Source organism: Glycine max, chromosome 18 (genome assembly GCF_000004515.6).
Source record: "Glycine max cultivar Williams 82 chromosome 18, Glycine_max_v4.0, whole genome shotgun sequence".
NCBI lineage: Eukaryota > Viridiplantae > Streptophyta > Magnoliopsida > Fabales > Fabaceae > Glycine > Glycine max.
Genome location: NC_038254.2, coordinates 50,755,290 through 50,826,885, shown reverse-complemented (window position 1 = coordinate 50,826,885; position 71,596 = coordinate 50,755,290). Strand labels below are relative to the sequence as shown.

General features: G+C 31.5%; 9 protein-coding genes across 9 annotated transcripts in view; 6 read left to right on the top strand and 3 right to left on the bottom strand.

The window, feature by feature from the left end:
* LOC100802008 (cytochrome P450 714A2) overlaps positions 1-1,497 on the top strand; it is a 4,416-nt gene extending 2,919 nt beyond the window's left edge. The window contains exon 5 of the mRNA XM_003551578.4: positions 943-1,497. Coding sequence (XP_003551626.1) covers positions 943-1,386 — 444 coding nt within the window. The 3' untranslated portion in view covers positions 1,387-1,497. The remainder of the gene's footprint in view (positions 1-942) is intronic.
* A 1,705-nt stretch (positions 1,498-3,202) lies between these two features.
* Positions 3,203-6,932, top strand: LOC100801472 (cytochrome P450 714A1). Its single transcript, XM_003551577.5, has 5 exons — positions 3,203-3,607; positions 3,737-3,963; positions 4,760-5,010; positions 5,111-5,534; positions 6,385-6,932. Exons 1-5 carry the CDS (start codon positions 3,313-3,315, stop codon positions 6,823-6,825), a joined length of 1,638 nt encoding a protein of 545 aa, XP_003551625.1. The 5' UTR covers positions 3,203-3,312; the 3' UTR covers positions 6,826-6,932.
* A 4,765-nt stretch (positions 6,933-11,697) lies between these two features.
* On the top strand, positions 11,698-16,439 carry LOC100819622 (membrane-transport protein). Its single transcript, NM_001255622.2, is given in 11 exon segments — positions 11,698-11,799; positions 11,934-12,158; positions 12,257-12,336; positions 12,454-12,578; positions 12,744-12,865; positions 13,078-13,266; positions 14,225-14,299; positions 14,833-14,933; positions 15,621-15,673; positions 15,800-15,988; positions 16,288-16,439. Coding segments are annotated over 10 exon segments (1,245 nt in total). The 5' UTR covers positions 11,698-11,799; positions 11,934-11,969; the 3' UTR covers positions 16,410-16,439.
* A 2,477-nt stretch (positions 16,440-18,916) lies between these two features.
* LOC100800933 (uncharacterized) lies at positions 18,917-21,784 on the bottom strand. Its single transcript, XM_006602672.4, has 2 exons — positions 21,671-21,784; positions 18,917-20,823 (listed from the first exon to the last, which is right to left on the bottom strand). Exon 2 carries the CDS (start codon positions 20,821-20,823, stop codon positions 19,144-19,146), a length of 1,680 nt encoding a protein of 559 aa, XP_006602735.1. The 5' UTR covers positions 21,671-21,784; the 3' UTR covers positions 18,917-19,143.
* An 8,225-nt stretch (positions 21,785-30,009) lies between these two features.
* LOC100819083 (uncharacterized) lies at positions 30,010-33,734 on the top strand. Its single transcript, XM_003552286.5, has 6 exons — positions 30,010-30,519; positions 30,960-31,136; positions 31,349-31,489; positions 31,978-32,151; positions 32,581-32,751; positions 33,326-33,734. The coding sequence occupies exons 1-6, from the start codon at positions 30,268-30,270 to the stop codon at positions 33,683-33,685; spliced, it is 1,275 nt and encodes a 424-aa protein (XP_003552334.1). The 5' UTR covers positions 30,010-30,267; the 3' UTR covers positions 33,686-33,734.
* Positions 33,735-35,178: 1,444 nt separating this feature from the next.
* On the bottom strand, positions 35,179-38,956 carry LOC100818546 (RING finger and transmembrane domain-containing protein 2). The gene is made up of 8 exons (XM_003552285.4): positions 38,106-38,956; positions 37,943-38,019; positions 37,652-37,820; positions 37,015-37,103; positions 36,630-36,794; positions 36,204-36,281; positions 35,861-35,964; positions 35,179-35,570 (listed from the first exon to the last, which is right to left on the bottom strand). The coding sequence occupies exons 1-8, from the start codon at positions 38,638-38,640 to the stop codon at positions 35,465-35,467; spliced, it is 1,323 nt and encodes a 440-aa protein (XP_003552333.1). The 5' UTR covers positions 38,641-38,956; the 3' UTR covers positions 35,179-35,464.
* A 10,819-nt stretch (positions 38,957-49,775) lies between these two features.
* Positions 49,776-52,286, top strand: LOC100818010 (uncharacterized). Its single transcript, XM_003552284.5, has one exon. It carries the CDS (start codon positions 51,034-51,036, stop codon positions 52,006-52,008), a length of 975 nt encoding a protein of 324 aa, XP_003552332.1. The 5' UTR covers positions 49,776-51,033; the 3' UTR covers positions 52,009-52,286.
* Positions 52,287-56,103: 3,817 nt separating this feature from the next.
* LOC100816948 (NADH dehydrogenase [ubiquinone] 1 alpha subcomplex subunit 1) lies at positions 56,104-58,256 on the bottom strand. The gene is made up of 3 exons (XM_003552283.5): positions 58,032-58,256; positions 57,862-57,952; positions 56,104-56,310 (listed from the first exon to the last, which is right to left on the bottom strand). The coding sequence occupies exons 1-2, from the start codon at positions 58,137-58,139 to the stop codon at positions 57,866-57,868; spliced, it is 195 nt and encodes a 64-aa protein (XP_003552331.1). The 5' UTR covers positions 58,140-58,256; the 3' UTR covers positions 56,104-56,310; positions 57,862-57,865.
* Positions 58,257-64,053: 5,797 nt separating this feature from the next.
* Positions 64,054-70,673, top strand: LOC100816420 (KH domain-containing protein At2g38610). Its single transcript, XM_003552282.5, has 7 exons — positions 64,054-64,356; positions 64,549-64,637; positions 65,799-65,950; positions 68,230-68,346; positions 68,477-68,593; positions 68,725-68,868; positions 69,892-70,673. Exons 1-7 carry the CDS (start codon positions 64,277-64,279, stop codon positions 70,036-70,038), a joined length of 846 nt encoding a protein of 281 aa, XP_003552330.1. The 5' UTR covers positions 64,054-64,276; the 3' UTR covers positions 70,039-70,673.
* Positions 70,674-71,596: the final 923 nt, after the last annotated feature.

Sequence of the window (71,596 nt, the reverse complement as noted above, 5' to 3'; positions counted from 1 at the left end):
CACTCCTTTTCTGAAATTTATTATTGTACTTAAAAGCATTGCACTCTCGACTCCTAAAAGTATATATATAAAAAAGAACTATACTGTCTATACAACAAAACTTCCCAGTATTAAAAATCATGCTTATTGTAGTCTTCTATGTACTGAAAAAACTTTAAATTAGTCTTTTAACTTTACTAAAATATATTGACTTTGATAGATGTTTAATACTAGAAAGATTAACTGTATAGTTTTATTACTTAAGGCACTATTTATTTAAGACAAAGGATAATATTTTAGAGACTAAATTAATAGTTGATACTTTATTATTCCTTAAAATTCTTGGACATGAAGTATTAACCTTTACTTCTGTTGTGCTACTACTCTCCATAATTGAGGAATAGTTAGCTACATTGGATGGACCTAAGACATCAAATGTCACAGTCCCTGTACATGACACCATTGTCCTTTATTACGTAGAAGAGAAACACATTCTTTATTAGTTTGGAGTCACTTAATTTTTCAGCATTCTTATTTGGTGAAATTCTACATCAACCCCATTAAATGAGATCAATTACACCTAATAAACAAGAATGCTGAATACAAAACGCATTTCTCTTTACAGTGACAATATATAGTGGCCCTGTATTAGTTGTCATGACACATTAGTATAGTACAAAAACACTTAATTTCTTACATTTGTATCAGTAAGTTGTTGGTCTAAGTGATGTTCAACTCGATTCCTTTAAGTAAGATCACAAATTAAGTTTTATGAATGAAAAAAATATAATTGAAAAAAAAGAATCACACTAAAAGTGACTAATTAGATTCTTTGATGGTGATTAATCATCAATAAAACCGGTGATATTTTATATCAATAATATGTTAACAAAAAAAAACATTCTTACATTTGCTATCCTAATTAATAATCTCAACAATTGATCCTAATGTGCACCTGTGCAGCTAACAATGGTGATTCAAGAGAGTCTACGACTTTATGGGCCTTCAACTATGGCCACAAGGGAAGTGTTGGCCAATGAGATGAAGTTGGGGGAATATGTGCTGCCTAAAGGCATCAACTTGTGGTTGTTCACACTTGCGTTGCACCGTGACCCTGATAACTGGGGACCAGATGCTAGGGAATTCAAGCCAGAAAGGTTTGCTGGTGGTGTTTCTTTAGCCTGTAAGTACCCTCAAGCTTATATACCATTTGGTCTCGGGGGTCGAATTTGCTTGGGCCAAAACTTTGCCTTGCTACAAATGAAGGAAGTTCTGTGTCTTCTTCTGTCCAACTTCTCCTTTGCTGTTTCACCAAACTATTGCCATTGCCCTGTGGATAGTTTTCTGTTAATGCCAAAATATGGTGTAAGACTTCTTGTTAGCAAGGTTCACAAGACTAGTGCGTAGTTCAGGTTTTGTTCTGTGTTGTCCCAACATATGTGACCAAGTCTAGCTAGCTTTGTTAGTGACTTTGTTGGGATGGATGATGCATAAATAAAAACTCTTATGATTTGCTAATATTGTTTTCTTTCTTAAAAAGTAAAACCAAATTAACCTCATAGATATGTCTTTTTGCTTTTATATAATTAATATCACCCCTTATTTTTTTTTAACAGGAACCTTATGAAAAAAAACTCATAATATTGCTGTTGGCCTTTTTTATAAGTCTCATTTCATATCACCTGCATTAATTGTTTTTATTATAAAAATAAGTAGAAGTATGTGAAGAGGTGTTTGATTTGGTTATTTTCTGTTTTTATTTTCACTGAAAATAGAAAATAGTGATAAAAATGCATTTAGTTGAATTTTTGAAAATATTTTCAGTGAAAATATTTTCTCAAATGAATAAAAAAATCTTAAAATAATAAAATCTCGTTTTCAGTTGAAATCAGGAGTCTCATTTTAGATGAAATAAAAATACAGTTATAAAAAATATAATTTTAAACAAATCTAAAAATACATTTTTTTTAAAAAGTATTTTCAGAAAGTAAAAAACGAGAAATCAAATCAAACATATTTTCAGAATTATAATTTTTTGAAAATAAAAATAGTTTTTAGAAAATAAAAAATAAAAATATAAACCAAACACATTCTTAATTATTTAAGTGAAAATGAATTATGAGAACAGAATCCGTATCACAGTTAAACAAATAAGACATTTGGTAATATAAAATCTATAACTCAGATTATATACTTTTTTGTTTATCGAACTCTGTTCGCATTTAATTAAATAACTAAAAAGATAACTCCAAGAATTTGAAATCTTAGCTTGGAAATGGGAGGGATCTTCTATCGCTTTACCCTTAATTTGTCCTATACTAACCCTCGTTAATAACTTTGTAACATTTTGAGATAATGAAATGATTAGTAAATGATATGTGCGTGTGTGAGAGCGGGTATGTAATGACATGTGTACATGTGTGTTTTTAGGGAGTGTTTCGGGGCAATTTAAATATGAAAAAAGAAAAAAAAATGCAATTTAGACCATCAATTTAAACCATGACTTAATGAATTATAAATCTTTGTCTTTAATTCAAAAAGAAAAAAAAATCACGAGAAATTTATTATTATATATAATATCTGAATTTTCTATTTTAATCTAATAGTTTTGATTAAATTATTATATTTCTTTCCATCACTAAGAGTTCTCATTTGAAATTCTCAGCATAACTGAACCTAAAAGCACATACATGTATACATGTGTTTTTAAGTAGACTGACGACTCGATTACATTTCAGATATCAATTACTTGATTCAACCACACATTAATTAACTGATTAAACCAGTTTTACCCTGACTATATAAAAATGTCTTATTATTTCAATTTCTGATTTGATTTTTCAAAAGAGTTATCATATTTAGACAGCTCAATAGTATTAATATTCTTTATTTTTCTTTATTTCATTCTTGTTATCACATCTAATTATCAATTATATTAATCACTTAATTATGTTTTCTCTTTTTATCTCTCTCAAGTCAAGGTCTTTACGTTTTAAGGGGTGTCCAAATACAATTTTAATTTCTTTTTCGAAATATTAATATGAAGTGATTATTTTATTGTTATTGGTGATATGGACATGCTCACATGCATGCAGTGAAATTTAGAATATAGATATATAAAGCATTAGTGCTTAATTAGTCTTCACCTATCATATTTATATGTAAGTACTAGCTAGCTAGTATTCTGTTTCTCTTTTATCTGTCTTCCTCTCACTGGGTATTGAACTAACATTGGAAAGTCCGCTGCTACAAAATAGTAGAAATAGAAGAGGTGCCAAGGGTCTTGAACCAAACCACTCACTCAAAAGTGACTGAGTCAAAGAGATAGTGGAAATGGAAGCTGAGGGTCAATGGCAGATTTCAGAGAGAGAGATATGCTGGTCAGTGGTGTTCATTGCAACATGCAGCATCATAATATTATTATATGTGAAGCTGTGGTATAGACCTCAAAGGATCAGATCAGTGCTTCAGAAACAAGGCATCAATGGACCAAAACCTTCTTTCCCCTTTGGCAACATTTCTGAGATGCAACAGCTACCCAATCAATTAGCTCCTGTTTCTCTTGAAGCCTTAGACGAATGGGCTTATTCCATCTTCCCATATTTCCATACATGGAGGCAACTATATGGTACATGCATGCATGTGAATATTAATTAATTAATTTGTAATTTGTGTTGTGATTATATATATATCACTATTATATAGTATATGTCAAAATTTAATTTTATGTATTTTGCTTTGTTAATTGTTGAGATAGGTCCAATGTTCATGTACTCCACTGGAACCAATGAGCATCTATATGTGGAGACACCCGAATTAGTAAAATGGATAGGCATGCACAAGTCCTTGCACCTAGGCCGGCCATCGTATCTAACCAAAACATTGAAGCCTTTGCTGGGGAATGGCATCATTAGGTCTAATGGACTGCACTGGGCATTCCAAAGGAATCTACTTGCTCCTGAGTTTTTTCATAGCAAAATTAAGGTTAGAACAATATACCCTATGGTCGGCATAAATTAATATACATATAGTATCATTTAATATATTTTTATTGTCAATGTGGGTATATAGAGACAAGTAGTTAAGGTTCTAGAATTAACTCGTATCTTATTCATGGGTTAAAGTTATAAACTCACTTAGTGTTAAACCTTTCTCTAGGAGAACCCCCTAATGTCTCATGAACTAGTTGAGTATAATTGTAACTACATAAAACTGTATGTCGTAGGCTAGTGCAGTAATTTTTCAAGTGAGACTTTGCTGGAAACTCCAACATGTCATTTGCGTCTGCTCGTTAGTATTACAACTCCAAGTGTATCTTTCTTCTACTTTTTTTATAAAAAAAAAATATAAATTTCTTACCAAATCTCACATTGGATTAACTGAAAATTAATATTGTATACTTGATGCATATAAAATTAAAAGTTTAGCATACCCCGTTTCAATTATATATAGCTGATACTAAGAAGGAAAAAAACATGCAGGTCACATGGGGAAATGGATTCCTTTTAATCATATACCATACAATAAGTATACTTTAGCTTTTTTTTTTTACCAACAGTATACTTAAGTTTTTATACTTCTCTTAACAGATACTACTAAAAAGGCCCTACTTATTTAATCCAAGTAATTTTTTATCATATAACTTTCATACCAAACTTTTAATTGAATTGAAAGTTCGTGTTGCCGGAGATGATTTAAAACACATCATATTGAAAGTCCCTTGTGTACATACAGACGTATAATGTATTAATTTTGTTTTGATTTTGGGTTTAACCTGTAGAATTGGGTGGATATAATGGAAGAATCAACCATGGCAATTAACAAAAAATGGGAGAACCATATAACAGAAAGTGAAGGGGGGATTGCAGAGTTGGTAATTGATGGAGATATGAAGGCTCTTACTGCAGATGTCATTTCAAAGGCTTGTTTTGGTAGCACTTATGCTCAAGGCAATTTAATTTTTGCAAAATTGGCCTCTATGCAAACAGCACTAGCAAAGCCTAATCATATATTTGGATTTCTAAACCTAAGGTTATATACCCTTGTTCAATTTTTGTCAAAACCTTACAAGAAATCAATACTACTTTATACCATGTGCTAAATTAATGACATATATATGATGCATTCCCAGATTTCTTCCCACCAAGGAAAACAAAGAGATATGGAAGTTGCAGAAAGAGGTGGAAGCTATGATACTAAAAATGATCAAAGAGCGTGAAGCAGAAAACCAAAAGAGTAGCACACATGGGAATCAAACTCAAAAAGATCTATTACAAATAATTCTAGAAGGTGCTACCAGTGCCACCAGTACTGAGAGTAGTGGAAAGGGTATTTTTGGGCCTGGGTATAACATATACCAGTCGATTGTAGACATCTGCAAAAACATGTACTTTGCAGGCTCTGAGAGCACTGCTCTTGCAATTACTTGGACACTGTTTCTATTTGCATTGCATCCTGAGTGGCAACAACTTGTTAGATCTGAGATTATGGAGACCTACGGTAACATGTTGCCTCATTCCTTTCGTGACATGGACAGACTTCGAAACTTGAAAGCAGTTAGTACAACAACACCCCTTTTCTGAAATTTATAATTCCTTTTATTTTATTATTAGCCAATGTTAGATGTTAATTTGTTTAAATCTTAGTGTGAGGAATTCGAATCCACAATCTTCCCTTTTTTTCCTCAACTGCTAAGTCAACTTTATAACTTCAAAATTTAGTAAACACTTAATGATGCTGGTCTTTTAAATTCTTTATTCTTTATTGAGTGATTGTTTAGAGACTCATATATCAAAAATTTAATCCAACACCTATATTTTTCCTATTTCTTTGTTTTTATCACCTATCATACTTACATATTTCTCTCTTCTTTCTCTAGATGCCATCTAATGTTGGGGTGTCCATCGATTATTTTCTTTTGTTATGATGGACTTTACTCTTTATTTTGTGGGTTATGTATGAATAGAAAAAGATAGGTAGACACCCAAAAAGAGAATAAAAGAGATAAGTGGTTAATGTGATTGTAGTATGAAGTGAAAAGAAGAAAAAGATAAAAAGAAATGAAAGACTATTAATTTAGTGCTCATACTTTCTGAGTGTCCAAATATTATGATTCCCAGAAAAATAACTAGCAACACAATTTTTAACATTCTCTTTTCAAAAACTCTTAAATGTGTGGAATTCTACAATAGCCCACTTAATAACAATGTTCTGTTTTCACTGTTAACACATGAGATTTCACCTAATATCAAAGAATAGTGAACGGAATTTTTTTTCCCCTTTTTAGTAGTTCCTATATGCCCCCATGTATAAACTTAACAATAATTAAAAATTAGATACTAGTCCTGTAGATGGAATGTGTTGCAAGGATCTCAATAAATTGATCCTAGTGTGCTCTTTGTGCAGCTAACAATGGTAATTCAAGAGAGTCTACGTCTTTATGGCCCTGCAGTTACAACCGCGAGGGGAGTGTTGGCTGAGATGAAGTTAGGGGAACATGTTCTGCCAAAAGGCATCAACATGTGGTTGTACATACCAGCATTGCACCGTGACCCTGATAACTGGGGACCAGATGCTAGGGAGTTCAAGCCAGAAAGGTTTGCTGGTGGTGTTTCTGCGGCCTGTAAGTATCCCCAAGCTTATATACCATTTGGCCTCGGGAGTCGAATTTGCTTAGGCCAAAACTTTGCTCTGCTAGAAATCAAGGAAGCACTGTGTCTTCTTCTCTCCAACTTCTCCTTTGCTGTTTCACCAAACTATCACCATTGCCCTCAGTATAGAATGTTGTTGACGCCAAAATATGGTATGAGGCTTCTTGTTAGCAAAGTTCACAAAACCAGGACATAATTCAAGTTCAGTGTTATGTTGTCCCAACATGTAACTAAGACTAGCTAGTTTGTTTGCAACTTTGTTGGGTTGGATGAAGCATGAATAAAAAACCTTTTATGATTTAATAATTTTTTCTTAAAGAAAAAATCTAATATCTCTTTCCACTTATATGTATTAACATGGATTTACTAGAGTGTAAGATTGACTTAATGATAAAAGAAGAAGGAAAAGAGAAAGAAGTCATGAGTTTAAATTCTCTTCCTAACAAAAACTAACAATTAATATTTGTTGATAAAAATAAGTGGACATTCTCGACACTCACAAATACTCGTTCATACATACACACATACATAGTGGCATAGCTAGAGATAAAAAATTTGAAGGAACCAAAATATATAGTTAAGATAATATATAACACACACTCCTTATTATTATTATTTTTTTTTTTATAATTCTCCTTTCAAATCATCCCGTGCTACAAGGGGTTTCTTCATTGATTTATTGTATCTTTTCAATGTTGGCGGGAATCTTCTACATGCATTGAGGAATATAATGTACCTGCGTAGACTCTAACACTAAAATCAGTGTTTAACAAAGTAGCTAGTTGTATTTATAAGGAATTGGAAATGTGTTTGGGGAGTGTTCATCACCACATTGTCAAGTCTGGTCAAAAGATCAATTATGAATTACATTAAGTATCCATCATAAATATTTAAAATTAGACTTACTTAGTGAATTTAAAAATTCTTCTAATAGACTGACTACTTTTTCCATGTTTTCATTCATTTGAATCAGTGTCACACGCAAAAAAATTCAAGAATTGACCAAATGTTAGCTCCTGAGCTTCAGGATATTTAACATTAACATCCATTTATGCCAGAAACAAAGTTTTATTGTCAATATTATGATAAAATACACATTATCAGTTTGTTATATGTATCTCTGAATATAACAACATGTTGTCTAAGTAAATGGAAACTCAAGCGTTGCACTGTTGGCCATCTCACATGAATGCCAAATGCAAATATACGCTAAGTGCATTCATCAACAGTGTCATCTAGTGCATCATTACCATCAGAGGCTGACATTGATAATTATATGTTCCAATATCAAGGGTAAAAAATATGATTGACTTGAAAGTATTAATATGTGATGAAGAAAAAAAAAGATTATTTCCAACAAAAAAAATATCGTATACAATGAAGTATTTAATAAAATATAATTGTAATAAATTTTTAGCATGTTAAAGTTGTTCGATGTGTTTATATATATAAAAAATCATGTGATAAATAACCTAATGTATTTTTTGTTCATACATGTTTACATACATACTAATATGCATATACATATATGACTAAAATATGAATAAACTTTTAAATATAAAAACTACCTAGACAACGTCGGGTATAGAGATTAGTAGAAGACAAGTTATAATGGATGATAGTATATATAAAAAAAATTACACTATCAGAATATTTAAACTAAATTCAATGTAGCAAAATTTGTATGTTAATCAAGTCTTATTTGTTGATTTTTTTTGAGCTAGCAATATAAATACGTTAAAGATAAATATTTTAATTAAATAATGCATATTCAATATAAAAAATATGAAAATTTGTTTATAAACTTAATTAACAAACTTATTAAATAATTCAAAACAAATTTGTTTTAAAAAGTTTTACTTGAAATTTTATTTAAATAAATTAAAAATAATTTACAGTTATAAATTTACTTGAAATTTGTATAAGTACTTTCAAAAGCGTGGGTGTGTGCATGTGTGTGTGCAAACTTACCATCTAGGAGCATCATATCCACTTGATTAATCTTACGAGTTTCTTTCTATTTTTTCTCAATTCGATTGGATAGACTCTATTTTTCTCCCTTTCTAGATAATCGCTAAATGAGTAAATGTACGATACATAAAGTCTTAAAAACACTCTCTAAGATTACAAATGATGAACACAATAACAGAGTGTTTGGCAAATGAATATATTTCTTCTCGTAAGCATTTTTATCTCTTTAGAAGCACAAATTCTATTGTAATATTAACTACTTGTGTTAATATTTTTCTTCCTTGCAAGTTGCAATGAGATAATTGAATTGAGAATTTATTCGAGCTTTAAACACTAATCGTTTATAATAATCAGAGACAATTTGAAACTCAATCAAACTATTTCTAGAAGAATAAAATGAGAAAGAAGAGTCACGATAGTTCATTTAGGCAAACCTTACAAAGAATTAAACTACCAACAGCTTAACCCTCGGTAAGAGAAAAATAACCTACCAACTAACTTCCAATCTATCTATAATGGGAAACATAAACAAAATTCAACAGTCACTCTTGATGGCTTAAGTGTCACTAAAGGAAAAATATCCTTATTGAAGACCAATCCATTGGTAAGGAAACAACATAAAAATCTACCAATCAGTATCAATATGGATGCTTCTGGATTGGATTAGATCAATTTTGAAGAGGAAAATTATTTAATTTAATTATTCCAATTTGTTAATTTATAATTCAATCAATTTAATTTAAACTTTTAATTCCATCCTACCAAATTTAAAATGGTTTAGATTGAATACATTTTTGTTATTATAATCTTACTTTTAAATTTTCTTAGAAAGTACTAAATAAAAGATAAAATATATAATAAAAATAATTTAAAATATTAAATATTTTTATATATCATTATATAACTAATAATAAAAAATTTATGTATCTTAACTCAAATAATTAGTAAAAATATATTTAATTATATGATAATTTTATAAATTTATAAGAAATAAAAATAAGTGATATTATAAATTTTATGAATAAAAATATATAAATATGTATAAATTTAATTTAAATTGATTTCTAAAATCAAATATGAAATTCAATTTGATCTAATGATAAATTTCAAATTTTCAACTTTTGATCCATTCGATTTTTATTTTTCTGTTCGATTTTTCAATACACATAAGATTGAATCAATTTATAAACACACCTACTTACCAATGACTTGACTATCACTAATGGAAAACATCCTTTCCTACAGTCATAATGTCAACTAAGCAGTCAATAAATTCACATGTAAGTTTTTGTTTGAATAGGCGTTAAAATTATCGATGACATAGTTGTCAGTAATTTTGGGCCTAATTTTTATGCAAAAAAGCACAAAATTAATTGGCAATTCTACTGAATGGAAAAAAAAAAATTCCTACATGATCGATATAAAAATTATATTTAGAATATTTTTTTATTAGTTTGACAATATAAAAATATTTACATTTGCAGCACATGTAATCTAAATTTATTTGTTCTATAATTTGAAATTATAACCTATAGATTAAAAAAATGATAATATTCTTTTAGGAATTTTAAGATTCAACAGAATTAGAAAGGCTTGAAATTTGAATTGGTTTGAGTTAAATTTCTTTCACTTTTTAAAATGTTTTGCTTGAAAATATCAATTTAGATTTTTTTTTTTCAATTTCAAATTCTTATTAGTCTGAATAGGACAAGTTAATTTCCATCATATGCAAAAAAAAATATATTTTTAAATATATTTTAAAAACTAAAATATTAATAACAAACTTTTATTGAAAATAACTATTAATTAGTCAAAATTTAAATATTTAATAATTCAATATAAGAAAATATTTCATAATTTTATAATATTTAATTGTTTAAAGACTTAAATATATTATTAATCCTTCTAAAAATAATGACTTCTGATTTTAGTTCTGTAAAATAATTATTTATATTTTATTCTTTAAAAAGTTTTAAATCATTATCTTTATCCTTGCAAAATAAGTAAATTTCAATTTTAGTCTCTGAAATTCAATGTTAGTAGAGAGAAGAGTGGAAAGAGATGAAAGGAAGAAGAGAAAGGAGGAGAGAGAATACGATGAGGAGAGCAGAGAAAAATAAAGTAGATTAATTCATAAATTAATATAATCCAATAAAAATAGAAAAAAGGTCAATTAAAAAACAAACAAAAAAACTTGAAATAAGAAAAAATCCAAAAATTTTATTGGATTGGATTGAATTTTGAAAACGAATTTAGTCCATTATATAACAAACTTATACATACATATATGTTTTTATTTATAAATTTGAGATTAAATTAATTAGAGGATGAATTAAAAAAACTAATGTAACTGAATTTGATGATTTTTTTCTTCAAAACTGATTGAATCCAATCTACGGAAATCTCTTAAAAAGTAAAGATTAAAATTTTCAAATTTTTACTTTGCGGTGAAATTTGAAATTTTATGATTTTAGTTAATCAAAATATCTCTAAAATTTATTAGAACCTCAAATAATTTTTTAATGCATTATTTTTTTGACAGGTAATACATTATTTGAACAACATATTTTAATAAAAAAATTATCACATAAAATTGAATTACTTAAATTTCTAAATCCAAATTAATAATTATTCTTCATTGAAAGTGTAAGATTTTCTATATTTTTTTACTAGTAATATGAACTTATATAACAATAATTATTGAAATTTTAGTATTATTTATATCAGTGTATTCAAATAGCATAGAAGAATGGTGGTTACGTAAGTTGGAAGGGAAAGAATTGAGTATTGGCGTTGTAACCCCATGAAATAAAAAGAAAAGAAATGAAAAAATTGATACAAATATGTGTGGACATGTTGACTTCCCTTGCTTTCGACTTGTTTGTAACTAACAATCTTTTTCATTAATTTGGGATGAAGAAGAACAAGTATGTTAATTAAAGTTACATCAATTTTACATTTACATCATTTAAATTTGAGGGGTGTTTCTGTTTGTTGATTTCGTGTCTCCATACTTAGGTCCAAGGAAGAGAGAGAAAAAAATTGAGAATAACAGAACAGAATCATATTCGTATTCATGTGCTGTAGCTGAAGGCATAACATACATCACTGACCCATAACATAATAAACCTTTTTTTTTCTTTCTCTCTCTCAAGCCAAAGACGGTGCAAGACCAAGATCTTCTTCAGCTCCTTCATAGGTGCATGAGTTAAAGTCATTGATTTGAAAGTTTCATCTTTTTTGTTTTTGAATTGTGTTTGTGATTCTGGGTTGTCTTAAATTGTGGAATGTTTTTATTCAATCAAGGAGTCTAATTTTTATGTCTGGGAACAGTTTCAGATTGAATTGGTTTTTGGGCACCAAATAGCAATGGCCACGGTGGAGAGGATCCTGTTGGCCCTGCAAAATGAGGGTGCAGGAGGAGAATCCTTGTTGGGGTCAATCAAAATTGCTGTGATGCCCATAGTTAAAGTGTTCACCATGTGCTCCTTGGGACTCCTTATGGCTTCCAAGTATGTTAACATCTTGCCTGCTTCTGGAAGAAAGCTTTTGAATGGGGTATGTATGTATGCATGTGTGTGTGTGTGCTGTGTGTATGATGATGCATATGGCATGTGCCATCAAATTCTCATTCACCCTTTTGTTGGCTCTTGCAGCTGGTGTTTACTCTCTTGCTACCTTGCTTGATTTTCTCCCAATTGGGACAAGCTGTTACCTTGGAGAAGATGCTTGCTTGGTATGTTGTGGTAACTAGTATCCCATTCCCACCACTTTTATTTTCCCCTTTTTATTATTTTGTATTCAAATTCCACACGCACACACACCAAATTATTGATCTTTAATTTCTATGTAGGTGGTTTATTCCTATGAATGTTGTTCTGAGTTCCATAGCAGGCTCACTCATTGGTTTTGTTGTTGCCACGATTGTCCGTCCTCCATACCCTTTCTTTAAGTTTACAATTGTACAGATTGGAATCGGTAAGCCAGTCGTGAGTCAACTCTGTTTTTCTTTCTTTACATTTGGAATCTTGCTTGAGTCCTGGACTTGGACATGGACACCTTCATCTTGAGTGAGGGGGTTTTTTGAGTCCATGTGTTGGTTTTGCTTTGTCTTGAGTCTTATGATTGCAAATTATTTTGCAGGGAATATTGGGAATGTTCCACTTGTCCTGATTTCTGCTTTGTGTCGAGACCAATCCAATCCCTTTGGAGACATGGAAAAATGCAGCACAGATGGAACTGCCTATATATCATTTGGCCAGTGGGTAGGTTCTTGATTTCTTGCTGACTACTGCATCTTGTCCTAGTTGTGTTGGTATCTTGTTCATTATATTCATTCACTTAAGGAATTTTCAATATATAGGGTCTTTATTATAATTTAGACTAGTTCATATGTCTAATATTGTTCTAGATATTCTACTCTCATTAAAACAAAAACCTAGTACTGATTGGGAGTTATTAATTCTCATTGTCTTAGGTTGGTGCTATCATCCTATATACATATGTATTTCAAATGTTGGCACCTCCTCCAGAAGGCTCATTTGAGATTGATAATGAAAGTGTTCCCTTAAAGAGCACTCCAATGAGTGATGCTACACCTGAACAAGCTCCATTGCTCGCTAAGGAGGAGGGGGTCACTTCAACAGCTCAAAATAAGAAGTGGGAGGTGAGATTGACTTATTTTTGTCCCCCTGGCAAGGTGTGACAACCATGTACATAGTGATGCTATGATTTTCTCAAGTATATTTACCTATAATCTAAATCAGAATTTCCCCCTTCTTTTTGCACTTTTGTTGAGTAGATGACACTTGACTACTGTGCCATGTGATCATTGAAATATGTACCAATCTGTACTGTAGTGTGACTGTCTTCATGACTGTTTTGTGTAAAAATAAGAGTTTACATGGCTTCATGTTATTTTCTTAACTATGTTCTATAATTTGTCTTGACATGCATTTTTGTTTGAATTTTTTTTCGTATATTATATCCTTCAGGTTCAACTTCTAAAATTTCTCTATTTGGCCTCTGAATGAATTATTGTGATGATTTATTTTTTATATTTATGCACTCAAATTTCTGGTGAGTGCCTGTTTTGTAAAAATTCTTAAGGGGTTTCCTAAACTATCAATGATAGGAAACAACAGGATCTTGAAATCTATGGTTCTCACAAACAATCAATAAACAACAATAGATAATGATGTGTACCTTTCTCCATATGAAGACTTGTACCTTTCTCTTCAGGAACTTCTCTCCAGTGCACTTTGATTTCCTTGAAAGAGGAGAGAAATAAGATTTCACTTCCTAAGGCCTTTCTTTTCTGCCTCTCTCAGTTTGTGATGGCTATGTGTGAGAGAGAACACTTTCTGGTCAGGAAGGGGACCTTATTTCACGTTAGTGGGTATTAAGCCCCTTTTATAACCACTACTCTCATCAAGTAGCAGTTAACCCTAGAAATTTCTCCTATTAAACCCAATTACAATTTAGCTCTTAATCGTTAATTATTTACTTATTAGTCCCTACATAAGTCACATGTCTCTCACATGAGACATTAATTCTTACATGTTTTACTCCTTTATATGTCTTTCATTCCTGGATATGAGGTTAACACATGTTTGTTAGTGCAGATTAAAGACGTCTTGGCATTCCTGTATGAGAAATTGAAGCTTAAGCAAATTCTTCAACCACCTATCATTGCATCAGTAAGATTTTCTTTATTGAACTTATAATTATCTAGTTTTTCTTTTTTCATTTTATATACTGGATTCTCCTCACCCCTCTCCATTTTGATTCAACATGTGTTTGGAGGTTATACCCTACTAGTCCTGATAGGATTATCTAATTTATGCATGATGTGTTTTCTGCAAAATCTGATAGATCAATTAGAGAAACACATTTGTAAACTAAAAATCTGGATCTCTGGTGGATGATTCCATTAGCATCCAATTTAGAACCAGAGCAACCTGGTCAAGAATAGTTCTAGTCAAAGCATTGAGGATAGTGGTTTTGAACTTTCTTTTTTCTTCTATGCTTAAAAACCAGTAGGAAACAGATGTGTAGGATTACCTACTTTCATAATAATCAAATACCCTGAGCAAATACTTTACATGTAAACTTGTTAAAGTAGAAGTAATGTTTGTGAACTAGTTTACTATTATTTTGGTAAATAGACCAGTGTCATGTTGATGTATTAATGGAGTTGATTTTTAGTTGAAGTATTGTATGTGTTTTGCAGATCCTTGCCATGACACTAGGGGCAATCCCATTTCTCAAGAAACTGATCTTTACACCTGATGGCCCACTGTTCTTCTTCACAGACAGCTGCATGATTCTTGGGTATGCCCATTTAATTAATGAAATGGATGTTTTTATGTTTATGTAGAGTGTGCTCTGAAATTTAGTTTATTTTCTTTTATAATATAAGTATTCACTAGTCTATTATTGAACAAAATACCAACTTTTACATTAACAATTTTGTTTTCTTTTTGGCCATGGATAATATTTTTAAAGGATAATCAATCACTTATTGGAATTTTTGGTCACATTGATGGTTTAAGTCCTTGGCTAAAAGTTTAGGATGGTATTGGCAATTGAACCATTTTTTTAGAAAAAGAAGCAACAACATAGTAAAACATTTACTATCAGAAATAGCAAAGAGTAGGCCTGTAGTAACTCAGAGTTCCACCTAATTATTCTTCTTTTAACTAGGTTTACAACTATATAAACTTTAAATTATTTGGGGTCAATATTTTATTTCTGCTCAGCTATTGGTATAGAAGAGGATATCTTATCTTCCTCCCTCTTTCTCTTCTTTTCTCTCAAAACAAAATATTTTCAGGAAAACATTTCAATCTTGTCTATTAGTCAATCCAATAAACTTCAAAAAAGTGTTTTGGATCTAAGTTACAGTATCTTAGTTTTATAAAACTGATAACAAATTATTTTTTCTCAGCCAGAAGTCATTTAGGGATCGTTATGATGCTATTATAGTTTATACAGTCTAATAGTTCCTTTGGTGATCAGGGAGGCCATGATTCCTTGCATTCTGTTGGCACTAGGAGGCAACCTTATTGATGGTAAGTTTATGTCATAGTGTTCTCATTATATTTAACCAATGTCACTTGTCAAGTTTGTATGAATCAAATGATCTTTTGACCAAAGCATTTAAATTAATCATGGCTGGCATTTTGTCTTGGTTGCAGGACCTGGAAGTTCAAAACTTGGTTTTCAGACAACTGCTGCTATTATTTTTGCAAGGTTACTTATAGTGCCTCCTGTTGGACTTGGGATTGTCATGTTGGCTGACAAGCTTGGTTTTCTTCCCCCTGATGATAAGATGTTTCGATTTGTCCTCCTCCTTCAGCATTCAATGCCAACATCCGTCCTTGCAGGTATAGCACACACATTTATCCTACTCCTTACTGGTAGAGACATTTAAACAAAGTACAAACTCTGTTAAACCACACACATAACTAGCAGAAAGGTTTTGGGTTGGCAAAGTGGGTGGAAAGGGGGGAAATAGTTGCTGCTTTGGCTTTTTAGTAGTCTCAAGTTTCTCTAACGATTTTTCTCACTTGTAAACAAGATTGATGTTATATAGTAGTTAACGAATAACAAAAAAATGTTGGACTTTGTAAGGACGAGTATTTTTGTGTTGATTCTTTACACAATTTTTTTCACTTGCTAACAGGTGCTGTTGCTAATTTAAGAGGTTGTGGAAGGGATGCAGCTGCTGTACTGTTTTGGGTTCATATTTTTGCTATATTCTCAATGGCAGGATGGATTATTCTATATCTAAACATACTCTTCTGAGACTGTATATAGCAATTTGATCCAATTCATTTTGATGCTAGATTAGTGGAGAAACACCAATATTTTATACAAAGAGCCTTTATATGATGATCACGATCAAAATGTCTGCTTTCTACCGATTTATGTTTGTTAAGAAAAGCTGGAAAACACCCTTTTCAAAGTTTAATTGTTTATTTTAAACCATTAGTCTACTAACTATTCCAAATTGGTTTGGAGAACCCATTCACCAGCAATATACTGGAATATTTTTTCAATGCATTATTAGGATGTACGAGAGGAATTATCAATCATTATATTCACATGCCACGCTTGAATAGGTTACACATCATTCATTGTCACTCAATTTGATTCCGATTAGTTTATAACACAAAAAGACATCCTTCCCTGTTTCATCAAAAGAGATTTGTTTTTTGTCATAACTTAGTAGCCTAAGAAAAGCCTAATTATTGCCTTGCTTATTTTTGTCGCAGGTGGTGTAAATGAAAATTTTACATCGATAACTTTTACACAGAAATGCATAAACATGATGTTCACATATATTGATATAAACCAGTAACTAGACCAAAAAAACGTCTAGAAGATTATTTTTCACTATTTTACATGTATGACTTCTAAGGTGGATCACTAATTCCAGCTATTTGATTGAAGACCGAATACCCAGAAGTGATTTTTATGAAGTTTTACCACTTAGTTCTTATGTAAGATTTTTATTAAGTTTTGTAGCTTAGTCCTAGGATCGATACCTATTAGGACTGATAATCCATCAAGGCTGATATAAAAGGACGAACTCCCTAGGTCCAGGGGTATCAATTCTAAGGAGCATCTGGTCGAAGAGATATCAGTCCTGTTTGGTGTGTGGGTGGGGGTGAAGAAATATAGGTGAGAAAGAAAAGAGAAATAGAGTAAAAGCAGAGGTTGTTTGTGAAAGAGAAATAAAGTAAAATAGAGAAGAAATATAGGAATTAAAGTTGTTTAAAAAGAATGATATTGACTAAAAAAACTAATATTCTTATAAGAACCAGAGTGGAGGAGGGCATAAATTCTATGTGTTGCTGTGAAAAAGTATTGTTCATTTCCTCGCATTTCTTTAAGTGTTTGGCGAAGAGATTTTGCCTAGTGGGGCTTCTTTTTTTAAAAGAATTTCCTTGGTATTTCTATTTCTTGCGTGCCAAACTGCAGAAGTGTGAAGATTTCGGTACAGTTAGTTTCATGCTCCTCTATCCCTTTCTTCGTTATTTCAAGGGCATTAAACAAACTCTAAGAGGAGTGCAATAGGGAGTTCTTGCACAATATTTAGGAATTGAGAATCAGTGCTTTTTGGTGGTATAGTATTGGAGAACTGTCGTATCCAATTGAAACAAACATCTCGTTCTAAATTTATCTTGTATTTGGTTGAAGATAAAAATAAAAGAAAAAGATATTTGAATTAAATTATAGGAGATGTGAGCTTCAGGTGGGACACACATGTATTTTTATAATTTTTAATATTAGAAATTATTTTTCATTTTTAAAAACTTATTTTATATCATAATAAATTGAGAATGTCGTATTTATATTTTATAATCAATAATTAATAACTGATTCACGAGTGGACCATATGTAATGATGATCCACCATAAAAAAAATAATATACATAATTATTATTCAACTCTAGGTAAACCTATTAAGAATCTCTTTATATCAATTTTAGGAAACATAAATTCATGTTGCTACGTCTTAAAATTTGATGGAATTTGAAATGTTTTTCAAAAGAAAGTTAAATTTGTAATTTTTCTCTTAGATCAAAATAAAATTTTGTTTTCTATTTATATTTTAGGCTTCAATTTAGTCTCTTGAATTTTAAAAATTTTACATTAGTCCTATAGTTCTCCTATTAAATCAAATTGATCCTTTTTGTCAAAATTTTGCATTAGCGGTATCAATTTTGACTAACATGATATCTCTCATAGTTTATCATGTGTTTTCAAATTGATCAAATTAGTACAATAAGCTAACAGAGGGATCAATTTAATCTAACAAAGAAACTTCAATAGATTAAAGTGAAACTTTTTAAACTTAAAAAATCAAACTAAAATAAAAAATGTAAATAAAGGACCAAAATTCCATTTTCCTTTTTCCAAGAGAAAGTTAATTCTGTTCATGTGCATATGCAACGAAAAAAGCCTTAATAAAAAGGTTGTAAGTCTAAGCCTGTATTGTTTCGCGTACGACGGGCAAAAATGTACGTTACAAATGTGTATATCAGAGACAACCAATATAAGCTTCTGCAATGACGCAATTTTGAAAACAAACTAATGTAATCTAAACACGCCATAAAAAAAATCAATTCACAGGGAATTGTATTGTATGTATTAATTAAGGATCAGAAAACCTGCTAAATAGAGAAAATGGACTCTATGGTTTGGAAAATTTGCAACAAAATAAGCTTATAATAATAATAGTGATAATGGTGCTTTCCAAAATTGAATGAGGTCTAACACATTAAAACATCAATAGATGATCAAATATTTAGACATCAATAGATAATCAAATATTTAGACATAAGGTCCTTGAAGCACAAACTAGGAAAGAAAGGAAACAAGAAACAAAAGCAGATACCATATTACAAACTAAAATCTGTACATGTCTTCTTGAATTAGAGAGGACTAAGGACAAAAGGCACGCCATGAGTCAGTTAAAAATTTCATCCCAAGTGGCCATCATGAGGCATATTGATAAACAAATCAAGAAGCACTTAGAATGGGCACCACCACCCTCTGCTTCTACCCTCCCTCTGGTTTGGAGAGGAATAAGCATGAATGGTGTGCTGATTTTGCCCGGATAAGTAGTGACCGCCCAGATGTCTACTTCCTTCAATCTGAGAGTTGTTATTACCTAACCACAAGACAAGAACAATGCCCACTAGACTAACAATTGGAGCTGCAGCAAGAAAAAACCATCTTCCTCTACCACTTCTTGTTGCAGAAGAATTCATGGTAGAACCTGAGCTCAGAAGTCTCTGCTGTATTCCACCTTGACTACTACCAGTTTCTTCATTCACCTCATCTCCATCAGAAACATCAGAAGAACTATCATCTGTTACATCTATTCTCTGCCTCTCATGGATCACATTTCTACTATCAATGTTCTGCTTTCCCTCTTCATAATCCTTATCATCAGTTGGAAGTTCATACCGACAAAGAGGGCATGAATTTCGTGCACTCAACCACGGCAAAATACAATTGTTGTGATAAAGGTGAGAGCATGGAAGTTGATTGACTTCAGTGCCGGGTGTCAAGACATCCTTGCAAATGGCACAAACTAGTTCCCCGTGCTTCTCATTTTCCTTGCCAATGACTACACGTGGCAGATTATTCACAAAAGACACAGCAGCAGGAGGTGCTCCTCGTCTTGAGCTGTCATTCTCAGCAAGATGCTCAAGCAGATCTTCAAAACCTCTAGCATCAAGATAATCCCCAAAGTTTGCTCCATGAGGTAAATCAACATCCTCAAAAGCATGCCAGGTCTCCCGGATTATCTGGCTAAACATTCCCCCAGATTCAGTAGAATTAATGTGATCCCTGCTCTCACTTGGACTAGAGGTGAAAAAAATTTGAAGGTGGGATGTGGCTTCAGCTTCCTCAGCCTCAGCTAATTCCCATTCCCTATCCTCCTCCTCCTCCTCTTCTTCTTCTTCCTCTTCCTCCTCTTCATTGTCTTCATCAGTAGAAATCCATTGGCTGAGACCAGCATGCATTGGATCTATGTCAGTGTCACTGTCAAACTCATCTCCCTCATCTGGAAAATTTAAGACTCTAGTGCCTACAAAACTATGAGTATCCATAGAGATATCTGAGTCACCTCCATAAGCACTGTGGGAGAAAGAATCAGTCTCGCCATGGGGAAGCCTGTACTGTCTAAAACTTGCACTTGATTCATTTTCGCCATAAAGAGAATTCCAATTATCAAAACCATCACTGTCAGTGTCAGAGAGAACCTGCCTCCACCTTCTAGACCCACTAGGGGTAGTATGTGCACTAGCATATTGCAACGACCAAGCAGGGGTATCACCATCTACAAGTTGATCATCCTCCCCAGAAGCAGCTGACTGATGTTGCCTCACAGTATTAACCACATGGGGGATCTGCTGTGAGAAATTATTCTCAACGGATTCAGAACTGTTGTGCCTGAATCTTCCTCTAAGCCTCCATCGTGAGCTTTGGGTAAGTGTATGATTCCCAAAGTCTTCAAGTAACAAAAATTTACAATCACCGCACACACCACTGCTAGCAAGATCGCTTGCCATCTCATTATCAGGTGATAGGGCCTTTTGACAAAGAGAACACACTGCAACCTGGACAGAATCAGTGGCCCCATGAACCTGTGAGCTAGACTGAGACGACGTAAACAAGATATTCCCAAAATTCGCAGCCATCTGAAACCCCAGAGAAAATCCAAATTACCAAAGACAATAATATATAATCAAAACAGGCAATCAAACAAGCCAGAAAATGCCAATAACAAGGAATCTAAATTAAGCATTAACAAGACAATAATAAATAGTAATACTTAGCACTAGGACCATTCTACCCTAAGAACAACTTAACCCAACAGACCAGTAAGACCACCAAGTTTATCAAATCATGTAAGTTAAGCTCATAAAGAATATACTCATAGGCGGAGCATCAATCAAGTATCAAATCCGATTGCAAGCACATGCAATTGCTTATAGTATGGGGGAGCATTTCAGCTCACGAAACACAGATTTGCATGGAACAAAACATAATTTTGGCAAACTTTTGCATATTTAGTTACAATGATTAAAAATTAACTTCGCTCCTAAAAAATATATATACAACTTCTGTGCTAAGTTGAAATTTTGATACTAACTTTCACTACAAAATTACTTCCAAAATAAAAACTTCCAATCATAAATCACTTCACTTCAAATTCCCCTTCACCTAAAATCAAGATCGCTCAAAATCAAGTTTATGACCGCTCACACAATTAGTGGCAGAAAGATGCTAACTAGTTCAATCATTCAATTTTAGGTCCTTTTCATGATATGCCTAACTCTAAATGCATATAATTGGTAGAAAGTGGAAAGCTTTTGAACTCCGGAATAATCTAAAGTGCATTGCCAAACATTCCAAGGAAGCAATATATATATATATATATATATATATATATATATATATATATATATATATATATATATATATATATATACTATTATCATGTATTCGAATCGTCACAACTAAACCGCTACAATTACGAAATACCCAGAAGGCGGAAATCGTCGACAAGAATGGGAACAATGTGGGGGAAGTGAAAAGGACGAATTTTTTACGGTGTGAGATGGCATAAAAATTGTGGGTTGAAGTGAGAAGAGTGAGAAAAAAAATGACCTGAGAGTGAGGTAAAGCGAAGAAGCAGAGAGAGTGGGATCTACGAAGGAAGCACCAAAGGAATGTGAAATTTGAAGTGGCGAATATGAAGAAGAAGAAACCTTTTTCTGTCTTTCTTTCTATCAAATCCTCAGCCGGCGACTCTGCCAGTCTCGTCAACACGCGCCCCAAACAACACGACGACGTTTTCTCTCTTGTTGTTTCTCGGTAAATCACCTCTTTAGTCGTGTTAAACCATTACATCTTTATTGATCTAACATATGAGTAGTAATCTTATCACTTAATCGACTGTTAGATTAACATCTTGGTCAAAGAAAAAACTGTTAGATTAACATAATTGAAGAATTGTAATTCTAATTTTTTTATTTCTTTAATTTTAAGAATGAGGTTAATGGAGACCTAAAGAAAAAGTGTAATAACGATCACTTGATCAGACATTCTCGATAGAATTTTTTTATACTATTAACCAATAATAAATTTTAATTAGTGGGACTTTTTAGGAATATTTGGTATAAAATAAATTTTTAGTTTTCTAAAAATCAAAGATTGGGAGTGTTTGTTTTCTATATTTGGTTTATTATTTTTTTTTTAAAAAATAACTTTCGTGTTAAACATTGTTTCTCAAAAATAATTTATTTTTAAGTTATGTTTCCACACAATTATTCCCACGGTGAGAAGTGAAAATATAACTTTTTGAGTTAATAGAGTTTTCTGCGATAAAAATATATGTCACTCTTATTATATCATTTAATATAATAAATAATTAAAAAATTTAATAAAAATATCATATTACTCAATTTTCAAATAACTTAGATAAAGTATTTTTAAGAATATTTAGGATTAACTAAACAAAATTTAGTCATAGCTAAGAATTATAATTTTCAGAACAAATGATTCCTATTCTTCTAAGGCATGAAAAAGTAAGTTCTTTATGTATAAAAATATCTTAAAGTAATTATTTTAAAAGCTAATAAAAAATTATTTATTCTTTTTTCCTCAATATTCTATTAAATGATTTAGTAAAATATGATATCCTGACTTCAACTGAAGAAACTTTTTTCTTAAAAAATATAATGTTTTAGTTAGTGACTTCATCAATTTGATTAAGTAGAAAATAAGAATTCGAAAATTTTAAATAAAGAAAGGTATGATAAAAGTCTTTATAAATAGTCTTTACAACAAGGATAAATATTTTATTTCAAAATTATGTTTAAAATTTAATTAGAATATATTAACAATATAAACATTTTTTATGTTATAGTAGTATCATCTAGTTATAAATTGTTATTTATAGTATAAAAAATATTTTAAAATTCATAATAAGTAATTTTTAATTTTGATGGTGTAAAAATCTTTATATAGAAAATGTAACGATTATAATTAAACTTTTATGTTAATCTACAATTTTATTTTGTTTCTGTTTTTAAAAATTAACAAATTATTTGGGAAATAGACACGTTGGAAAAATGTATCCCAAAACTCAACTCCCAAATAGTATATTCTAAATAAATGAAGAATTAAATACACTTAAGTTATCAAGAATAAAAAAATCAGGCATTAATTAAAATAGAGAGATACAATTAATATTTTTAATTAAATAACACTAATTAGGGGTATTAGTTTTTTTACCTGACTTGTCTCAACATCCTTTTTTTTCATTCTCAACATATTCATTATCTCACAAACGGTAAGTCAATCCTAAAATGTGAATTATGTATCTTTCAAATTGTAACCTCAAGCCTAATGCATGATTAATCATTAATTTGTTTGTAATGTTATTTGTACCTCATCAATCACATTTATAACCGTTTATGGTTTAAGGCTCACACCTTTGTAATCAATTTAGATGTATTGATTTAGGATTGACAAATGTGTGTGTATATAATGAAATATTCCATCAAATCTAACAAATTTCTTATGACAAATTAACATTGGAACTTGGTTACAAATTTAAAATTAATATAGGAACCCAATTAAAAAAAATCAAGTATAGGGACCTAAATAAAAATTTGGTAATAGTATAGGGACCTACAAACTAATTTAACCTTTCGGAAACATGCTTGATGATAGTCAAAATGTTTTTTTACCATCCCAATTAATCAAATGAAATGCATGCAGATCATGAGGGTTTAGGAAATCAACATGAAGATCCTAACAATGAGTTGGACATTGAACCCTCAACTTGATTACCCTAACTTTTTCAATCATTTCATGACTAATGAGGTATGTTGATTAGTTGACAATTGATTTTATATTTATGTATGTTGTGTAAGTGAGAAAAAAAATTTGTTTTTTAGGTTTTTGCAAATCGAGATTATTTGTGGCGTTGGGTTTGAGATTTGGGGAAGAGTCTTGGATTTGTTCTTGTCATTCTTAGGTCAAAAAATGGGAGAAAAATATGTGTTGTACTGGGTATTGAAAATGGAGGGTAGTACATGCAATACAAGGATAAGCTAGTTCGCAAGAGCACTAGAACTAGAAAATATGGGTGTCCTTTAAATTAAAGGGAAAGTTTGTCATATTGGTAGGTTGAAATTTTTTTGTTATTTCTTGAATTCATAACCACAAAATCAATGAAATATTGTTGGGACATGTGTATGTTGGTCATTTAAGCAGTGAAGAAAAAATTATTCTTAGTCAAATGACCAAAAACATGGTAAAGTATGGTCAAATTTTGTTCACATTTTTGTAATTACTTACTTGTTTCTCTTTTTTTTTTTATATATCTTATGTTGACATTACACTAAACTACTTTACAAGGTTAAAGGCGCACATGCAAGACTGAAGAGGTTGCTTCGTGATAGCATAAGAGATTTTGTACTTGTTAGGATTCAATGAATAACATGCTTATATTGCAACATACCGAACTTAAGGTGTTGTTTCATAAAAGCATCAATGTGGTTGACCATAGGTTCAATACACTATTTTACAAGAGACTACGGGGTTTTGTTTCAACATAAGCACAAAGTTTAATCTTTGATGAGTTGAAATACTTTGCAACTATTTGTGGTTGCACACTTAGAATTACTCACGATCTATTGTGTGCATGTAAAATTTCTAGGTATAGCCATATCAGTGGTTCAATACCTTTGTCGTGCATTCATGTGCATTGGAAGATGTTGTCCATTAGTTGTATAGACGATGCATGTGATTTTTGGGGGGACTTAACTCTCACAAATGAGGTCGATGCATTGTTAAAGAAACGTTTAGAACTTGATGTGGTTAGGAAAATGACATTGAAAGATTCATGAACTTACATTTCTAGATACTACTTCAATGTGTTCCCCTCTAGAGAAAGTAAAAAAACAAATGGTGCAGCAAAATTTATGAAATCTACTAAATGTGGACCTTCAATGTGGGAGTGAGTCAATGAAATGAACACAATGATTGATAGTTTGGGAACTCCAAGTGTGGCTCTCAAAGATGTTAGTAACAATAAGCGAACAAAAAAAAATGTCTTATATGGATGAATTTTCCAATCCATTACAACAGTACATCGTAAAAAATGTTGATGTGAGACCTAATGAAAATTGCGGGGCAATTACAACTTTACTAGGTTAGGGTGAGAAATTATGGGCTCTTGTTCGACAAGACTTTATTCGGAAACTTCAAACATGGGATTCTTAATATGTTGAGTTGTTTGGCGCACAGGACAGACTACTTAAATCATTAGACTCTTTGTATGTCCATCTTGGCCCAATAGCATCTATTAACAAGTGGATGACCATTCCTGACATGGGTTATGTCATTGCTAGTCAGTATAGTGTTGTCTTGGTTTCCTTATCTATGCTCCAAAGTTAGAATTTCTTTTTGCTATGGAGTTCGACACCATTTATGGCACAATAATTCCTTATTGCAATTGGATTTGTTAATAGAAATCACTTTATGAAGGTATACAACATTTACTTAAGCGACTTTTTACTATTGCAATCATTAATTGATTTGTTCACTAACTCAATTGTACCATTTTTTGTGATAATATTGATGTATTTGAAGGATGGTTGTCTCCTTGCCTCCTAGCATCAAAATGAAGTACATACTGCACATATGAAGCTCGTTCATGGCAGAGATTGTACCTAAGACACATACAAGAATTCAACTTAATAATGTTTCATTCAACTATAGGATCTCAATATGTAGTTGACATTACTAAGGATTAGTTGTTTTAGTTAACTCCTCTTATATTAAATATTTTTATGTGTATTCATTTGAAACTTGTTAAAACTCTAGTTAATGTTTTTATTCATTTAATGTGGACTATAAAGTTTCTTAATTGGTGTAAGTCATGCATATTGTGTTGCAAGTTAAGTTGAGGTCCTTAAACATTTAATTATTGTGGCTCACAGACAAAAACCACATGGAAACATGTTGCAATTGTTATTTCTTTTTGCAATCATTTTTCAAAATGGAAACATATCTCCATTGTGCAAGTATACAACGGATACATTTATGTTTTTGCAAAATGCATAAGCAAAAATATAATAACAGAAACATATTTTCATTGGACAATTTCTCAATTCAACAACGGAAATATGCTTTTGTTGCGTAAATGGTGGTAACTAGCAAATAGTACAACGCAAATACATTTTCGTTATAAACTATCAAAATGTACGACAAAAATATTTTTATTTTATAAATAGGGGGTAAAAAGAATTAACAATGGAATCATGACTCTATTGTTATTTTTTTTTTCACCCCATTTGTAAAAGGCTTAATTACAAATTTAGTCCCCCTATTTGTTTTAGATTTCGAATTTGATCCCCCTATAATTTAATTCACTAATTGAGTCCTCCATTTTTTTACAATCTCATTATTTCAGTCCTCAAGCCCAAAATTGGATGTTGACTGTTACTTGCGAACGTTGACTGCTACATGTTGGACTTTGATTGGATAATATTTTGGTGCATGCTTTTAAGCATCTGTGGTAACATTGGCTTAGACCACATTCGAACAGAGTTCTCACCAAATGGCTACACCCCACGTAAATGTGGCAAATGCTCCTTAATATAAACACCAAAACACAAAAATGGTCACAAGAATCATCCCCTAAAAACTCAAAAAATGCAAAAAGCACGAACTTTTGGATCATCTTCGGGTGACATGGGGATGACTTCAGAAGGGGAAGATTTCCTTGCACTGATCTGAAGGCTTCTGAGGTTGAGTTTGGAGTGTTTGTTATTGTTCTCTACCAAAGGGAACACCTTGGAAGCAAAAGATGAAGGCTTTAACAAGTTTTGGGTTTTGTCATGTGCAAATCCAGAAATAGGGCACAAAGGGGTGCTTTGAATGGATCGTGAAGCCACGACCTGAACCATTGTTAGAAAGAAAGAGAAATAGGGTGGATGAGGAAGAAGAGAGTGTGACAGGTATAAGAAGAAGTAGGGGGGAAATGGAAGTTAGAAAAATCCCCGCCGAGTTTGGCGGAGGTTTTGAGAAGGAAGCCTTTTTCGTATCGAAACACAAAGGACATTATTGTGGTCCAATCAAAGCGCAACATGTGGCGGTCAACGTTCGCAAGTAACAGTCAGCGTTCAATTTTAGGTTTGAAGACTGAAATAACGAGATTGCAAAAAAAACGAAAAACTCAATTGATAAATTAAATTATAAGAGGACAAAATTTGAAATCTGAGATAAATAGGGGGGCTAAATTTGCAATTAAGCCTTTGTAAAAATATAACATGTTTCCATTTTGTTTTTTGCCCAAGGGCAATTTGGGAATACAACAAAAAGACACCCACATGAGTAGTGCCAATAAAAAAATTCGATAGTGCCAATAGCAATACCCTGTCATAAGACCAATCATGTTTTGATGTTTGCCAATCATTGTGAATGGTGAAGAAAGGGGTCCATGGATCCAAAAATAGAGATTTTAGTGAAACAAGGTTTAATTGTATATATAAGAGAATCTTTTAGTGTTGCAATTGTACATATATACATGTCTGACTATAGATCTTATGCAATTAATTTTTAAGCATAAAATGTTGTTCATTTACAATGTTGTCTTGTTATATTAAAGGTTGTGTTTGGCAAAATTAGTTAAAAGTTGAAAAATTAGTTTATTAAATTATAAATATTTGATAAAATTAATTGTTGAATTTATTAAAAAGTATAAAATCACATAAAAATAATAATATAACAATGAAAACATATTTTCGTTGGACAATTTCTCAATTCAACAACGAAAGTATGTTTTTGTTGCATAAATGATGGTGACCAACAAATAACACAATGAAAACACATTTATGTTATAAACTATCAAAATATACAACAAAAATGTGTTTTTATTTTATAAATGGGGGTTAAAAAAATTAACAAATCCCAACTCCATTGTTAATTGTTTTTTTCACCCCCTTTGTAAAAATATAACATGTTTTCATTTTGTTTCTTGCCAATGGGCAATTTGGGAATACAACAAAAAAACACTCATATGAATAGTGCCAATAAAAAGAATTGATAATGCCAATAGCAATACCCCATCACAAGACCAATCATGCTTTGATGTTTGACAATCTGTTGTGAATGGTGAAGAAAGAGGTCCATGGATATGAAAATAGAGATTTTAGTGAAATAAGATTTATGCAATTAATTTTTAAGCATAAAATGTTGGTCATTGACAATGTTGTCTTGTTATATTAAGGTTATGTTTGGCAAAATTAGTTGAACGTTAAAAAATTAATTGGAAACTGAAAAATTAGTTTATTAAATTATAAATATTTGATAAAATTAGTTGTTTAAGTTGTTAAAAAATATAAAATGACATAAAAATAATAAAATCATAATTTATTTTAAAAGGATAATTAGGAAATTAGATAAATATATAGAGGATAAAAATTAAAAAAATATAAAAAGATAAAAGTTAGAAGTTAGCATTTTAAAAAATGCTAAAAATTATTAAAAAAAAACTTATTTATCAAATAGTCAAACAAATTTTTTAACTCAAAAAAATTAAAAATTATCTGAAATACCTTATTTAACATGACGTAAAAAGTAAAAAAGTAAAATATGAAAACCTTGTTGAAAAAATCACCTAACATCCAATTATGTTGTTACCTCCGGTGTAGTGTGCAGTTTTGAACTTCAAGGGATGGATCTAAAGTTCCATACATGTTTACATTTTGTGGCCTACCAAAACCTGGTAAGTGTTGAACTATGTGGAAAAGGTCTTTCCTTTTGTGGTGGAGTCTCAAAGCTAAGCCAAACAATTATATTCTTGGCATATGACACACAAAATTGCTTCGTTCAATGGGAAACGCATCACTAAAGTTGCCACATAAAAAACCTTTTTGAGAATTAATGATAATAATGCTAATACGAAGAAGAAAATGGTCTACAGATACAATTAAAAAGCACTATAAGCATCACTTAAAGAGAATGAGTGAAGAATCATATATGTGTATAGTACAAGCTTGTTGACAATTTATTCAATCCATGCTTCAAATAGGTTTTGCTTCGCTGGTTGTCTTATGAGTTGAGTTGTCACTGAACACGTATGACCCTCCCTCTCTTTTTATTTGTCCTATAGTTGACAAAGATAATAACTTAAAACGGTTTGACTTGGAAGTTCATACGATTGTAATAATAACAAAACATAAAACATTAATAAAATCGAAAAGTACATACCATACTATATAGTATACCTAATAACTACTACAAAGTTTCATATGAAGATTGGGTAGATACTTCAACACAAATATATATATATATATATATATATATATATATATATATATATATATATATATATATATATATATATATATATATATATATATCAAAATCAATATATCCATATTTTTTTTCTTTTCGGGAGAAACGAAAGAATCAATGGACCATCCATCCATAATTACCTTTTATAAGCATTATTGCCATTCTCATGCAATAATGGAATTATGAGAAGAAAAAGAAAAAGAAAAAAAAACACGGATAGCCCGCGTGAATAACATAAAATGTTATGCCATGAATCGACCTTTAAAGTGGTTACCCCATACTCGTTCCTACACCTGATATTTCTTCACAGCTAATTTAATGATGGAGAACATGTAATATTGATTGGTTAATGCGTTTTACTAAAAAGTTTAATGTAATTTTTATACTGTAATCCAATCACAATGTTATTTTGTTTTGTATTATTAAAAATATTGTTATCAAGCTATTAATGCTAACTGATAATTTACTGTGTAGATGAAATATATGTTGAAGTTGGTCTAAATGAAGAGGAGACACCACACACCTGTTCGTTACAGTTAAAAGCAACATTTATTTATTTTTCCTTCTCTCTCCGTGTATGATATGTCATTAAGAAGCAATTGTTAATAATAATGTAATATATGGTTAACATTTCATTTCATTTCATGAACCCCCAACCATAGGAAAACAAAAATACAAGGAGAAGAAAAAACAGAAAGAGTTGGTTGGTTAGCAGTTGAATCTCCTGTTTCTGGTTTTGTGATCTCTTCTGAGGTTGTTGTGGCATGGCTTACAGGAGAAGGCAAGGTATATCCAGGTCTTCCACCTTCAAGGAAGAATTTCATGATCCATCATTGGAAGATGTACATGTTAAGGATTCTAATCATGACAATGCTTCTCCTTCAATCTTCTCATCTTCTTCTTCAACACCAGCTTCATCTCTTGCTGCTCAAGCCATCAAAGCCACTGCTTCTCGCCATCAGCCTTCTCTTTCCTTCGCTTTTGCCCCCGCCGAGTCTGACCATCAAAGATCCAAGGTATTGGATGCTGAATGTGTCTATTTGTTTGCTTTAGAGCAACCATTGTATCAACAGTACTTCTCATCAATTTCCCATGATAACTTTGAAACTCTTCATTTTGTATATTGATAGACTGACAGACAAATAGGTTTAGATAGATAGATAGAAGGTGAGAATATGAAATGAGAAGAGATAATCTTAACAATTCAATCTTATGAAGATGAATCAAAATTGATTTTACAGCAATATAATCTTAATCGTTATTAAAGGATCAAGAATTCAAGATTGACTCTTCTCACCAATTTTACCTTTCACTTTATATGTTCACAAAAATATGTGTGTATATATTGAGAGTGTGAGTGTGAGAAATCTTGACTTAATGATCAAAATTTATCTCACAATCATTGTGCACACAGACACACACATATATAGTTAATTCTTCAAATGAATGAATGCAGAGCTTTGAGGCTTACGGAAATGGCAACTCCAAGTCTGGTTTCTGGGGTGTGATTGCCCAGAAAGCCAAATCAATATTGGATGATGATAAGCCAACCCCACAACATGACACCATGCCCCAAACCCAAACACTCAAATCACACTCATTTAATACCTTTTCAGGTCCTTCTGCAGCTCAGGTGATTATCATGTATAATTTGGCGCTTGTTCACTCTTTATTATGTTATATACAATGCAGGGAGATATGATATGATATTATGTTGCCTAAAATTACATGAAGCATAAAACTAAAACTCTTGATTTTGGAATAAATACATCTGTCATCTATTCTTTCAGTTGGGTTGGTATTAACTTAATTGTGTGTATGTTTTTTTTAATTTGACATGCTTAGAACTCCCCTTCACAATTCAAGCCAGTATATGAATCCCTCGACTCGAGTAGAAAAATGGACAATCCTAAATTTCGGAAGGGCTTGGATAAAATCACCACGTCCCTCAATCAACTAGGTGACACTTTTGAGAAGGCTTTTGAGGTAAACGGTTCATTTTACAATTGGTTTCCCCACAATTGCAGTTACTCTATATACACACTGATGCACATTGTCATTTCCATCAACACATTTCAGAAATGTTTAGTGTAGACACAAAATTTTCACATCGTTTCCATACTTGTTAATAATGGCTCAGTAATTAGATATCAAGATATATTATAACTTGGTTAAATTACTGATAAATTGGTAACATTTTACTACTCTGTTCATCCATCTATACATCTTATTAACCAATAGTTTAATTTAACCACCGTTTATCATCATTAAAACAGTGTAAAAAAATTTAGTTTGCAAACCACAGAGTTAAACACAATATAACTGTTGATTAATTTATCCGAATGTCATGTTTCAACAGTACATCAGATATTCATATCCCAAGTAGGAGTATAGGTAGACTTTCATATTTAATTAGTTACTCGACTTAATATATCACTCTCTCCAATTCAATGTTTCTTCTCTAATTTCTTCAGGAAGGCCGAACAATTATGGAGAGTAAGAAAGCAGACCTGAGAACTCAAATCAGGAGAAAAGGAAATAACTCTGGGGACACAAACCTGACTTCAGATATGAGAAATCCATTGCAAGAAGCCACCCAGACACAGAATCAGTCTAGCCATGAAACAAAACTCAAGGCATCACGCGACGTAAGGTGGCAACTATGTAATCATGTGTCACTGGTTCATGTAGTGAAGGCATACAATGTCTGGTATAATATTGGAGTTGCTACTAATAGGTTTTAAGTTAGTCTTAGAGTGCTATTGGTTCTCTGTATTACATAATATCAAAGTTGTTAATTGATATTAAGTTAGCATAAGAGTGCTCTTGGTTCCATGTCAAATGATTAATTTAAATTCAGTCCACAAATGGCCATGAAGAAACTGCTCTACTTCTAAGACTTTGGTTACCTATAAGCATTCATACTCAATGTAGATGCAGCAAACTCAGTTTAACTGTTGCGTCTGCATGTGATTGTGAACATAAAACTGAGTGTGTGATGGTTGCTTATTTGCATCAACAGTTTTGGTTTCTTTATGTAACCAGAGAAGCATAATTTCCCTTTGTTGCGGTTGCAGGTGGCAATGGCAACAGCTGCCAAAGCAAAATTACTTCTTCGCGAGCTAAAATCCGTTAAAGCAGATTTGGCTTTTGCTAAAGCAAGGTGTACTCAACTTGAAGAAGAGAATAAAGTACTCCGGGACCGAGAGGGCAGTGATAAGGGACAGAACCGTGAAGATGATGATCTGGTATTAATTAGTTTGATCTTTGATGCTTCTCTACTTCAACTTTGTGTTTATACACCTAGCAGCACTCATTTACATAACAAAATTTGAACTTTCCTGTTATATCATGTGGTGTTTTGTGGTATTAAGCATCTAAAATCTGCAATGTGTATTGTGCCAGTTGGAGATTTCATACTAACTAGTGATATGGTTAAAAATTTAAAATAGTATATAAGTGTGGTACAACCCTTACCTCATGAGCTAGTTTTAGGGTTGAGTAAGGCTCAAATACAGAAATTTTAGCATCAGAGCCTATCTTAATGATTGTTGTTGGATCTATCAGGCCACCCCTTATCGTTTAGTGCCTACAAACTTCACACTTGGAATGTCTAATTCTCGACGAGAAGAGTGTGTGTTGGAGATTCCATGTTGACTAATGATATGGTTAATCTCTTTGAAGCATTAATGCTTCATTCATATGTAGATGCTTGCACGTATGCATGATGCATCATGTACATCTACTACCTTGTTTTGAGTTTTACATGCAAGAGTATATCTCAGTGAGAAATTTAACTTTATATATCTGTGAGCTCCTCAGATAAGGCATCAATTGGAGACACTTCTAGCTGAGAAGGCTCGTCTGGCGAGTGAGAATGAGACATATTCAAGAGAAAACCGTTTCTTGAGGGAAATTGTGGAGTACCATCAGCTAACTATGCAGGATGTGGTGTATATAGATGAGGGCATGGGAGAAGTCAGCGAAGTTTACCCTGTAGATGACAGTGGGATCACACGGTTGTTATCTGTTTCTCCACACTCATCTGATGAGGATGTTCTGGTCTCACCAAGTCCGCCTATGCTATCAAAAGAAATATTTACTGTGCCGGAAGAAGATAGTAAGAGTATATCAGAAGATGATGCTCCTTCTGCTGTCTCAGTTTCTCCACATACAAAATGATCTCTTTTCTTTCTTTTTTCTTTTCTTTTAATGGTTTAGCCTTAGATGAGGTTCTCTTGTTTTGAGGAAAATGTGCATGCTTTTTGAACGCTTATTTATTTCTTCTACCTTGATGCAATGTGAGGAAGAGAGTGAGGGTATATGAAGAGAAAGCCATATGTTTTGTTTTGTGTGTGACTTTCCTTTCATGGTAAGGTTGGTTTGCCAAAGAAAAAAAAATGTATTGGTTGATCATAATTTTTTGGATCTGGAACAATTAGGAATATGACTGTTTCATTTAACATTTTAAAAATATTCAAAGTAGGACGGAAAAGGAATTATCATACTTCACATCAAATATCAATTTATCATCTTGCTCTTGGAGTCCAGAAAGTGGAAAGCTGGGTTAGGCGAATTCTCATGTAAAATGTTTTATGAAAGGAAAGAAACGATGCGTTAATGAAGTGAATTTGTCATAATATGAAGTTGTAACTTATAATAAACCAACTCGAAATTCTGGAAGAGTACAATGATCGAGACACTGTAACAGAAAGCCTTTGGTTCTGCTCAAGGAGTTCGGCTACCCTCTTTGAATCAGGATCCGTTGCAGCAAATTATTTCAGAAAACATTGGTAACTATTCTAAATCGATACAGGCATTGAATTGAATTAAGAATCTGGGAAATAATCACATGTTCTGTCTGATTAAAAAATCGTATAAAAATATGTATTTAAATTCTAAACGCATTCACCTTAAAATTGTTTCTTTACTATGATAAATATAATTTAATATCATCTTAACTTTTGGAAACAATTGTCAATTGCCATCCCACAAGTATAAACAATTTTTCATATTATTGCTGGTGTATAGCTTGAGGAAATTAAAGTCAAGTCATTCTTCAACTGGTTTATGTTTATTAAATGAATCAAATATGACATAACTTTATTCCAACCTAATGGTGGCTGAGGACCATCTCAGATCCTCTCCAGCCACCGTCCTGCAGAATTTAGACCTTTGATTGGTTATTGCAACAGCAATTAGAAAGAAAATGCGCTCGACAGTCGAGAATTCTACGGGAGAGAGATCCTCCCCAAACTTCTCTCCAACTACTGTCTTGCATAATCTTGAAATTGATTGGTTATTGCAACACCAATTAAAGGACAGAATATTATCAACAGTTTAGATTTCTTCTGGATAGAATTCTACGGTAGATGCAGCTTTCCAGTACATCTATACTTATAACTAGGCTCTTAAAGACGTATGCTTGCTTTCAAATCTTGTAATACACAGTCATCAGCACATAATCATGGTCAAATTAACTATTAACTGCTACAAAAATAAACTAGTATCCACAGATTTAATACATGAAGTGCGAGATCTTTAACCATAATCTGCCCGTGGGCAACACTCCTTGAGGTGTGCATCAAAGCCCACATAAAGAGAGATTCAAAAATAAAAAATATATTTAAAATTAACAGTTTGATTTGGCACTATATGACAGAATCGTGATGCAATTCGGAGAAAGACCTTCATTCCTTGCAAATGAAGAGTCATGTTTAATATTATATTTTCAATCGACTTCCTAGTTTACAGGGTCATTTAGATACACTCAACCTTTTTTGCTAGTACATTATATGAACGCATGACCAGTATACAGCTGCATTCATCTTCAAAGAGTATCCCCACAATTGCCTCCAGAGCATTTTACATGTGTTGATGTATATAGATCGTGACTGCTGCTTTGAAAAAGTAAAGCTTCAAAGCAGAAAAAAACTTCCTGGTTGGTATTTATATATGATTTCAGAATAACTGGAAAAACAAGCTAGTAGAGCCATCCCCAAATGACCTAAGGTCTGCGGGTTTTACCAAAGCCCTGCACAATGGGCAGGTCCTTTCTCTCTCAAACCTGGCAAAATAAGATAATCAGGTGCTAGAAAACACAGAAGAATAAATAAATTAGTAACCAAAAAACAGTAGCCTACTAACCCTAATACTAAAATAAATTTAAAAAGCATTACATAAATTTTATAACATACAAATATTAAGCAACATATATTATTACATTTTAAATCACCAGATTGAAACTTCACATACTGGTAATCAAGTTTAAAGATTATTCAACTCAAATGAAAATGGCAATGTCAGATTGTTATGCAGACCAGTACACAAGATAAACAACAGCAAGGCAAGTCTCACCACTCTGATACGCAATCTTCACAGAAAATATGTTTACAACGTAGTAAGATGGGAGCATGCATCTTCTCCTGGCAAATAGCACAAAGATCACCAGCTGCATTGACCTGCCATCAGATAAATTAAAGGCATGAACAACTCCCTGCTCCCAGACATGCATATAGAAGGCTATATGGCTCTTAACAACAGACTGTGAAGTATACAACTGCCTATTGCTTACATATTAGCAAATTCTGTCATTTAACTAACAAATGTAAATTAGAGTGAAAATGGATAGACACTGAAATTTCAGTAGTTAATTGACCAACTCCAAAAATCAGTGATCAAAAGAAGACACCCACTGTACCTGCTCTGATGTTGCATAAGCCCCATAGTGCATTTCTTTACGCGACAATGCTTTCACTGCAGCAAAGAAGGATTGCACCTGACAACCACACCACAGGTAAGAGAAGACCCACTAGATGCAAATGGATGCAATCCACAGATAGTTTAAAACAAAACAATAAGACGGAGTACTTCATCAAGCTATAGTTAAATGACATCATTATACTTGGGGACCCTTAGGATTTTCTAATGAATAATTGAACAACTAGTCAATTAAGAGTCATAACAGAAAAAAAAATCTTCCAAACATCTCAGATAAAGAAAAAAAAAGGTTCAAATAAATATAAATATATAATTCAACGGGGGAGAGAGAAATTGTGGAGGTTACTGATCACAAGCTACATTAAAATAAAATAGTATCTACATGTATTTTTAAAAACCAACACACCTTTTCAACAACAGACGTGAGTTTAAATGTTAGATACAATCCTGTCATCAGTGATGAAAAGAGGCTTCCATATTCTTTGTTCAGGAAGAAACGATACCAAACTGGTGTTGGCAACAAGGCACGGTAAAGCAGGAGGAGGTATTCAACTAAAGTCAGCATTTGACCCTGACAAAAAAATGATAGTACCATCAGAATGTAATGACATGAGAAAGATGATATAGATCCTGAACCCATAACTCCAGGAAATGTTACAAAAGATAGCAGAGGCACATTGACCATAATAATATAACTTGAGAAGAAATGCGGCATCTTAAACTGCTCTTCCATTCCCCAACGGCAAATGCTTAGATTCAATTTCCCTAGTTCTTCATAATTTATAACTCACCTGCTTACGATAATTTCGGCCTCTGCTATTCTTGTAATACATCAACAATATACACTTGAATACCATTGCAGCCTGGCGAACCAAAGTATCTGACATTTTAAAACACAATTGCAAAGCAGAGATTAATCCCCAATGAGTTTCAACCAAAGAATAAATAAAATAATTCAAATATCTGCAACAAGAGCTCCCATCACAAAAGCAGTTTCATGCTGAAGGCTAATTGCAGGCAAGCCATATATCAGTTCAACAGCATTCAAACCAGAATAGATTAAAAGAAACCAAACCAGAATAGATTAAAAGAAAGCACAACAAAGCATACAAATATTTTTCATACAGCTAAAAACCCTCTGGTGCCGTTCTTAGAACAACTCATTCCACAAAAAAGAAATAACACAAGCACTAATGAGGTCAACATTTACTTTCAACAAACTAAAAGCACAAACATCTGACCACATAATGGACCCATGCTTAGATAGGAAGACTTAAAGTAAGATACATCATAGTACATTTAAACTTTCTCTCAAACACTTCGCAGCAAGTCAATCGCAAGTTGCGACAAAATTAAAATGCCCTTAAAACCATGCAGTAAGCAACCCAAGCAATCATCAGGGAGAAGAAGAGAATTAGAGAAACACACCATTGACCATGATGATGAAAATCGCGTGCCAGAAAGGCGGTATATCCTTGGGAGGAAGCATGATCAATGGATACATTAGATCATCATTCTGATACCACCAGTAGACACCAACCACATGAAGCGCGAACCCAACAGAAATCCCAACCAAAACCAGCATCTTCCTCTCCCCCTGCACCCGCCAAAACCACACACATTTATAAACAACACAAATTCTAAATTCCATACACTAACAACAACAACAACAACAACAACAACAACAACACATTGCTTCAAGCATGAGAACCATCACACCTTCAACGCAGTTTGTTTCCTTAGAATATCATTGGACTTGAAAAGCACAGCAGCAATCCAAATGGTCACAAAAAACCCTGCATTGCAATACCCAACAACATCAAATAAATAAATAAATTCTCGGATAGAACAGTAACTCAAAACATAAAAACTAAGAGCGCACCTTGCAAATGCTGCCTAATGAAAACCACCAACAGAAGCAACGAAAACGGCAAAACCTGCTCAATCCACCTGGCGGCATGCTGAATGTCATATCTCTGGTAAGATGAATCCCTCCCTGCACCGTCCCCTCCAGCGGCGGCGCCCTCGGTCCCCGCCGCGCCCTCGGCGTCGCCGCGCGGCGACCCCGATGCCAAAACGGTGTCGTTCTGGGAATGCGAGAGTCCGACGACCAATCCGGGAGGAGGGGTCTGCTGCAGCTGTTGTTCCTCCCTCTGCTCCTGTTCCGCCGGGCCGATGATCCTAATCGAAACCTCGCCGTCATTGTTGGCGGCGTCGGAGCTGGGCTGGCTGTGTTGGTTGGACGACCGTGACGGAAGGATGCCGGAATATTCCAGCAGCGCCGATAGCGGTGCCTGAATGAGGTTCGACGCCGATAAAATCCCCGAGTATCTCCTCGAGTTCGGCGAGGAGGAGGGCCCCACAGAAGGTCTGAACACGTCAGCGTTGTTGTTGTTGTTGTTGTTGTTGCCTTCCATAACCCTAAAAAATCATGAAAGAGGGGCTAGGGTTTGGGGTTATGGACGGTGAAGACGAAGAATTAGGGTTAGGTTAGGTTAACGAGGGGAGTGAAGGCGGTGGTTGAAGGGAAAAAGAGGGTGGTTGGGTGGGATGGGTCTTCTTTTCTTTCTTTCTCTTCTGCTGTGGTGTGCAGGGAAAAGCTTGAGAGAGAGAGAGAGAGAGAAACAAAGATGGGTTGGGTACAAGACAAACGACAAACCATACAAGAAAAAGAGAGAAGCAACCATTTCGGATGCTATACTTGCTCAATGCTTTATCCTCCCCCAATTAACATTTGCCATTTCATTTCATACAAAAATATTCAATAAATATATATCTATCTCTACACCTAATAAATACATCATTACTACATCTCTACACATATATGTATATCTATTATTGCACACATTTAAAATGTTGCGTTTTTCAAATTTTGGGTATCTTACTTGCCTTTTTTTTTTATATATTTCGTGCCTTTCATTATAATTATAATTATAATTTTTCGCTTAAATTATTTTATATAAATCAAGAAAAATAAATAAATTGAGGTAAAATAATAGTAATTTTAAAAAATTAATTTTATCGAGTTTATATGAATCAAGAAAAATTATTTATTTTGTTTTGTTTTTTTATTGTTTATCATTATATTATAATGAATGTAAATGAAAAAAATAATTAATATTGTATGAAAAAATTGAAATAATAATTATTTTAGAACTTATTTTTTTTCTTACACAACTATTATTATGGGACAAAGAGTATACATTTTTTAGTGAAGACAATTCTTGCTAAAATTAGTTAAGCCATCCAATAAAAAAGTTATATATTTAAGATTTGAATTCAATATTTTTATTAAGTTGGAACAATTGATCGTGGGTTAATTTATGCATTTGGTGATAAATATTCACCTATTTTGATTATTAAGAATATATTAGTAAATCATATTTTTTTATTTATTTATGAAGGTATTTGTAGACAAAGAATTCATTTATGGATTTCTTTTTAAAATAATTTAATTAATTTTGTAGTAATTATTAAAAGTCATGTTTAGAGTTATTTTTAATTTTTTTATTATTGTCATCATTTTCACGTTGTAGAGGTCTTTAAAAGTATATTCTCAAAAAGTTATTAATGATTACATGTATAAGATAAAATAAAGAAAAAAAATCAAATAAGAAAAGGCTGCTTTTAATGAAAATTACTTTCATAAATTTTTTATTTAGTTAGAATATTTTGAAAAATAAGAAATAGTGTGATTTTGACTTTATATTTAATGCATTTTATTTAAAATTTTGTGATGCATAATGAATTTTAAATAAGTAATAAATTAGTTAACAAATAAGTTAGATGAGAGTTGACGAATAAGCTAATAAATAGTACTCCTTATACTATAAATTAGAATTCATAATTTTTTTTACTATTTAAATTAGATATTCACAATAATCTATGTCTTCTTTTATTAAAAGATGCATTTTATACACTATCTTTTCAACAATCATAAACTATTTTTTTAAAATTCATTTGTACATTTGATATTTTTTAATATTTATTTTTATATTTGATATTTTTATTATTTATTTGTATATTTGATATTCTTAATAGTTATTTATTTCATTTTAAAAATAATTTTATATCACAGTGTAGTTTGGTGGATAAATTTTATTTCATATCACTAAACCTGTGAATTAATGGTTTGTAGCTAATTTATTTTAACTAATAGTTTCAAATTTAAATTTAACATATATCAAGAAATTTGTCGAGTAAAGTGAATGAATATTATAAATATCGGATACCATATATTCAATACTTACTGATAAAAAAAACTCCAATAATAAATTACTATTTATAATAATATTACCTAACCTAAATGAGATTACCTCTAAAATAAATATACCTGGATCCTAAAAAAATAAATGTGAATAACAGCTGATTAATGATTTCCACAAAGCATAGTCGGATACAGCTCAAGCACCATTAGATGATTGGAACTTAGTAAAAAACGCTTTGTCATCTTTTAGGGTGTTGCTAGGTGCACCCAGCACTTAAAATGAAAAGACTGAAATATCCTTGATCTATAAGCCTTTAAGGTTGATCTGTAAAAGATATAGGGATCAACTTGATCCGTATGTCTTTTACGGATCAACTTGATCCGTATGCGCTTAATATTAACATACGGATCAAATTGATCTGTAAACCTTTTACGGATCAAGTTGATCCGTAAGATTTACAGACCACCCTCACGCACACGCATCACAAATGCGAAGAAAATGTAGAGGTAATTTTGATATTTTAAAAAATGATGGGTGCACCTAACAACACCCCATCTTTTATTGGCTTACTAATGATATATGATGAGTACAATGCAATTGAACACAAGATAATTAACTAAACTGGACGAAATAGGATGAAGTAAAATATAATTATCATATTATTATATAAATATTACTCCTATAGAAAGATAGTCGGGCTTTCATTTTATTATTTTAAAAAATAAATGATAAAAAATATAATTATTTTTATTATTGCGATTTTATCACATCTAAAATAGGATGGTAAGTTTTTTTTATCAGTTCTTAATTCTTTTTTATCAGAAATACAATGGTAAGTTTAAGTGTATACTTGAGCATCCAAGAATGGCATGGGATAGAATTGGGCCTAGGAAAGTCCAAATAGGTGACTTTTCTAATTTACGTATTATCCTTATGATATTATTTAATTTTATTTTAATTTCTTAAAATAGTAGATCATGATAAGTGTGTATGGTTGTTATTCATTATGGTTATTATATATTATAAAATTTGTATCCTATTGTGGTATCAATGAAGAATATCAATTTTAATGTTTATCTCTTTTAGTTGTAGATTTTAGTAGTAACGACCGTTCTTGCCATTTCAAATTTATAGACACTATATTAAAAAAAAATAGATATTAAAATCATTGTTGTTTGCAAAAGTAGCCTTTCTAAATATTTAGAAATTAAAATTTTGTGTCACTTCTCTAATATAGGTGGGAACGTGATTTCAACAAAGAATAATAAATGAAGTTTCGATGAAGACACCCATTTCAGGTTAATAAAAAAGGACAAGAGATCAAGTTCCAAATAACTTGTTTTTCAAAAGCAATAATCGATTATATTTCAGAATAATCGATTATGAAGCAAAAATTTGGGTTAGATCTATGGTAAATGGTTTTTGTAACACATGTTTTCTATTAATATTTGATTAATTTATAAGTGAAACCATAATTTAAAGTATATAAATTAATTAAATTGAGTTCTTGTTAATTCCTGTATGAGTTTTAGTGGTTAATTCAACTTAAACTTGGACTATAGTGTGAAATAAATTGTAAAAGCTGTTTGTTGATTTATATAAGCAGTTAGACAAATATTTTATGGAAATTAATATTATTAGTCATTCATAATCATAATTAATCATTTGTGATAGAGACTCTTTTAGCAATAAGTTGGTTATCAAGTTTATTTTAAGATGTTGTGAATTCTCCTCAAACATTATAATGTGTGGTTTTTTCTCTAAATACATTTTCTCTCTCTTGTTTTTTTTTTCAATCTATACTATTTTATAATTTAATTCTTAATATATACTACTTGAGACTTTCTCTTTTCTTTTTGTTTTTTTTAATTTAAAATATTATAAAATATAAATATTATATTATATAATTTTTTAATTAATTTTAAAATTACTTATTTATTAAATTAAAATTTATAATTTTGTTTTGTATTTTTTATTTTTTTTTTAAAAATATATAGATAAAGAAAAATAAAAAAATTGGACAAAATTATAGTACAATTTTTTAGTTACTTTATATGTACTTTTGTAATTAAACTTATGTGTTTTGATATTTTTTTTATTATGTTCAATGGGCTGTTGAATGGTGCTTCTAAAAGCTTTTGGAAATCTTTTATAAAACACATTTGAAAGAAAGACAAAAGCTTTCCTTTTTTAGATGACATTTATGGTGGACCAAGATTTCAAATGGTTTATGGTGTGCCATTCTAAATATCTTTTACAATGCGTTTGGATAAAGAATTTTAATTAAGGAAATAATTTATCAGATAATTTAATTTTTTTTAATTTAAAATTCATTGTTTGAATATTTTTTTATAAAGAATTTAAATTTTTAAAATTTTAAAACAGAATTTTAAATAATTAAAAATATGAAATTTTAATTTTCTTTTAGAAGGTGAGAAATTGAAAATAGAAGAATCTTTCAAAATAGTTCTTGTATTTCCTTTATAACATTCATCCTCTCTTCCAACCTTCCCATCGATCTCAAACTCGTGACTCATTCTTTTTTACCCTCACAATTTTAATTTTTTATTCAATCACAAAATTTTAAAAATAAAAGAATTTCAATTGAAGTATTTGAAATTCTTAGAATTTAAAATTTCTTTCTCTCATCCAAAGACACTTTTAGCTTAATCAATGGTCTACTTTCTTATCATGGACTCTCAACCCTTAATTTAGAAAAAGGGAGGAAAAACTAAATGAGAAAAGAGAAATAGATAAGAAAATAAAGAAGGAGAAAACTAAAGGTGTGTTTGGTTTACATTTTCATTTTTTGTTTTCATCTTCTATTTTTATTTTCAAAAGATTAGAATTTTGAAAACATATTTAATTTGACTTCTTATTTTTTGCTTTCATTAAATAAAAATACTGAAAATGCATTTTCAAAAAGAAATATATTTTTAGATTTGTTTAAAATTATATTCCTGGTCACCGCTTTTTCATTTTACCCAAAATGAATATCCTAGTTTCAACTGAAAACAAGATTTTATTGTTTCTAAAGTCACCTCCAGCATCATCAGTGGGCAGTGGCACATCGGAAAACAGAGGTGATTACCATTTGAAGTTGAATTGTATGAAAAGAGAGAAAGAAGAAATAAATTTGGTGCAACAGGTCCACTATAAAAGTGGGTGCGTGAGATGTATCTAACAGTGAAAAAAAATGGTCCACGCTAAACCATGTGTTACCCTTGTCCATTCATTAATATTAATATATGGCTCTGCATAATATAATTCAAATGTAATATAATAATAAATTCAAAATTTCTTATATTTTTTACATGTTTATAAAAATATTCGAAAAAAGAAGATAAGGTTCAAGTTTTAGAATTTAAAAAAGTTAAATGAAAGATGTGACAAAATACTTCTTAGAATCAAATAAATTTACAGAAAAGAAGAAGAAGAGAGAATCAAATACCATTATTGTAGCATATATGTAATCCATTTAGAAGTATTATACGCATAAACGTATATATACTCGTTAATTTTTTTCCTTTATTTTCACAGAAACAATCATAGAATAAGAAAGTAAACTTATTTCTCCCAGCTAATATACGTGCAAGTTTGTCTCGTTTGCTAGGAAAAAAAGAAAAAGTTGAGAATGGCCTCAAAAATGAATCTGCGTCCACGTGTTTTGATAGTAAGCAGCAACAATATAAATTAATAATAATATTATACCTATTTTATTAATTATTATCTTTATAGTATAATTAAGAATTAAAAAATAAAAAAAATTAAAGAATATAATGTTTAATATTAGAAACATATTAAATGTTATAATATATTATATACACGTGAAATTAGACGGTGCTAGAATTTGGCTTCTTCACGTTGGACAAATTACAAATACTCTGCAAGTGCTAAACTTTAACCCCACTGGCTCTGCTAAACTTTATTGGCTTCATTATAACTTTCTAGTTTCTGGATTATTGGATGACGTAATCTTGTTTTAGCGAACAAACCTCAAATCCAAAACGAGAATATACATTTTCATCGATAATGTGATAACACCAACCTGTTTCAGACATGCATAATCCAAGTGCAGGTTAAGAAACAATATTTAATTAATATTCGGTACCTAATCTAAGTATACTTTAATTTCTGAATATTTAAGTCATTTGCCTTTATGATATAACCCTGACCACATGCTTAACAAGTTCAAGTTTAGTCACTTGAATTAATCATTGCTAGTTACGAAAATGTTATTTGCAAACCATTTGTTGTTTCCTACATGTAAATCTGTTAAAGGATTAATAATATATATATATATATATATATATATATATATATATATATATAAGCAGAAAACAAGCTACCAATTACTTATTAATCAATGTATACTTTGTTAACTACTAATGATTTAATTATCATTAACTGATGTGAGAAAATTATTACACTTTGGCATTTGATGCTGCACAAATAGAAATAACGGAAGTTATACGGTTGGCGTCAAACAAATTCTTTATGTGTATAACGACCAAATTTAGAATTCTTTATGGTTACATTTGCATGGATTCAGAAACAAACACCGAACGATATTACTATTAGCACCAACTTCAGACATTGAACTGAACATAATACTAGTAATAGCCAACCAAGTGATGGTTGGGGTCAAACTCTCTCAACTCTAATCTCTGGGCCCTGATATTTGCAGATATATCCTTGTTTTGTTGGTGTCTCCTTGTTGTCAGAACTGTGCCCTTGAACCGCAGCTGCATCATTAATGTGCCAGAAGCAAGTCTGTCTCTGTGATTAACATATATGTTGAATATATAATCACTTAAGTATCTAAATAAAAGTAAATCCCACGATACAATATATGAGGAACAATTCTAACTCCTCGAGCTAATTTTTAGGGTTGACTTAGACTTCTCATATTATACATTCTAAGAACCATACGTTCAGAACCTACCATATTTTACCAGTACAAAAGTACAGCGTGAAAATGCGCGCACACATATATATCAATGGGGTTAGTTCTATTGAAAGAAATTCTCATTATTATGTGACAAACTAAAATTTGAATTCCCGTTTTAAAGCTAGAATGTCCCATAATATTTTGAATAAGATTGTTTTTAAATGAGGATATGCGTATGAAGAAAAAGAAAGCAAAGGATGTGTGTAAGAAAAAAAAAGCTACATACAGATATCCATTGGTTTATTAGATAAAAAAAAATATGTAAAGTTTACGAGCTAAAAGGGTAGATCAAATAATTTAATTGGTACTTTTACTTAATTTAAATACATATTTAATGGGAAAGGGTAAAGTATACTATCTTTTACTTGATTTAAAATACATTATAACATTTTATATTTAACTACTAACCGATCATATTTAAAAATTGGTAAGCATTAGGGTATTTATAAACTTGGAAAAATGCTAACCAATGTTGTAAGTACATTAGTTAATGAACTTAAAATAAAAAATTATATTATTTATAATCTTTTTTACATTTTTTTAAATTTACATAATAAATATATTTTTTGAATCAATATCTTTGAAAAATTCCTTATTGACAAGACACCAGTGAACTTATAATCCAAGTCTCTCATATGGCATGCCAAATGCATGTGCACTTTAGGGCATCATGGCATCTGCTATGCATGTGTGTGTGGACCTCGTTTCCTTAATTTAACAAATAATAATAATATAATAGTGCGGGCCAGGGAGTGGTCAACTTTCATGAGCTGGCAAATTGTGGTTACTCTTGTTTATTAATTTATTTAGATTAATTTTTTTTTTGTTTGTTAGTAGTATTATACAAAACCCACCACAACCCTTCTTATAATAGTCAATTTGTCATAATGGACCATTTTACATTCGATTTGCGAATACATAAAAATCCCGTGAATCACTTTGGAATGTCTTGCAAAGTGGCCCCTCTTCATGCATCCTCTTTTTTCTTTTCATGCATCCTCTTTTTTCTTTCTATTTAGTAAATTCCATATAGCATTAACACCTCACCAAACCCACAACTTTCCATGCTTCAAGAGTTCAATTGAATTGGGAAACAAGACTTGCACTGCATTTACTCCTCATTAATTATTCATTTTCACCCACTTTTCATTGGTAGTACAAAATTAGCTTTTGTAGTCCATACCCAGTTCTCATATTTAAGAAGCATAAAACACCAAAGCATGCATCTTGTCAATTCTACTTCATAATACCCCGAAGTAGAGGATATGCCTCTACGAAGTAAAAGGGGCACTTTTTTCACATATGATCACAATGCTTCTTTTTTTTTTCTCTTTTTAATTTTAGGGGAATTATCTTGTGCTTGTATTGATTATTTTCGAAATGTTCAAAGGGATTATCTAGTCAATCCTTATACGATTTTAATAGCTGATTATTATTCACCATATGCTGAATTGTCGAAGAGACATTTTCTACACGTTTTGGATGTTAGGCCCGATCTGCATTTCATCGACACAATTTGTTGTTGGACCAAGCTTTATCCATAACAAATACTACATTTTGTAAGGAAAAAAAAAATGTAGTTTTAGACTTTGTAATGTCGGTCAAACGCTATTAAGGTCTTTCTATTTTCATATCGACAAATTCTTAGACATGAGAAATTAAATTTACATCTTTTTTTAAAAAAAATTGAGACTAAATTCATTGACATGAAAGTATAAAAATCCTGACCATATTTGACCAAAAGTATAGCAATTAGAAACACATTTGCTTTTCATGTTTTTATATCATCATCTGCCACGAATAACGCTAATTAAATTTACTATGCATCATATGTGATTCATAATTACAATTATATTACTTTATTCTCTATTTTTGACTCCTTATAGTTCTCTAAGCAACATCCTTAGCTGAAAAACTATCTCAAAATAAAAAAGTTATGCCTTAATTACCTTTTTCGTTCTCTTATTATCACCATTTCTCAAATTATGGCATAGTTATACAATTTTGATTCATTCATTAACTAGACATCTAATATATTTGACATAAATGTTCATGTGATACTCTACTACACTTCCACATCAACACATTTAAGCACTATTAGCATGTCAACATTTGGTTAAATATTCGATGTCAAATAAAAAAAGTGCCAAAATTATATAATTAAAATAAAAATAAGACCAAAATTTATAATAAAATAAAGGGATCAAATTTAAAAGATGACAATAATAAAAAACAAGAAATACAATTAAGCTAAAGAAATTAACTAATTTTGTCAAACTTTATTTTCTCTCTCTAGCTGAGTTGCATATGTTATATCCTATCCACTTTCTAAAATTGAGTAAAATACAATAAAACTTAAAGTTTTGTAGTAGTGTAAGTAGATGATATTAAAAAATAAATAATAAATCATAATTCATTCGACAAGTATCGCTTAGTAGTTATAAGCTTTTAGAAAATTTGAAATAATGTTTATGCTTCCAAATAGAACTTAAATCACTAAATTTTGTGAATTTAATTAGTAGAGATGTATTAATATAAAGGGAATAGAGAATTTGGTGTATATATTTTTGTATCTAAATTTTATCCCATAATTATATTCGTAAATTAGTATTTTCGTAATATTTTATTTCTCTAACTTCCTCTATCATGTTTATTTTTTATTTAAAAAGATGGAGAAGCAATAAGACACAAACTACTTTCCCCCCTAGTTAGTATAAAAAATTTATACTGTGAATAAATTAAAAATAATCTTTAATATAATTTATAAGATAATTATTTTAAAAATTAATAAATTTACCATATAGATAATAATTTGTAATTAAATAAAAGTAATTTTTTTAATACTTATGTATGTACTTTCATTTCATTTTATTAACTTGTAAATGTTCAAAATTTTCTTCTTACATCATACTTCATATATAACATCCCCTAAAAAAGAAAAAGACTTAACGGCCATTGCAAACTGCAATTTAGGGCCCTCAAGAAGCACTACCTATGCCCCACGAATCCGCTTGTTCAGGGCCCTCAAATCTATATGGAATTAACTAAGTGAACATTATTAATTAAAGACAAATGTTAAATCCTAATGTTATAGTTAAGAAATTTAAAGTAAAAATATTTTTATTGAGAGGTGAAAAATTGTGCTGTTTATATTTTTTTTTTTTATGTTTTGCTATGATTTATATAATAAATACTTTTTCATTTTAATTTATTAATCAATATCCTAAAAACATGAGCTAGTAATGCCTTAATTAGATATATCTAATTAATTTTATTTTTCTCACATAACCTACCTAAATAGGAAAGACCCTTCCACATGGCTCAACATTCTTTCATTATCGCTGGACAAGAAGGAAAAAAAAAGTTGTCAAAGATACAAAATTGCTTTTATTTCTAGTTGGTTGAGGTTGATTTTGACATTGATATCTCCTTATTGTTTCAGAAGTGGTCATACGGTGTTTTCTTTATTATGTTGCAATATTTCTAAATAAAAAATAACATTTCACTGCATCAAAAATTCAAATATTATTTTAAAAAATATTAGAAAAATCCAGACAGCAACCATCAACACATGATATTTGGAGCCACCTTGAGGTCTGGTTAGGAGAAATTAGCATATCTGCAAAATGAAGTGGGGTCATTGTTGTCAAAGAACATAAGTAATCATGTTTAGCCTTTTGAGCCTGTGTATTATTACATTTTTATTTTAGACTTTCAGTTTTTGCTTCACTTATTAAGAGGTTATTTCTACTAGTTCTCCTTTGAGCAAGACAACTTTTTTTTTGACAATAAATGTTTATAAACTCAACATTTATTTTACATATCTGATGCTTTTGTCGGTACAATGAGAAGGGATATCACTGAACTGGAAGATGACTTATTATCTGTGTAAAAAGTGTTACACAGTTGATCAATAAAAAATCATGTTATAATTTTTATAGTGGTTATAATAAAAATAAAAAAATTAGTGAGTATTTGATTTTTTTTTTCATTAAAAGACCTCCAAACAATTTTTGGTAAAAAAATTCTAAATTTTTATTTTTTCACAAAATATACAGATAATGTGTTAATATGAATATGTGTATGTTAAACTCAACAATAAATCAACATATCTTAATCATATATTATGAAATCTATCTCAGTTAATTAAACAATGTGTGAATTATTGTAACTTTTGGTAACTGTTTTTTTATTCTTACGAATATAAAAACATGTTAATCATATAAAATCATTTTTTTAATTCAATGGTAATGTAAAAAAAATTTACTCATAGTATTAGTGTATAAACTTTTTTATCCAGTGATATTACAACTATTTTGTTTAATTCTAATAATATGAAAACTTTAAGCAAAATCATTTTTATATATGAATGAATAGGAAGTACTTTTATTCTGTTTCCCATCTCACTTTCTTGCTCTTTTTTCTCACTCTCACAGCACATTGCCTTTCTGTCTTTTATTATCATTATCTTTTTTTTTTTTTTTTTCTGGTTGCTTTGCTGGTGACTCCCAAGTGAAGTGTGCATCTACAACTCCTAGAAGTAGAAACTCATCTCCACCCACACCACTCTCTCTCTCTCTTTCTCTACTCAAAAAGTCACAAGCAACAGTTGGCATTTCACAACACCAACAACATACACAGTACACATCCTATATTCTTCTCTTCCCACTATAACTCAACCTTAATTTGCTATAGAAGCAGAAGGAGGAGGCATTCACTCACATAACACACATTCACTGTAGAAATCATAAAGAAAAGAAAAGAAATGAAGTGTGTTCAGCATCATAGGCATCCACCATCACTATTAAACATTAACTAGATTATTGTCCATGTCTCTCTCAGTCACTGTCCTCTAGATTTACCCAATGGCGGTAGGCACTTTCATCACCAAGCCTCAACCAAGGATAATTTTCTTGAAGATTATTGTTGTTGTTGGCATGTTCTACAACCCTTCTTCCTTTGTTGCATAAAGTTCAGAGCTTCTTTGAAGTGCATGGTGTTTGTGTTTTCAGTTCCAATTCCAACAACACAGCTAAAAAGAAGGCACTTTTTTTTTGTTCAGGTAATACTTACTCTTTGTTTGGCTTGCCTTTTTGCGGAGTAAACCTCTGCCAAAATCCAAAAGTGGCCCTGGATCTTGTTTCTTGGAATCACAGTTTGATGAAACAGCATTGACTTCAGATTCAGGTTTTGTTGTTCTCCTAATAATTCTCCTTAAAGTTTACCCAATTATTGCCTCAACTACTACTGCTCATGTAAGATTTGGTTGAGTTGAGAGAATGAGAGAGGAATGAAATGCTCAGAATCAGAAGAAGATTGCCAAGTATTGAGTGAATCTTTGCCTCTTTGGCTTTGCCTTTTGCAAGGATTCTTGAGAGAAAAGTGTTTCATTGCAACGGTTGTTGAAACGTTCAAAGCTGCTTTTATACTACTGCCCCAGGAGAATTTTTTTTCTTTTTTTCTTACAGCAAAACGGGCCTACAAGTTTCCATTTTTAAGAACCCTTTGAAGATATTTGTTGCTTATTGCTCAGTATCAACTATTCATTAGTTATATATTGCATTGGGATTGTATCTGTGAGTCCAAGGTGAATACCAGATACAAAGAGAGAACCACATTGAGCTGAATTTCAAGAATCCCCTAAAGCATCCATGGAGCTTCTTCTTCCAAGTCTAGTAATGGTGTTTGCTCTTGTTTTGTGCTTTGAATCACTTCCTAGTGTTAGGGTTCAGTCTTCTACTACTTCTCCCGGGTCATCTTCAAAAAGGGAAGAAGCAAAGGCTCTTGATGCACTTCTCCAACAATATGCTTACAGGGCTTTGGTGAATCCAAAAACAGGTATCATCTACAATGCAACTCATCTTCCTTCCAATTTGACTGAGATTGAGGTTGCGGCATTGAGATTAAGGAGTGGAAGTTTAAGGAGAAAAGGGTTCCAGGCATACAATGAATTTGAAATTCCCAAGGGACTCATTGGGAGTCCTTATGTGGAGAGGCTTGTTTTGGTGTACCAAAATCTGGGTAATTGGTCCAGCAGGTACTACTACCCTTTGCCTAATTATACTTATTTGGCTCCAGTGTTGGGACTACTGGCTTATGATGGTTCAAATTTGTCAGTAACAAGTTTATCAGAACTAGACATAGACGCATCTGAGGGCCCTATATTGGTCAAGTTCAGGGATGTGAAACAAGCCCCTCATGGTGCTGTTGCAAAATGTGTTTGGTTTGATTTGCAAGGTTCTTCCAATTTCAGCAATGTGACAGGTGGCAACACATGTTCTACTACTCAACAGGGTCATTTCTCTATAGTGGTTAAATCCACTGCTCCTCTAGCACCTTCTCCAACTCCTGCAGGTGCTGCTCCTAAAGGGGAAGGTGAGAAGGGGAATAATAAGAAAGTGTGGATCATTGTAGGGTCTGTTGTGGGGGGACTAGCATTGCTTGTGTTGTTGTCACTTCTAGTTTTGTGGATGAGCAAATACAAACAGAAGAAGAGAATGCAACAGATGGAAAGGGCTGCAGAGGTGGGAGAGCCTCTTCAAATGGCTTCAATTGGGGATACAAAAGCACCTGCTGCAACAGTAACAAGAACACAACCAACCCTTGAACACGAATATGCACCCTGACACAATATTTTTGCACAATCTTTCAGTTTGCTCTTCCACTCATATTCAAGTTAATTTACTGTCTTCAGGAATTCTTCTAATCACACTTCTTTTTTCTTTTCCAGCCCCCCCGTTTGTTTGCTTCATCATAGGATTTTTGTGTAAATCTGTTATCTCAATTTTTGTGATTCATGGTGGTGTGAATTAGTAGTAGTCAAAAGTGATGATTATGTGATGAATTCAGTTGTTCCATTGACAAAGAATAAAACTCTAGAACCTACTTGTTGGGTTATTTATCATGTTTTTACTATCCCGTTCACGTGGTTGAAAGATGATAGCTTGATATAAATGTTGTGGGCACACTATGCTTATTGGCTCAGCCACCAGTTCCCATCATTCCTGTTCATTCATTTAAGGGAGGGAGAGCCCAAGACCTCGATGCCCTCACCTTTCTTCTGAGAAGCACACTTGGAAATTCAATGTGTACCCTTTTGCTTGGCGTCTCTTGTCACTGTTTTTGTTAAATAATGATCTTGCTAGCAAATGGATTTAGGTAGGATGCAGTTTTTAATGTTAATGATTGTCATGTTCGGAGAAACTTTTCAATAAGTACTTATAGAAGAAAATAAGATGAAATAATTAAGTTTTTCTCATAAATTAAAATCTACATTTGGAGAAGTTACATGAAGAATATCTTTTATAAAATTTGAAGTGCATACGTTGATTTTAATTCATAGGAGTGTTGGTTGAGAATTTTGGTTCAAATGACCCTAACAATGAGAAGCTTTTTTTTTTCTTTCTTCTCATATAAGTGTTTATTGCAAAGTTTATTCAGAGGGCCTATATAATACATATCAAGCAAAAAAATGGAATGGAAAAGCTTAGAAATTGACCATGAAGAAGCTAATGGTTTAGAATAAGTAGAGAAGAAAATATAGTATTTAAGTAGTAGCATGTTTCCAAACAGACAAGTGGTTGAAGGAAAGTTACTAAAGAGATGAAAATAAATAAATACCAAGACCTGCTGCTGAGTGCTGGCATTTCAGTGGTCATCTACGCTCGAAAAGGACAAGGTAATGCAAGCAACCAAGTCAGGACAAGAAGTAAATCTGTATGGTTTTGACAGCAATGACTTCTTTCCTCTTCCACTATTAAAAGTTTTTTCTGAAAACATAAAACTTTTCAGCTTGACATTTTTATTGTTCAGACTCCAAAGACTGAAGACAAACACATGGCATGTAAAAAAACAATTCTTGTGCCATGACTTTCAGCTTAGCATGCTTGAATTTCTGCTGTGAAAGTCCTAAGCCATTGTTTGAACAAAAAGACTTGTATTTTATAGTTTTTACTCAAACCATGGTTTTTGATGTTCTTAATGATGGGAATCTAAACACAATAGAAGCGACAGAAACACCAAAAAAGGTGAATCACATTAAAATAGTAGTGTCCTTTTTCTCTTATTGAGTTGAAGTGCCACAATCTATATCTCTTCCTTGCCACTTGAATAACACTAGAAATATATTAATAACTTGATTTTTTTTTCTATACATACCCTGAAGTGACCATAGTCTCCAAAAAGCATTTAAAATTTGGAGTTTACATTTTAAAAGATATAACTTGGTCACTCTTTTTATTAGAAGTCAACTACTCAATCTGTATATAATAAACAACCAAACCAAACAAATAAGAGAAATGCTTCTAGCTGCACGGGTGAGATAAGATGACTTATGAAGGAAGGTATTACATTCACAGCTCAGCACCACCAACACCTAACTCAGTTTCAGTCATTGAAAAATCAGAAAGTTCTGTCTGCTAGTAGGAACATGTATACTTTTTTATTCTGAAATTCTTATTTCACTCCATTCTTTGATGCTTGAATTTCGAGCCCCAACTCCACAAGGAGGGCACATAATGGAACAGCACATGAGGCAATATGAATCAAACACTTGAATAATATTAAAAAATAATTTATAAAGTCCTAAATAATTTTTTAGTTTTCATAATAATGTATGCACTTTTAATTTTCGGATTTAGTTCTTACAATTTTTGCATTAGTTTCAATTCTTATAAAATAAGGTATTTTGTTTTTGGTTCTTGTTATATGACTTTAGTCATGTAATCTTTGATCCACATTGAATTAGTCTCAATTTTTTAGGAACTAAACTCAATATAGCCAACATTTTACAAGGATTAATAGTGCGTTTGGATATCAGTTGTCACAATGAATCCATATCAAAACATTTGTCTCTCGATGGATTGAGATGAGTGGAAGTTTAGTGTGTATAAATATAAATCCAAACATACTATAATTTAATATTATCCAAATATTATAGAGGCTAAAGTCAAACAACAAAGATAAAAACAAAAAGTTTCATTTTTCAAGGATTAAAAATTTAAAGTTGATAATTTATTTTGTAAGGACTAAATAAAAAAACCAAAAAAAAAACACTTTATATTACACTGTTACAAAGACTAAAATGTTATCTAAACCTAAAAAATAAACCATTTTGAAACTCATGTTATACATGTGTATTTTTCTGTGTGTTCTCCTCATTAAAGAAATTGTTCCAGATGCACAAAAGTCATTTCTCTTTCAATTATTCGTTTTCAAGTTCTTTTCCACAGTAAAACCTTCACCCTATCATACGAACAGAAGATTAAAAACTGGTTGCTGTACCCCTTGTTTTACAAACCAGTAAGTACTAAGAGCCACTCACAAGGAAACAGAGAAAAGGCAGAAAGAAAAATGAATATAGTACAAATGTTCCTAAATTTCCAAAGAAAAATGTGGCTTGAAATGATACGAGATCTCCTCACTTTTTTTTACATACCCCAACATGTGTCACATTCAGGAGATTTCTATGCTATTTACACGGCAATTTTTTGGTCCTGTTACTTTAACTTGTTATAATGAAGGAACTTTGAACAGGTAAAATGTCGCTAGCAACATTAGATACCAAACACGCATTTATTTATTTTCAGTTGATCAAGATACCTGCTTTTATTTTCCTAGCTCAATCTGTTAAGATTTGCAGTTGCAGAAATAGTTGCCCAATTTTTTGAAAACTTACACGGGTTATTAAACAACTATGCTGTAAATTCAGAGAATTCAGGCATCACTTCAGTTTTCAGTACTCTGGTTAAAAAACAATTAGACCGATCGTGATAGTAAGGGTTAAGAAACACGTTTTAATAAATTTATGTTAGATAGCAACACTAACTATTTTTTTTTCTTTGAATTAATGTCACATTTCAAACGAGACTTGTTTGTTGGATTGGATCAGCGTGGAATAAAAAAACATCTCTATCCATACGCGTACAAACTGTAATTAGGTTAATCCACCAAAGAAAAACAAAAGTAACTTTGGGAAGAGAAGTATTTTTCGCGTGAGTATATAACTCAGACATAAATAATCAAAAGTTTAAAATGTATTGAAATCATAATAAAATTATTTTAAGAGTATTTTAAACTTTTAAATGATAATGTTTATCTGTACTTCGTTTATATACAATCACTAAACACAGATGAATGGTAAAGAATCACTAACAGTTTCAGGTTCAATTCAATATAAGAAAATTATAGTCACCTATTTTTATTTTTATTTTTGAATTACACAAAACACCATTCTTTTTTCTATTCTTACATTAACCTTCTTAATATTTGAAAAACATGGCATCGTGTACCTCAATAAAGGAGGAGGTTGTAAACAAACAGATGTTGTAACTAAAAAAAACTCAAAAGGTATAATATAATTCACTCTAATTATATATAAGAATTTCTTCCAAATAGTTGTTGAAAGACATAAAGCCATCTGATATTTCTTCAAAATAGTTAGAGAGAAAGAAAGCCAACTGAATGTTTGATCCTTTGAGGAAAACAGAATGAGTAGTGTTAAGAGCATCCAAAATGACAAACTCTAACATCTTGGCATTCATTTTATACGAAATACCAAATACTAGTTGCCATGATAGCCTTTATTTGTTTTCAGCTTTCTCTTCAAATGTTGTGGCGGCTTATGCTACTTTACATAATTTTTCACCAAACATTGACGTCAACTAGCAAGATTTGTTGTCACTAGTCAAGCACAAAATGGTCACATTATAGAAGGCAACAAATACCTCAGAACTGCTTAGTTTTCAACAAGCCAAGCTTAGCAAAAGTAATTGTGATTGGAGCATAGGTATATTTATAAATCTTATGTTGAATTGCATACAAGAAAACAGACGGAATTTGATTCTTGTGATTAACCCTGCTTCCCAAGAACACAGCCGTAAATCCAGGTGAGCAGTTTATTTTCTTCACAATGACATCGGCAAAACAACCTGCATGTTCCAGGACAAATATTATGGTTTCTACTCTATATATCAAACATTAAGCACAAAGCAAATTAAATCTAAACAATAAAAAAGAAGGATATTCTTGATGATAAAGACATGGGAGAATACAAAACTCAATGTGTTTTCCTATTGAGGGTGGAAGACAAATCCATGCAAATTTGATGTTCATCCACACAGATGCAAGTTTCCTAGAGCATGAAAAATATGCCAAAACCATCCTTTTAATTATCAAAATGGTCATTCTTTACTTTTTCTTTCCAGCAAGAGAAGATATTTCACTAAAGAAAAAAGAATACGAGAGCAGAGGACAGGATGTTGGACAAAAAACTATACGAGACAAAGAAACACATGAATGACACAAATCTCAAAAAATAATTTGGATAATGAAACATAGCAATAAACTAAGCACTATAAAGGAGCTAAAAACACCAAGAAAACACAGACATTTGAATAGCCATAACCATCATGGATACTTCTCATATACAATTTTGCTATTACTTTTCGAACTTTTACACAAATTGGAATATCACAATAACAAGATAAATGATAACATTTTATTATATTTACAATCACTGATACAAACTTCTAAAACACCAATTTTCTCTTTTGGTTTGGGAATTAGGATTTACATCTTTATGTTAATTTCATGTTTTACTATGGCCCATGTTGCATCCTATAGTTTAAAAAAGAAATTGACTTCTCTTTAAGCTACATTTGGATTGATGGAAAGAATTACAATGAAATAAAATGGAACGGAACACAATGGAATAAAATCTTCATTCCATTATTAGGATATGCTATGATGAAATGAAATATAATTTTCATTCCTCTCAGATTGAGAAGAGAGAAAAATGGAGGTAAATAATAAAATAGGATCCTATTTGGATAAACTTTCCACAAACAGGGGAAGAAAATAAGAAATAAACTTTTCCATAAGCTAATTTAAACTTATTCATAAACTAATTTCATCTTATGAGAGAATCTGATTTCATTTTTCCTATTCAAAAGGTTATTTTAACTTATGCATAGGTTAATTTTAGCTTTAGCTTATGGGAGAAACTTATTTTGTTTTACCTTCTTATTTTCTTCTTTCACAAGTGCTTTTGGAGAAGTTTATCTAAAATGGAATAGGTTTCTCCACTAGTTTCCATTACACTCCATACGCATTTTACTAATCCAAACAATGAAACATAATGCCATTCCATTCCATCATCTACCACCAATCCAAATATAACCAAAAGTATGAAATCCACTTAAAGAGCGAAGTTATAACCACATTAAAAATCGTAATAGAATAATATGCACACACACACATAACAAATCATGGAACTATTAAAATCTCAACCATGAACTTTAAAACTAACAACCATAATTCCATATTTTATCCTCTAAAAGTCTAAAGCACACTCTTAAAATCAGATGAACCAAACCATCCAAGCAATGTCGCAAAAACCTCTAAAATTAAACAAGTCTTCCCCGGATCTAAAATTCACAATCACGAGAAAATATTCGTAGAAACCCTAAGGAGAGGCTTACGATGTTAATTGGAGGGAGAGGCTTGCTCGATAAGCTTCTTGTCCCTTCGCTCCATCGCCACATCCCACATATCGTTTCCGATGTGCTTAGGCTGAAACAATTCTCGTATCACTCACACAAAGATCCAATAAAAAAAATGGATAATAATGAAAAAAGAACAGAGAGATTACTCTGCCATGTGCAGCTCTGTGAATGTAATACTGAGCGTTTCCCATGACGCAGAGCATTCCAGCTATGATTCCCAGCGGCAACACCGCTTCCATCCATCTCAAGTTCATCTTTTTTTCTTCTTCTTCTTCTTCTTCTTCCAACTCTTTACTCTGTCTTCGATCTTTGTCTTTTTCTTATTTTTTTGTTTATTGGGCCTCATCCTTCATAAAAGCCCAGTGTTTCTTCTCTTGCTCCTTATTTGGGCCTCTATGTCCCATTCCCATTCCTTCCTTCTTTCACCAATTAATAATGTCAATTGGCACATGCTCTTTTTTCTTTCCATGTGATTGAAAAGTAAGGTGCTTTGTTTGTGGTGTGGCTTTTGTTTCTTTTGATTTTTAATTAAAATGTTTTTATTAATAATTTTCCGGACATTGCCTTTTTTTTTTTTACTTATGGAATGCAAATTTTCAGTAAGAGGAAGGCTATGACACATTCTCTTGATGTTTTCTTTTTAATACTGTTGTTTATGATTGGTTGAAATTTATTAAAAATTATTAATTTTGATGGATTTTTTTTTAAATGAGAAGTTGGGCACAGTAAAATGAACAATTTTCAACAAATTTCAACCAATCACAAGAGGAGTGTTACAAAAAGAAAGTGTTATTAACATTCCTCTTATTTTGTTCCTAGGAGAAAAAAATATATGAAAATTATTGAGTGAGCGAATGAGCTGACGCAATATTATTCTAGTTTAATGGGAGTTTTGAGTTAGAAACCTGGCTATGTAACTATGTTAAGTATTTCAAGAAAAATATTTCCTACCCATAATGGTCATATCACCTTGAGTAGGATTGCTTTCGTTAGAAGATACTTTTTTGATAGGCAATAGAAAAAAGATGTGATCTATAAAAATAGTGTATGAAATCAGGGAAAAAATTTGTTTTTATAATAATTTTTAGATTTAATTATTTCTACAGAATTTTAAATTTAGTTTTTAGATTTTAAATAATTGCAAAGGAAATGGTGTTTTAATAATGCTAGATATCTTCATTTTCTGTTTTATGTTTTCACCGGTAACCATAAATATTTTTTCGTTTTTTTCAATATTTTTTTGAATGAAAATATTAAAAGAATAAGATTGTTTTTATTCACACCATTATTCAATTATATATTTTTATGTATAATAATTATCTTAAAAATCATATATAATATCAAGTATCAACCAATCATTGTTTTTAGTGGTTTTGAGTTCAATTTTCTTAAGTAATAAGTTTTGATTTTGAGTCTTATGAATTGAAAAAATGTAATTAAAAAAAGAGATCCTATTAAATTTGATTAATCAAATCTTCAATAAAAATGAATTATCAATAGAATTAAATATTTCACACAAATATCATCTTGATATAAAAAAAACAGTCTCGTACCGTGTTAGCATTAAAACTAATTATGTCAGCGTTGGGCCAAATGGCTAAATGGACTAAATTAGGCATGAAGCATTCCAAAATTGGGGCCAGTTAGTTGAGAGAGGGAGACAATTGCACGAAAAACTCAAATGTTTTGTTTGATAGTGAGAAGATAAATAGAGTGGATAGAAATAAATGGATGAGTAAAAATAGATGAAAAATAAATTAAAAATGAAAGATGTTTAATTGAAGAAAAATTAATAAAAAAATGAATATATAGAGAAATTAATGAAAATAAGTGAAAAATAAAATAATAAAAAACATATGTGCTCATGTTTTAATTCTTTCCTCCCTCTTTCTATTATATCAAATATATCTAATTATTTTCATATCTTTTCTCATCTTTCCCCTCCAACCAAACAAGCCGAAAGTGAGAATATGAAGAGTTATTTTTGAGGAAATTTTAGACAATTACCTATGATATGGCATGCACCCATGATCGTCTCAAAAAAGGAAAACGACGGTAATTATTTTTAGGAAAAATAGTTGATGTTTGTGTTTCATAGAAATAGAAACATAAATTGGAGAATTCCTAATGTAAACTACCAAATCAGTACGAATTATTTCAATTGCTTACATTTTCTATAGCTTTTTATTTACAATTCAACCATTTATAAAATTCTTTACAGCATTTCAATTAGGAGTAATGTAACCGATATTCTTCTAGTCATACAAATGTCAAAAAAGTCTCAAAAAAACGAATTGAAAAACTTAATTAAAAAACAAAGTTTATCTTTCACACGACTAATCCGGTTTCATTTGGGATCAACATAATTTTTTTATGGATTGAGCTCCTCTTTAGTGACTTAAATTTATTCATGATTGGGTTTATCTCTCTCCTATTAGTAATTTTCAATACTAGAGAAAAAATATATTTTTATATGCCGGTGAGACCTAATCACATACGTAAATTATGATAATATATGCTTCTTTACACAATTGAAGAATAAATACACAACATATAAAAATGAAAATTATGAGCTAACCAAACACCATGTATAATTGCAGTGTCAAATCTCTCAAGTTTTCATGACACAATATATGTTAAGAATAGTTCGATATCGGTAATTTATGAACATGATAAGTATTTATAGTTGGATAGATCACCCCAATTTTTAAGTTTTAAGAAGGCTTTTTGAATGTTTTTACTGTTGTATAAAATTTAATAATATACTATTTAATATTTTAGGTTTTACTTACCAGTTAATTTCTTCCGGTACTGATGGTACTGCTGACCACAGCCACTTTCAATTTGAAAGACATGACCTGTCCGAATCTTGTCAGACTCGAGTGAAGGCAAACTTTGTTTAGACACTTTTTCTTGAGTCATCCTATTATTTTGGAAACAAAGTCTATTGTTAGTTGGAATCAATGTTTTCTTACTCTGACTCTCTCTCTTCTATCTTTTTAATGTAACCCAATCCATCTTTCTCCTTTACTTGGATAACTTATAAATTTATATTACTTTCACTTGACCAAGTTTATGCTTAATTTGTCAAACAAATAAGTTATCAAAAAACATGAAAGAACAACAACAAAAAATAGTATAAAAAGTCATAGAAAAAAAAAGCATTTATCTCTCTAATATGTATGTAACAATTTGCCTAGTAAGATTGGGACCAATGGACCATCCTCTCCCTACTACTATTTATTACCAAAAATGAAAAGAAAAATATTCGTTTCTATTTAATTAAAAAAATCCAAAAAAAGAAAATAGTAAAAAATTTTCCTCCATTCTGCTAGCCTTCTTAAGAAAATACTATTCTGATTTTTTTTTTTTCTTCTTTAGTTTGGTTTCTTTCTATGGAGAAAGACTGAAAATACACACATGACCTGTAGGAGGAAGGAATCAAAGTCAATGACAAAGAGCAAAAGAAAACGCTGTATTTTTCTATTTTATTGCTTAAAACATCTTAGGATTCTTCTCCTACGGCCAACTGAGTCAGAAGCAGTGAATCATTCAGTTAAAATAATGGCCCACCTTGCATTGTCTTGTTGTGGTTGTGGACACTTCTATCGCACACCCCTTTTTTTCCCTACTCTGCCCCTACCATCTTTTGTTTTATCTTTAATATTAAAAAACTTATTAGACTTGCCTCACTTTTTGCCCCCCCATTGATCTTAATTAGGTAATTAGTAACTGTATCAATTTATGAGAGAGAAAAAAGAAAATATTTATTAGTGGGCTTGGTGGGAAAGAAATAAGAATTGAATTTGGAAAAGGTTTCAAAGTCCTTGAATTAGTTATGCGTCAAATTTATAGGTCCATAGGTAACTTTATGCGTTGTATTTTATTTTATTAATGCTGGGTGTGTAGATAGGTTTATATATCCTTATCACATACAAAATCTCGAGCAATATAAATTCAAAATTATTAAAAGAATGAAAAAAATTAGGTAAATAGGATCGGAATTGGTATCGATTTAGGAGGGATATACTCAAACAAAAAAGTAACAGGGGAGCATTCATACTGCCTAATAATTTATTGTGAATTATGACTTGAAGCTCATCGTAGAAGGGAGTCAAAAGGTTGTTGACAACCTTTCCTAGACCTAAAAATATTAAGGAAAAAAAAGGGTAAAAGAGAAATTTAGACAGTTCTCGAAAACCTATATATATATATATATATATTTACAGGCTTGCCAAACAAAAAATAAAAATAACCAATATATTAAAAAGAAGAAAAAGACAGAATGCAAAGATTGGCAATTGATACTATAAAATAAAAAATTAATAAAATGGAATGGTTTAGACTTTAGAGTGAGTAGAGACAATGTATTCCACACCATCCTCGTTCCATATAGGGTCAAGTAATAGTATGGAGCAAAAACAAGATTGGTTCTAAGTTCTAACAACACCATATAGGGGTATAGGTAGGTGCAAATGCATTATGCAGTGCAAAGTCAAAATTAATGAAACGGTTGCTGTCTTACGAGAAATAATCAGCAACCTTGTTATATATATATATATATATGGATGACATTAAATCACATTAACCACATTTTCGTAGCAAAAACCGATAATTTGGAAAATAAAAATTAAAAATAATTCAGCTGACAAAATAAGAAGGGTGTTCAATCAAAATTGAGAGGGAACAGAATCCGACCGCAATTATAGCATTATTCAACATAAGAACAAGAATTTTGTAACATTATTCAAATGGGACTTATTATAATGCTAATATAAAAATAATGTGGAACAATAAGGATTGCATTGGACCTTCAAAACGACGTAGTTGTAGGTATGTATGTGTATGGTGTGGTAGATTTTTTCTAAGAGAGTGTACAGTGTTATGGTCCAGCTAAGACCGCGTTGGCAAACATCATTATCGTTGGCCATTGATTCATTCACATTTTTTTTCTGATTTTCCATTCTCTCTTCTCCCAAATTAAACCTTATTATGCCTTTAGAAAATAATATACATACAATTAGTACATGGTAGTATTTGCATACACTAACATTAGATTGATTAGATTACAACCTATGATTCTCTGCATGCCTAACACGCGTCTCCACCTGTTGTTGTTTTGCTGTACCCTATACCCTTTACATTGTAGCACTCAAACCAAACCTACGTTACCTTAGCCATTTCACTTCACTGTTACTAATACTTTTTGAGAAAAGAGGTTGTACAGCTTAATATTCTCATTTAACCATAGTTTATTATATAAGATAAATTCGTTATATTAATTTAAAAGTTATATTAATAATTAAATAATAGTATAAAATTATTTTATTTTGTGATCATTAAATTTTTACTTCTTTTTTAATTACAACTATTACTAAAAGCAGAAAATTAACTGATATAATATTATTATAATATATCTGGTAATATCATATTTAATTTGAATAAGATTGTTTTTTTATAAAAAAATGTTATAAAATTTTAAACTGATCATTGATATTATAAAATATATTACTCTTTGTTCATGTTTATAAGACATAGTAGCTTTTTTTTTATCTTTTATTATAAGATTTTATTTCATCTCTTTTTTGTATTAATTAATTTTTTATAAAAATATTTTAAATTATCTTTTTTTGTCTCCTATGAAGATTGGAAAAAATGAATAATTTTTCAATAAAAATAAAAATATATTATAATTATAGATAAATTTAATTTTAATAATTGTTTCTTAGGAACAAATACAGTATTATTTAATTATAATTATATATATATATATAATAAATTTATTAATTTTTATAATAATATTTTCTGTATAACTGCATGACGGTTATACTCTGAAAAAAATACTCCATTCCAGTTCCTCGGCCGCTGAATTTTTTTTTTACTGCCACAAACAAATCTAGTAACCTTTTTACTGCGGAAACTTTAGCTGATACTGTTGTTTCCTTATAAAGATCCCCGTCCATTTCAGTACACTGTCTTTCACTTTATACATATATATATATATATATATATATATATATATAGTTTTACAAGGCAGCATGTGAACAAGGAAAATATATTATTATAGAAAAAAAAGGAAAAAAATGAGAAATATTTAAGACTATAGAGAGAAAAAAAAGGAAAGAAAAGGAAAAAGGAAATAAATAATTATTTGTTGCTTCCTTTTGTGTAAAAATTCAGAGAGAACTGTCCACCCTTTTTCGTTTTTCTCCTTATTACAGACCCCCCTTAATTGATGGTGCTCTGTATCCCCTTTTTCTTCTGCAAGAACTACACCAACTAAAACCTCCTTCTTCTTTTTTTTTTTTTGGAGGCTGGTGTGTGTTTTTCTTTTTCTTCTTCTTCTTCTTCCAATCCTTAAGGAAAAAAACTAAAGAAAAAAAAGTGAGCCATGTCAGGCTTGTATAATCCCAACTTCTCTCCTGCTAGAGCAGCTTCTCCTCAGATTAGGAGCAATCCAGAAGTGGACAGGTGAGTTGGTTTCTCTTTCTTGTGATGTTCTTTTTTAAGATCAAAACTAAAAAACAAAAAGCAAAGACACAATCTTGGACTATTGGTGAAACACCCTTTGGATTTGGCCTTGTCTGTTTGATTTGTTTTAGATGAATTTGTGTGCTTTTGATTCATAGAAGAAAAGGGTGTTTTTTTTTTTTTTTTTTGCAGTCAGTACCTATCAGAGTTGCTGGCAGAACATCAGAAGCTTGGACCCTTCATGCAAGTGCTTCCCATATGCAGCCGCCTCCTAAATCAAGGTCTAGCTCTTCCTGTTTGTGGATCTATCACTTCTTGTTTTTGCACTCTTGTTGTTTATGGAGGCATGTTTGGTGTGTGTGTGCCAGATCGTGTCACAGAGCTTTTTTTTTTTTTTATCTCTGTCAAAAGCCTTGGACAATAGACACCGACTATAGTGTTGATCGTGCATTGATTCCTCTTCTTGCCATCTATCATCATTGTCGTGGCACCATTCCCTTCTCACTTCAGTTGATGCTGATGTTTTTTTTCATAAGGGGAAATGCAAATTGAACTAAACTTTTTTGGGATGTATCACGTATTGGATGGTGTCTGAATGTTGTTGGATGAAATGTAGCTTCATAGTGTTAACCTTACGCAACCGGGGATGAATTTGATGGTAAGATATGATGTTTCTGTGATTTTCATAGTGCTGAATGGTATCTACTCGTGGGATTAGTTTGAATTTGAACAGATTGTGATTTTGAGGACTTGAGGAAAATCACATGCTTGCAAACCATGTACTCTTGAAGGTGTTCTCAAAGAAAGGAATTGAATGTGCCTGATTTGAAGTGTTTGGCATGGCTTTTCATGTTTGGAGAAGAGCTTGGTTTGTAATTAACATGTAGAATGCTGGTGCCATAAACATTGGGACTGTTGACTTCAGTAGACCTTCTTCCACACAGAAATTTAGGGCCTGTCTATTTGCTCCCTTTATCAATGAGATCAAGTAGACAGCCTCCTGTAAGATTGCAAATAAGCCAGGCCTTTTAACTGCTGTCTGATAATATAGGACTTTGGTCTTATTTGGATAAATTTCTCCGTAAGTACTTATAGGAGAAGAAATAAAAAGGTAAAATGAATTGAGTTTCTTTCATAAACTAAAATCAACTTATGCACTTCTGCTTTCGCAGAAGTTAGATGAGAGAACTTCTATAAAAGTTAAGTGCATAGGTTGATTTTAGCTTGTGACTTGTGAGAGAAGCTCAATTCATTTTACCTTCTTATTTTTTTTCTCCTATAAGTGTTATGGAGAAGTTTATCCAAACAAGACATTTGTTTGATATAGTTTATTTTCTGAGATAAAATTATCACACTTGATTACTCTTTAAAAGTATCCTTCTCCATTCATTTCTTATGACAGTATGCATTGATTTCTCATTTCAATGTTTCTTTATGTGCAGAAATATTAAGGGTTTCTGGAATGTTGTCCAATCAAGGTTTTGGTGACTTCGATAGACTGCGACATAGAAGCCCTAGTCCTATGGCTTCTTCAAACCTTATGTCCAATGTCAGTGGGACTGGGTTGGGTGGATGGAATAGTCTCCAGCAAGAGGTGACTGCTTTTAGATTATTAATTGTTGCATCTGAACTTTATATCCTTAATTTTTCATTATATTTTTTGAGTATATCATTTTTATGTGTAGATGCAAATTCAACTACTATGTTGTAGTAGTTGTTATAAATGCCTACAAGACTTGTCTAGTCTAATTCCTAACATTGGATTTTAAAAAAAAAATTCATTATCTATTCCTTGTATTCAGCATCAATAACAACCAAGCCTTATTCCGGCTAAGTGGCCTTGACTAAATGGATTATATGTTGCTGTGATTCTCAATCTTGAATAATCTATTTATGAAGTCTCATGTACCCTAAATCCTTGTATTCACTCTTTCATAATAAAAATAGTATTAAACTAATAATACAGTACCATAAGATGAGGAGGTTTACGGCCACAGCACTTGCAAGATCTTCTCTTTTGTTCTTCAAAGCAGTTTCTTGAAAAACAGGTCTGACATGAGATGGGTTGCTTGACCGCTTAGTCTGAAATAGTGGAAAATAATGAAAGTCAAGGAATGCTAAATGACAGGGGAGGGCACTACTGAAGTTTAAACCTGTACATTTGTTAGAAATTTCAAACATAAGAATAAAACCAAACATTTGACGAAAGTGTGTGTACATTTGTGAGTCTTATTTTGATCAAAGATGCATTTTGTTAGAGAAGAGTACAAGACTAGAGGATAAGATATCCTCCTAAAAGAGACCCAAAAAGGCCAACGAAATAATTTCATTTAAGCTCTGTCTTGGCATACCCACCAAAGGTGCACTCCTTTAAAATATCCGTTAGCTGAGCACTATAAAAATTTAAGAAAATCTCTTAATCCAATAAAATTTGCCAATGCAAGTAACTGACCATGAAAGTTTTAGCATTCTTCTCCATCCATAGCCACAAAATAGCAGCAAATGTTGCATGTTGCCAAAGACCCTTGCCTTCCTTATATCTCCCAAGGTTCTAAAATGAGAAAAAGCAAATGCTTCAAACTCGTGCTCAGTCCCAACATTCACCAAAAATACCGAAAAGACCAAAAGCCTTACACCATAAATAATCCCACAGAAATAAAAATCTGATTTTCACATAGTGAGAGAAATGTATAACGTGGACTTATCCAAATAAAGGATTCAGGCTTCAAAAGGGACATAAAGGTGATAAAAAGAAAAAGCTGTCTGTGTTTAGAGATTGGTTGAGGAATTGAGAGTAAGATTTACAGGTAAAGGCTCCAAAGGGTTCTAAAGAAGAAATTCTCCTATCTCTAGACTCTAGCAAAGGAGTTTAACAAAATAGGCCAAACAAACCAATAGGTGCTTTATACTCCACATTTAGGCTTGTCTTTAGGTAAACAAGTTAATTAAGTGCTTATCATGTAAGTGCTTATGTATAGGTTGTTTTTGTAATAAAAAAGGATGCCTGATACAAAAGCTTAGACTCTGTTTGAATAAGATTCAAGCAAACTAAGGGATTGAGTCTTCTCTTCTACCAATAATTTTGTACTGCTAGTGCTAACAATTTCATGAAGTCAATGAATGCCTTCCTTGTGTAAATAAAATAATATAAGCCATGATACAACAACAAAAAAAGCCTTGTTCCCACTAGGTGAGGACACCTACATGAATCACACAATACCATTGGGTTCAGTTAATGACTAAATTCTCAACGATATTAAATTTACCATGAGATCCCTCTTCACAATTTATTTTTGGTCTCCTCCCTTTTCACTGGGCTAAAATCCATTCAATTTACTCTCCTCACTTGTACTTCCACTGACCTTTCTTTACACGTGTCCAAATTACCTTAACTAATTTTCTATCATCTTCTCCTCATTTGGTGTCACACCAACATCTCTTTGTATACAATAATTTCACATGTTGTCCTTTCTTGTGTGGTCACACATTTATCTTAACATTCTTGTTTCTGCTACTCCCATCTTAACATAAGCCATGATTGGCAACATAAAATCTGATTGGTGGTATACTAATGTTATTATCCTTGAAAAGTAAAGTTGTAGACTGTCTGACTTGCAGAAAAGTTTGACAGTTGCCTCTTCCAGTGCCTTTCTGCATATTGATCTGTTTCCCTCTCATTCATTTCAAACTTAAAGAATTTCCTGATTTGCCAATTCCTGGGATTGAAAATGCTAGTTTCTCACTGGTTTATGTTTTTATAACAAAAGATTTTATCATTTATTCTTGTCATTTACCATTGTTATTTCTACCTTAAAAAAACCATTATCTTTTCTAACTTTCATATATTAACATTACTTTCTCTGCGAAAAGCAGAGATTATGTGGACCCCCTGGAATGACGATGGACTGGCAAAGTGCTCCTGCAAGTCCTAGTTCGTTCACTGTTAAGAGAATCTTGCGCTTGGAAATTCCAGTAGATACATATCCCAATGTAAGCTTTTATATAACTGATATAAAGTCATATTTGATAACTTAATCAGACAGCTATTTTTCATCTTTTCTGGAACCGAAAGCTCTATCAACTGTAAGTAATAAAACTATGTTTCTCCTTATTGCATCAGTTCAATTTTGTTGGAAGACTTCTGGGCCCTAGAGGCAATTCTTTGAAACGGGTAGAAGCTACAACTGGTTGTCGTGTGTATATTAGAGGAAAAGGATCGATAAAGGATCCAGACAAGGTAATGAAGACAAACATAATTTTCCAGATCTTATTTGCAAATTGCCTAAAATTTATGGTGCATCCATGAATGATCTGTATACTCATTCATACTTGTGTCAACTGAGATTATATTAATTTTTTTATTTTAAGGAAGAGAAATTACGAGGAAGACCAGGTTATGAGCATCTCAATGAACCACTGCACATTTTGATTGAGGCTGAATTACCTGCTAATGTTGTTGACATAAGGCTCAGGCAGGCTCAGGAAATTATTGAAGAACTGCTCAAGCCTGTGGTATGCTCATCACCCTATATCTTTTTGTGTTATGCAGGGTGTACTAGCTGCTGTTCAACTTCACTTTTCTGAACAGAGAACATACAGAGGCAATTGAATATAAAAATGCATCTTATCTTTACCGTTCTTAACTTGTAATTTGGATGGTTATTATCTTTGCACATGCCACCATTTACTTGTTTGAAGTGATGAAGAGCAGTATACACACTTGATTTTAGTAAAGTAGATGAGTAGGTAACAATACATATATGAAGCCCACATACTTCAATACAACACAGGTACAATACAAGGATATGGGAAATTCATAAGAATTCAAGAAACGTTATGGCCTAGATAACATAAGTTTATTTTAAAAACATTTTACATAGACATGTTGTAAAGAGACTTAATCATTTCTCTTTCATGCAAGACCATATTTGTAGATGATGATCACAATTGGCAAAAAAGATGCTTCCTGATCTCAACAAAAAAGTGTAGTTACATATCTTTTTCAATTGTCTATGTCAAAATATATATTTTTTTCCTTATAAATATGTCACAAAAAAAATTACTTGTGTAAAGTTTGTTTTGTATGAGAGGAGAAAAGAAGCATTGGGGGATGTTGAAACATAGTTGTTTTAAGTAAAAAAAAAAAAATCTAGGCATTGTATTGGTGTTGGATATGCAAATGACATTTTCCACCTGCATTTTATTTTCAGAAGTGTGTCATGCACTTTGCATGTTGGTTGATTTATTAGGATTGTTGAAATTTGATTATTTACTTTTTGCCTTTCATTGTTTCTTAAAGTATTCTGTCAAAATTACTCTAAAGGACTCTCACTCTCCAAATGTGGAGAACATCTTAAAATGCTGTAAAAATTAATCATTTCACTAGTTGGTTTGTAGATCAATGTTTTTTGCTGCACACCCATTTTCTTCATGCAAGTCGGGAGCAGTGACATTTTCCATAGGCTAGACAATTTGCTGATTCATCTAGGTGGTTAATTTTTCATTTTGTGTTGGATGTCAACGTTTGATATGCAGGATGAATCACAGGACTATATCAAGAGGCAGCAGTTGCGTGAACTCGCCATGCTGAATTCAAATTTCAGAGAAGAGAGTCCCGGGCCCAGTGGTAGTGTGTCCCCATTCAACTCTAGTGGAATGAAACGTGCAAAGACGGGTCGCTGAAAGTTGTCCTTGATTGTTGGTGTAGATGATGAGTATCGTGGTCCTCCAGCTATTGATTGCTGGGAATATCTTCCAGTACATGTCTCATTCAATGCAAGCTATAAAAGAATAGGCTAACAATTCTTGCTGGTTAGCACTCTGGTGGTTTTTCCTTCCCCTTTGTCCCTACCTTTTTCTTTTTGAACAGACAGGAGACAAAGCTGGAATGAAGAATTTTTAAAAGAGAACAATTATATAGTTGGGGTATTGAGAATAGGTTTGTTCAAACCAACCCTTTTTTTTTCTCCCTTGCAAACTTAATACATTCATTGGATTTATTCATGCGTCAGTTACTTTTTGAGAAGTGTGGAATATATACATATGATGGTTGGTGGTGATGAAGTTTTAGGTCCTATGACAATGCAGTGTTTATTGGCATGTGACATTGTCAAAGTCTCATGGTATTTTAATATTTATTATAAGTTAGCATAGGCTGGATTCTTTTTAGTTGTTTGTCACAGGCATTTGTATTCTCTTCGGAGGACTATGCACTGTAGTTGGAATGATGCATGCCAGATAAACTTCTTACCATGTACCATTAAAGAACAAATGTGGTATTTGTTTATATAGAATGGTACATATAAATCTTATGCAAATTATTTGATTTTTGCCATCCTATTGAACGGAGATGGATAGGGATATTTTTTTGTTCCTTTTTCATTGTTAACTTCAGTAACATTAAACAGAAGTCACAATGGACACTAAATTGGCCTACTAAGAAATGTGGCTTTTGCACATCCTTTGAAGCTCAACTGAGGGATATTTTGAAGGGACTGAAACTTCTTCACTTGGAGCATATCTGCCAAGTTGAGATGTTTGACATAACTTCTGGTGCCTAATAATATGGTCAATGGAACATATTTAAAGTTGGCCCCAGAGATAATGGGAGGTAGGTAATGCTTAAATGCATGAAACCTTTTTCTTGTGTTCATCTTCTTGGGCTCTTGCATTGTTTTCATCAAATGATAAACAACACAAATTTATCTCTAAAAAAATATTGATAAATAAAGTTTAACATTACATTAACTACTTAAATATCTCTATGCAAGTTTCATTAATAACGACACCAAAGCTTGAATTGAGATGATATCAATTATATAGACTCAAATCTTTGTACTTTTCAAGTCACTTGATGAATGATGAATGAATGCCTTTGATGACTTGACGATTAGCAAGTCAAAGAGTGATATGGTGACAAAAGCATGAGGGAGTACTTGTAATTTTTATTACCACATTTTTATAACACATTTATTATTTGATAAAATTTACGTATTTCATTAGATAATACATAAAATTTATTGAATAAAGGGTGAGACTAACATTATTTAATGGATTTTACATGAAGTTTAGCTTAATAATAAAAATTATGTTAAATAGCGATTTATATTGACAGAATCTGTGGGTAGAGGAATTGTCTTTTAATTTGTTCTTTACTTCTTACTGTATGGATGTTTGTAGGTCTAATTTCAAATCTAAAATAAAGTTAATTTGTGTTTGGTTATAATTATAAAAACATTTT

What these genes read in the sequence shown, in the direction of transcription:
- LOC100801472 (XM_003551577.5), top strand. Translation starts at nt 3,313, where the DNA reads ATGGAAGCTGAGGGTCAATGGCAGATTTCAGAGAGAGAGATATGCTGG. An exon ending in TTTTTCATAGCAAAATTAAG is followed by an intron (nt 3,964 to 4,759) that starts GTTAGAACAATA and finishes TTTAACCTGTAG; the next exon opens with AATTGGGTGGATATAATGGA. An exon ending in GACTTCGAAACTTGAAAGCA is followed by an intron (nt 5,535 to 6,384) that starts GTTAGTACAACA and finishes CTCTTTGTGCAG; the next exon opens with CTAACAATGGTAATTCAAGA.
- LOC100800933 (XM_006602672.4), bottom strand. Translation starts at nt 20,823, where the DNA reads ATGGCTGCGAATTTTGGGAATATCTTGTTTACGTCGTCTCAGTCTAGC.
- LOC100819083 (XM_003552286.5), top strand. Translation starts at nt 30,268, where the DNA reads ATGGCTTACAGGAGAAGGCAAGGTATATCCAGGTCTTCCACCTTCAAG. An exon ending in CTTTTGAGAAGGCTTTTGAG is followed by an intron (nt 31,490 to 31,977) that starts GTAAACGGTTCA and finishes TAATTTCTTCAG; the next exon opens with GAAGGCCGAACAATTATGGA. An exon ending in AACTCAAGGCATCACGCGAC is followed by an intron (nt 32,152 to 32,580) that starts GTAAGGTGGCAA and finishes TTGCGGTTGCAG; the next exon opens with GTGGCAATGGCAACAGCTGC.
- LOC100818546 (XM_003552285.4), bottom strand. Translation starts at nt 38,640, where the DNA reads ATGGAAGGCAACAACAACAACAACAACAACAACGCTGACGTGTTCAGA. An exon ending in GGAAACAAACTGCGTTGAAG is followed by an intron (nt 37,821 to 37,942) that starts GTGTGATGGTTC and finishes TGGCGGGTGCAG; the next exon opens with GGGGAGAGGAAGATGCTGGT. An exon ending in CTTATGCAACATCAGAGCAG is followed by an intron (nt 35,965 to 36,203) that starts GTACAGTGGGTG and finishes ATCTGATGGCAG; the next exon opens with GTCAATGCAGCTGGTGATCT.
- LOC100818010 (XM_003552284.5), top strand. Translation starts at nt 51,034, where the DNA reads ATGGAGCTTCTTCTTCCAAGTCTAGTAATGGTGTTTGCTCTTGTTTTG.
- LOC100816948 (XM_003552283.5), bottom strand. Translation starts at nt 58,139, where the DNA reads ATGAACTTGAGATGGATGGAAGCGGTGTTGCCGCTGGGAATCATAGCT. An exon ending in ACAGAGCTGCACATGGCAGA is followed by an intron (nt 57,953 to 58,031) that starts GTAATCTCTCTG and finishes GAATTGTTTCAG; the next exon opens with CCTAAGCACATCGGAAACGA.
- LOC100816420 (XM_003552282.5), top strand. Translation starts at nt 64,277, where the DNA reads ATGTCAGGCTTGTATAATCCCAACTTCTCTCCTGCTAGAGCAGCTTCT. An exon ending in CAGCCGCCTCCTAAATCAAG is followed by an intron (nt 64,638 to 65,798) that starts GTCTAGCTCTTC and finishes CTTTATGTGCAG; the next exon opens with AAATATTAAGGGTTTCTGGA. An exon ending in CGATAAAGGATCCAGACAAG is followed by an intron (nt 68,594 to 68,724) that starts GTAATGAAGACA and finishes TTTTATTTTAAG; the next exon opens with GAAGAGAAATTACGAGGAAG.